Source organism: Corylus avellana, chromosome ca9 (genome assembly GCF_901000735.1).
Source record: "Corylus avellana chromosome ca9, CavTom2PMs-1.0".
Classification (NCBI taxonomy): Eukaryota; Viridiplantae; Streptophyta; class Magnoliopsida; order Fagales; family Betulaceae; genus Corylus; species Corylus avellana.
The window spans coordinates 6,019,648-6,082,998 of record NC_081549.1 but is presented as its reverse complement, the minus strand read 5'-3'; the positions used below and the strand labels follow the sequence as shown (position 1 = coordinate 6,082,998).

At 33.9% G+C, this 63,351-nt stretch overlaps 4 protein-coding genes and 1 pseudogene across 5 annotated transcripts; 1 reads left to right on the top strand and 4 right to left on the bottom strand.

Moving 5' to 3' along the window:
* Positions 1 to 7,984, bottom strand: part of LOC132162205 (protein argonaute 5-like) — a 14,383-nt pseudogene extending 6,399 nt beyond the window's left edge.
* An 8,848-nt stretch (positions 7,985 to 16,832) lies between these two features.
* LOC132192177 (protein trichome birefringence-like) lies at positions 16,833 to 20,599 on the top strand. Its single transcript, XM_059607432.1, has 5 exons — positions 16,833 to 18,014; positions 18,346 to 18,538; positions 18,663 to 18,856; positions 18,972 to 19,130; positions 19,807 to 20,599. Exons 1-5 carry the CDS (start codon positions 17,017 to 17,019, stop codon positions 20,162 to 20,164), a joined length of 1,902 nt encoding a protein of 633 aa, XP_059463415.1. The 5' UTR covers positions 16,833 to 17,016; the 3' UTR covers positions 20,165 to 20,599.
* A 3,927-nt stretch (positions 20,600 to 24,526) lies between these two features.
* On the bottom strand, positions 24,527 to 26,449 carry LOC132191607 (homeobox-leucine zipper protein HOX11). Its single transcript, XM_059606693.1, has 4 exons — positions 26,054 to 26,449; positions 25,443 to 25,768; positions 25,243 to 25,322; positions 24,527 to 25,122 (listed from the first exon to the last, which is right to left on the bottom strand). The coding sequence occupies exons 1-4, from the start codon at positions 26,355 to 26,357 to the stop codon at positions 24,768 to 24,770; spliced, it is 1,065 nt and encodes a 354-aa protein (XP_059462676.1). The 5' UTR covers positions 26,358 to 26,449; the 3' UTR covers positions 24,527 to 24,767.
* Positions 26,450 to 44,564: 18,115 nt separating this feature from the next.
* On the bottom strand, positions 44,565 to 46,963 carry LOC132192068 (uncharacterized). Of its 2 annotated transcripts, XM_059607266.1 has the most exons (2): positions 46,681 to 46,963; positions 44,565 to 46,211 (listed from the first exon to the last, which is right to left on the bottom strand). In XM_059607266.1, the coding sequence occupies exon 2, from the start codon at positions 46,197 to 46,199 to the stop codon at positions 44,955 to 44,957; it is 1,245 nt and encodes a 414-aa protein (XP_059463249.1). In that variant the 5' UTR covers positions 46,200 to 46,211; positions 46,681 to 46,963; the 3' UTR covers positions 44,565 to 44,954. The 2 variants fall into 2 exon arrangements, with proteins under 2 accessions (XP_059463249.1, XP_059463248.1); XM_059607265.1 differs by having other exon boundaries at positions 44,565 to 46,963.
* A 7,903-nt stretch (positions 46,964 to 54,866) lies between these two features.
* LOC132192337 (peroxidase A2-like) lies at positions 54,867 to 57,080 on the bottom strand. Its single transcript, XM_059607643.1, has 4 exons — positions 56,840 to 57,080; positions 56,551 to 56,745; positions 56,296 to 56,461; positions 54,867 to 55,457 (listed from the first exon to the last, which is right to left on the bottom strand). The coding sequence occupies exons 1-4, from the start codon at positions 57,050 to 57,052 to the stop codon at positions 55,039 to 55,041; spliced, it is 993 nt and encodes a 330-aa protein (XP_059463626.1). The 5' UTR covers positions 57,053 to 57,080; the 3' UTR covers positions 54,867 to 55,038.
* Positions 57,081 to 63,351: the final 6,271 nt, after the last annotated feature.

Here is a 63,351-nt window from a genome sequence, read left to right as displayed (position 1 = left end):
TTAGTTGGCAGTCTCATCTATCTTACTGTGACACGACCAGATCTTGCCTATGCAGTCCACCTTGTTAGTCAGTTTATGACAGCACCACGCTCGGTTCATTATGCGGCTGTTCTTCGCATCCTTCGCTATGTGAAGGGCACCTTGTTTCATGGTTTGCATTTCTCTTCTCACTCATCATTAGACTTACATGTATATTCAGATGCTGATTGGGCAGGTGATCCCACTGATCGTCATTCCACCACGGGTTATTGTTTCTTACTTGGTGATTCTCTCATCTCTTGGCGTAGTAAGAAACAATCAGTTGTTGCACGCTCTAGCACCGAAGCTGAGTATCGTGCTCTTGCCGACACCACTTCCGAGCTTCTCTGGCTTTGTTGGCTTTTACATGACATGGGTGTTTCTCAGACCTCTAGTTCTCCTATCTTTTGTGACAATCGAAGTGCGATTCAAATTGCGCATAATGATGTATTTCATGAACGTACTAAACACATTGAGATCTACTGTCATTTTGTGCGCCATCATCTTTTGCAGGGGACCCTCCGTCTCTGTCCCATTGCTTCCGCTGATCAGTTGGCCGATGTGTTCACCAAAGCACATCCACCTGGACGGTTCCGTGATCTTGTTTCCAAACTCAAGTTGGCATCTACATTACCACCTTGAGTTTGAGGGGGGATGTTAGAATATAATCAGAATATATTCTGATTATATTCTGATAATCACCATAATTGCTGATAATCACCATAATTGCTGACAATCACCATAATTGCTGATTTGATATATTTTCCCTGTATATACATTGATATTATTCTGTAATATTGTACATTAATTCCTTGATTGTAATTCCTAATTTATCTGGCCTTATTCAACTATAAATAGGCCTCATTGTATACAGTTCTAAACACACAGAAATACAATATTCAGTTTATCCCTATATTCTCTAGTATTCTTAGTTATTTCAATGGGGCTTGTAATAAACATTTACTAGTTGTTGGTAGATAGGTGAAAAGGGACACGCATAATTTGCCAAAACCAAGCAACCAACTACAAAATTAGACCAACCTTGTTTGTCATATTCCACCTCCCCATTATAGGTTCTATGCTTTGTACTTTCTTTTCATTATTATGATATAAAAGCTGCAAAAGTGAAAGTCACAAATTAAATTTGAGCGTAAGATTGCCTAAATAGCTCAAACAAACAGAGACCGAAAAATTACTGATGGAGATGGCAAAATTCTAACTTCAACCAATGACTATTTTCTCGACACTTCAATTCTGAATTCTTCTGTTACAAGCTTCTCATCAAAATTTTGTTGCCTAACCATCTTGTACAAAAGAGAACAATCCATTACCACATTATTGACATAAGCAAGTCTCCATTCAATTTATTTCAATGAAACCATATTGGTTGAAGTTAGGACTCATACAAACAAGCTAAGAACAATTTATCACTTAATTAACAACATCTAAATGCCACCTTGATTGTATTTTCCCTTTCTTGAGGTGGTTGACTTCTTGCTGTAAGTCTTTTATCAAATCCCTTATATACTCTCTGTCCATGAGTAATCTTAGAAAGCTGTAACACAAAGAAAATCCTTCAAAAATATAGATGAAAGGCTGTCTGAAAGGCTGTCATACTGCTGACACAAAATAAAGGGAAAAAAATGTCTACAGCAGTAAGACAACCTCCAAAGGGAAATAACGAGGTTTGTTTTTAGTCCCAGTTTCAAGGGCAAGCATATTCAATTTTTCAACCTTATGTCCATATTTTTGAGAAAAATATTGAACAACTGACATTTCCGTTTGCTGGACATCATGAGTAAACCTATAGGGACAAAAGTTAGACAATAATCACCAAAAGAGAGGGGAAAAAAATAAAGAGAAACAAATACCAAAAATATGGGGAAGGAAGAGAGAAAAGAATCAAAGTACTCACAATAAATTGCCAATTGGCTATGTTGTTACCCCGATGACTTTGTAGCTTAAATAGTCATTGTGAGCCAACTTTACTTTGACCCCTGTCAGTGCTGCTTCAACCTTCAAACGATCTTCACTAGACAAATGCATTGATAAATCAATATGAAAATGTTTTGCAACAAAGTCGGTCACAAGAATTGGTTCATAGCAAGCCCAAGATGACACATCTGCAACATGAGAATAAAAATTCCAAGATGACACATCTGACACATCTGCGACAAGAGAATAAAGTTACTCTACAGAAGAGGAAAGAAATACCAATATTAAGGGAAAGTCCCATTTGGGATAGACAAAGACTCTGATGATGCCCTTTTCAGTTATCTACACCATTAACCAGCTCACTGGACTTAGGATAGAAAAATGAACTCCCAACAACGGTGTACCTATAGTTGAACTTTCACGAAATTAATACACATAAGAGAACTGTTGAAGCACATCACAAAGTTAACTAATTAAGTATATTTATAAGTTCTTTTAAGCACTCACGTTCGGCTCAACAAATATTTAGTTAAAATATCAATTCTAAGACTAGTACGAGTCAAATGATAACAAAAATGTACACAATTCTAAGAGGGTAAAAGTAAATTACTTGTCTAATAGTGCCGCCCTAAGAACCACATTAAAAACTCGTATGGTTTCTCTTGGACAATCCAGCTGCCTACTGCTCAAATATTGTTGAAGATTATGAATGTTGGGCTTAGAAGCGAAGTTGATAGTCACTTCGAACTTAATTTCTTTTTTGCACAATGGGGGAAGAAAAGTTGCATTCAGATTGAAAAACGTATATCTACTCTAAAAACTTGTTTATCACAGTTTATGCGGAATTAATAATATGAAGCAATAAACAATTCAAGCATCAAAATATGGAAAGCAATAAAGCAGGCAGACACATATATTTTGGTGACGAAGAGGAAACATTTTAGAAAACATTTTAAAAGTAAAACCTCTCAGGGGCAGTCAAACCCAGGAAATCACTATCAAAAGATGTTCAAAGATTACAGACACGGGGAACACTTACAACCCTTTGCAAGTCTTTGGCTCTCTAAGATTGACAAGCCTCCAACTCGTCTCCTCGCTCACAATCTTCTTCAACGTGATTCTCCTTTACCGAATCCTTCCGATAGACTTTTCAATTGAAGTACACAATAAAACTAACAAGATCCTCTAGGAGGAACAGCTTGGCTCATAACAAATCTTCTCTCTAAGCACAGTCTCTCACGAACTCTCTGGTGAAAATTCATACGTCTCTCTCTCTCTATAAAAATGTATTTATAATAGCCAATTCATCCCTAGACCTAGGACATAGTTTACATTCATTTAAAACTGTAACAGGTACGCGGCGTCTGAATGGAGACAAGGGCCATCCGGACAGAGCAAGTAAAACACGGCCAAAGCACGGTTTTTCACACGGCTGTCTAGACGGAGACAATGGTCGTCTGGACGGTGCTAGGGCAAAACTCGGGTCCTAATCACATATTTGGATCTTTTGATGTGGTGCGTCCTGACGGCTTGCAGACGACACTCTCAAGAAAACTGATTTCATGGAGTATCCAAACGGCCTTGCTTGAATATGAAATTTGGCTCTTGAAACGTCCATTTTGATCACCGAATTTAGCCAATAAAAAAACCTACGCAGATAAAATGAAAAATGAAAAATGAAAAAATAAACTTGAACAGACATACACAATCCAAAAGGACAGACATATACATTCCAAAGAGATAAATACCTCACTAAACTAGATTAGGAGGGACAATCATCGTCAATCAAGATATCAAATTCTTTGACACGAATGGCAATGGCCATGCCGTATAGAGTCTCTTCAGGCCATTATATGCATGACTTAGCTTACCCAATTCTGACTCTTTGTACAAGTCTACTAGCTTCTTTATTATATATCTGCTGACTTCCATTGAAGTAATCATAGTTATGATGGAAACCTGTAGCAATTTAAATTAGAACAACAAAACATATCATGTATCGACAAATGATTCTGTGAAGACCAAAAAAAAAACTGTACTCCCACCATAATGCACACAAATGATGGATTTGCGAACCATATAACTAATACTTAATTAGCAAAAATAGAATCGCTTTGTCTTTTCAGACTGCTCCTCCTTCGATGCGTCCGTGCAAATCGTTTTGCAGTTGAAATCTTGGAAAGAGATCTACATTACTATGATGTGAGAAATTGTACTCAAGTGTTCTTTCTCATGTTCTTTCTTTCTTTTTCTTTGTTTGTTTGTTTTTTTTTTTTTCCTTAATTTTTTTACATAGAGTAGAAGTCTTGAAAAAAGATCTACATCACTATTATTCAAGTAGTTGTACTCAAGTGTTCTTATCCTCTTCTTTCTAATATTTTAAGGCAGCTGGGATCACCAAGCTTTAGGTCTTCGGCCACGGGGTCGGTGATCCCAAATATTGCCCCGTAGATATATAAGGTTGCAGTAAATATACATCCGCTTATTATCTTACATGTATTAACTTGATCAAAGTTCGACTATATCTACACCGCTATGGGGATGTCACTTTTCGGTCGTAAGTTCGAACATGGTGGGCTAGGTAATGGTGTAGATTACTGGAGAGAGTCCTCTTCATCCAGCCCAGGAGCAACTTTCCCTTCATATTGATATTTCTTCGCTCTTCTCTTTTAAGGATTCGTGTATAGTAACTTGTTTCAATAAGAACTACACTGACATTATCTTGCTTTTGACATTGTATTCTCATATCACAAATGTATCAAATACAGCTTTCTATGAACCAATTTTTGTTACATAATTTATTGCAAAGCATTTTAATTTTGATGTATCACGACATCTTTTTGAAGAAGATCATCTGAAGGTTATTTTTGCTACCATAAGATTTGGTGCTTTATAATTTAATTATGACTTTGAATGAAAGATGCAAGTACAATGGCCCTAATCCAAATTAACTATAACTATGATTTTGGTGCTTTATGATTACTAGAATGAAGAATCACGAACATGAGTGAAAATTGAGCTTCAATATAAGGAGTATTTAAGTTACATAGTGTTGGAATTGATGGCTCATATGATGTAACCCTAAATTATTAAGAGTAAAAATACAGTTACTTTTCTATGGACGTAGGCAAATTACCGAACCACGTTAAATCTGTGTTTCGACTCTCTCTTTTAATCTCTCTCTCTTTTCGATTCTATATTGTTTATCAATTATTGTGCACGGTAACAACATAGAGTCACTAGCTAGAGTATAACACAACCAATTCACGAGTTAAGTTGAGTGACTATTATTCTTCTCTCTCTTCCCCCTATATGAGTATATCACTTACCATCTTATATTGTTAGTGTCTCTGAGTCTCCTCTCTGCATTTTTCTAGTGTTTTCATCTTTTTTTTTTTCTTTTTTTTTTCTTCTTCTTCGTCTTTTAGTGATTATTGTCCAACTTTTGTTCCTATAGGTTTACTCATGATGGCAAACAAACATAAATGTCAATTGCTCAATATTTTTTTGAGAAATACAATACTAAGTTTATGAAATTGAATTTGCCTGCCCTTAATTGCTGTTAGTCTTAGGGCCATTTGGGATTGCGGTTATATATATGCCCAGGTATAGAACCTTTGGAACTAAAACCAATGTCCGTGCAAATCGTTTTACAGTAGAAGTCTTGGAAAGAGATCTACATTATTATAAGGGTTAAATACTAAATACCCTCTCGGGATTTCATTGCTTTATTTTTTTCTCCCTAGGGTTTGATAATAGACCAAACTAGTCCTTATGTCAGTTGACCATTAGTTGACTTAACGGAAATCCACGTGGACCAATCAAATGTTGACATGTGGCACTTACTTTAAAAAAAATTTAATTTTTTTTTTAAATTTTTTTTAAAAAAAATTGGGGGTGGCTCTTGGCCATTTGGGGGTGGCTGGCTCGGTCACCCCCTTTGGCCATGGGGGTGGCCCATCTAGCCGGATGGGGGTGGCCAGGCCACCCCCATGGCCAAAGGGGGTCGCTCGAATGGCCAGGAGCCACCCCCATTTTTTTTTTCCTTTTTTTTTTTGTTTTTTTTTTAAATACTTTTTTTTTAAAAAAAATAATGTAAGTGCCACGTGTCAACATTTGATTGGTCTGCATGGATTTTCGTTAAGTCAACTAACGGTCAACTGACAGAAGGGCTAATTTGGTCTATTATCAAAACCACAGGAACCTCATGTAATAAAAATCAAACCCTAAGGAGGAAAAAATAAAGCAATGAAAGCCCAGAGAATATTTAGTATTTAACCCTTATTATAATTACGATGTGAGAAGTTGTATTCAAGTGTTCTTCTCCTTTTCTTCTTTTTTCTTTTTGTTATTTTCCTTGGTCTTTTTTTAGTAGAAGTCTTAAAAAGAGATCTACATGGCAACCCCAAGAATTTTGAAAGCCCTTCAAGAAAATATCAAGTTTTGTACTATGGCCCCTGTAAATGACAAATCTATCTCAGGCTTTTCTCTTCTTTTCTTTTAGTCCCCAATAGCTGGATGTGCTTGGGAGAAAGTAATGAATAAAATACATATTTTTATGGACGTATTTTTATCTGACTGTACTTTTTTGAATTTACTTACTATCTCATGACTTCTCTTTTTTAACGTGCCCATATTTATCAATTCTGAATTTTTTAGGTATTTTATTTAGCATATGTTATGCCCAGATAAAGATATTAATAATGAAATTAGTTAGTGATGTGAGATGAATTACCCACCTCTTAACTTCTCAAAATTTGAATTTATTTTATTTTCAATTATATTGTGCTACGTTAGTTTGTAAAATTTTTTTTGTAAAATATGTTTATGGACACATAAATTTTATAGGATTCTCTCACAATAACTACCCAATTTACTTAATATATACTTTGGAGAGCTAATTATTATGAATTTTAATCCTCTTTATCCCTCTGCGCTTCCTCATTGGTACTTCTTTCCTCTTTACTAGCTAATGTTGTCAAGTTTTAAATTTGACGTGACAATATGTTATAATAATACCCCAAATCCTTGGCATAGCTATGATATATATCAACGAAAAAATTCAATCTAAATTGATAAAAACGGTTAGAACAACTTTAATGACAAATAACATCGATCAACACCAAAGAAAATTTTCATTTCAACTAAGTAAGGTAAATAAAAAGCACATATTAATATAACTATATTGCCATATTTTCCATAATACCATGTCGAACTAAAGAGTCGCCGGCCGGAATGGAAGTGTCCGGGATAGTATACTGCTTATTGACCGAGCCTTCACAAAACCAACCATCTTCTTCTTCTTCTTACGATAATCATCATCATCATCATCATCATCTTCAAAGTAGGAGCTAATTATCTCGACCTTCTTAGGCTTACAATGATTAATAATATTCCGGCTTCCAATATTAGAAATGTACCTGTTCTTCCTCAGCCTCGCCTGATCCAAGTGATACTTGCACTGAGAAAAACCCTCAAGAGGGCGTCGCCAACACCTCCATTTCTTCCCATTTGACCGCCTGCACCTTTCTTCCTTCTCTTCCTCATCCCCTGTACTTTCAATGCATCAGAAAATCAAATATATAATAATAATATTATAAATGTGTACGTACCAGGAGAATGAGAAAAGGACGAAGAAACGGAACTTGCACCTGTTCGTGGTTCCTATAAACGACACCGTACGTGCAAAGGGATTAACAAAACGGTAATTAATAAGCCATGAACACGCAAGAGTAGTTGCAGTGTAGAAAAAAGAAAAAAGAACAAACATTTACAGTAGTACCTGGTTCTGGTTGGAATCGCGTCTATCCAGGCTAACGGTCTTTTTTGCATCTGAGCCGTTGATAGGGCTGACTTTGACGAGCTGTGGCACTGGACGGCGTTGATCCAGCTGGGCTGTGAAGTTGCGGTGGGGAGGTTGAACTTGAAGAGTTGAAGATATAGCATCTGGGGGTGGTGAAACCGAGAGAGGAGGAGACCACCGTTTTCTGATCCTCATGGATGGACGGCCGAGATTGCAAGAGACGATGAATAAGAAGGTGATGAGGGTTTGAGAGCTTTTTTGGTGAGCAGCAGGAGCAATGGTAGAATGGGTGGACTAAACCCTCAAAGTTCAAACCCTCAGGAGAGGGGTAATTTGGTCATTTGGCATTAAGGAACTGACAATTTTTTTTAACGTTATACTGGCAGCGTGGCACCTCTCGGACAAGATCATGGACAGGCAGTGTGGCCGTGGATATGTGTCTACCACTCTCTACGTACGGAGGTGTACGTAATATGTGTGTGAGAGAGAGAGACAAAAAAATAATTATTTTATTTTTTAGAATTGATATTTTTGTTGTGAAATCTTTCACTATATCAAGGCTTACAAGTTGTAGAATAGGGCCTATTTTTTGCTAGCAGCCTACATAGTACAGGCCCATCAGGTCGAAAGGCCCAATCCGAATGGTGCAACAATTTTGGGCCATAATGTCTCAGTTGTAGCCCAACCCAAGTACAAATGTTAGAATACGATAAAGTAAACAAAACTACTTGTATTTCCATGCTTTATTATATACATTAAACTAAATAAAAGATGAGTGAAAGAAGCGTTGGCCAAGCTGAAGTATTCCCAGCTTCCTGCTCTTGCCACACAAGATCTTGATTAGATTCATCAACGTCTCTGAGACCCGAGCCCACACCCTGTTTTGTGGCCTTTTCACACCAAATCCATTTCATCCCCAAAAAAAAAAAAAAAAAAAAAGTCAAAAGTCAAGCTTTCTCCTTGTCTCTTCTCTCTCTTTGCTTCCCTTCTCTTATTAATTAAGGCATGTTTGAAATTGCGTTTGAAGAGTTTTTTGACTTTAAAGCTCTATTTCTCAAACGCAATCTTAGACAAATACTTATTTTATATTTTATTTTTATTATTTTACCATTCTTCATTCTAGTAGTAGCTCCTCTAAAGCATGTTGGTGAATTTTATCCCCCAATGAAACTTCCAAATCCAAGCAACATCTTTCCTTGATGCATAATCACATGATTACAACTTACAAGGAATGATTAGGAAGAAAAGCAACTTCATTAGTAGTGTACCCTTTACCCCTTTACTTGTTTGACTATTAATAAAGGTCAAGTGCAATTACATGCACCAGGAAACATGTTCCAATCACTTTTTATGGATTGGAATGATCTGCTCACACAAATCAATAATTTTTCTTTGCTTTTTATATATATGTAGATCATCAATTCCGATGAATTTCTTAATAAAAGATAGTTTTTGTTTACCTAATAATCCAATGTTGAAGCAATGATATGCATGCGTAGATATAAAAAGTTGATGCTGTCTTCTTCTGCAAAATTCCTCTGATCATGTTAACCCTCCATGGTGGAGGGGCTGATCAATAAAAACAATATTATTGCTTTTGCTGATCTTCATGATGAATCTCGAAACTCATAGGCTGCAGGTTTGAAAGCAAAGGGAGAAGAATGATAGCCATTGCAGCATGTTTTTATGACTAATTGAGTGGCGCCTATGGGGATGTTGAAGGGTTGATAATTAGGTTTTTTAAGTAGCTGATATAAGACGTTACATTAAACACATCCCATCAATTGATATGAAATGAGTTTTTATTGCATTTTAAGTTAAAAAAAACAGCTTCCTAAAAGTATGATACGAAAATCTAATTAGGTATTACACGGGATACAATAACTTTACAACGTCATTCAAAACTGTTATTGTAAAGCTCATTTTTCACCGCTCCGTCCAAGCACCCACCATCACCTTTCTGTTGGCTCCTCCGCCATCTCCATCACCGTCGAGCTCCAATCCCTAATAAGTATCTGATTCTCATTGTACCCAGTGATGTACATTATGAAAGAAAATAAAGTTATACTCGTTGCTTTAAGCCACAATGGCTAGGCCATCATTGTTTCTTTAATTAATCTTGTAAAGCAATGTTATGAGAAGGAAATGATTGAAGTGTTCAATGAAACATCCATCCTTCTTTGTTGGCTTAAAGCAAGGGGACGGTTCTTTAGTAGCATTTCCTTTATAATGATCATGCATTATTATTATTATTTTTTCATATTAAGATCTTTTTATTTTGTTGGATTATTTTTTTATATATATTTTTCTCTGTTTGTTGCAGTTGAAACTTATTAATCTAAGGGGGGAAAAAATTATTGTCAACAAAAAATTATAACCAAAAAAGCAGAAAAGGAATTATACTTTCTTAAAACGTTAGTCTTATTCAAGATATTTAGAACATTGACTAATAAAGCATAGACCGAGGTGGTGTTTGACAAAGGTGTTGGCCCAGCCTAGACACTGTTTAATAAAATTAATGTTGGGGTGGAGTACTGATAATGAACCTCAGATTTATGATTTTTTTTTAAAATTTTAAATTTTAAATTTTATTTTTATCACTTTCTATAATTTAAGCAGCTGAGGGGGAGGATCACTTTCTATAATTTTTTTTTTTTTTTAATTAAAATCATACAATTTATACAAATTACAATCTATCTCCATGAATGGAGGCTATTTAGTGAAGTCTTTAAATCATCAATCAAATTACCATACTAACTCTATTATTATTTTTTCTTCCGTAGCGCATATACAACTTCTAGAGCATCACATTCTAAAATAATTTTTGTTTTACCCAAATCTCTGTCAAATTCTACAATCTTCTATGCCGCATGAGCCTCGACTACAATAAGATCCATTATGTATGATTTGGATGAACACTTCAAAGCCAAATACATATCACACACAACCTTTTTAGTCAATGAATTTATGATAAAATTTGGGAACACTGATAAAAGAAAAAAAGAAACAATTTTTACCATTTGGTTAAATAAGGACATAATTGAGGCAAAAAAATCCTAATCCTGTGGCTTAACAACATTTAGACCCTGCAAAAAAACTGCAAGTGGGAAAGACAATGAGAGCCTTAGAGACCCAAAGATAAGACATGACATGTGTTTGAGAAAATGCCTCAACGGATCTAAAATCTAAATGATATGAGAGAGAAAGATATCCATCCATCCATCCAATGGGCAGTTTGTCTTTTTCCTTAATCAAACATCTAAAGTCTGATTTAGGTGTAAAGGTGTGCTGTCGGTGGAGAAAAGTGGTTGGGTGAGTTGTATGGGACTTAAATGAATCGGACACCCTAGATTAGAACCCAAAAAAAAAAAAAAAAACTTCGAACCCTTTAATAGGTGTCATTTGCCTTTCTCTTCTCATAAATGCCCATCTATTTTCTATAGAAAAGAAAAATGAGACATTTTGATGGAAGGGTCAAGGGTTAGATATTTGATATTACTTCTTTAGGGTTCTGAGCGATGGAAATTGATGAATATTATTAGACCTTAGCCATCCAACTTTATCAATATCTTACCATCCCAAGTGTTTTAATTAAATTCGTGGACATTTTTTTTTTTTTTTACAATTCGATTTTTAAAAGGTGACTTTGTACTTAAAGCTTGTATTATTTGGCATCAGAATCAATCACTATGTCGACGAAAATAAAAATTTCCTATAAATTAGTTTGTAGGAAATGCTTACAAATCAAGATGAAAAAGCACATGCTTTCTTATAGCATTAATAAGCATGTTGTCACATGCTGAGGACATCATTCTTAGAAGTTTTTTTTTTTTTCTTTTTTTTTTTAAATTTTTTTTTTTTTAATTATTTTTAGAAGTTGGTTTGTAAGAAATTTATGAATTTTAGATGCAACTCATCAAATATGAGATTGAATGAGTTATGACTTTGTGGTCTGAGTCATAGAGGAAGCGACTTATAGGCTGAATTAAAATGTTTTGATATTATGTACATGTGTCGTATTAAGTCATTGAATACTGATATGTGACTAAAGTCACTGAAAAAAAAAATGGTTAATTACCTTTTTAATACCTAGGTTTTCACGTTTTATTTGTTTCCACCTATGTTTCAATTTGTATCACAAGATAGTACCTAATTTATAGGTAAATACCAGCTTAGTACTTTCACCACCATTCCATCAGCTAAACTAATGGATTGTAATTGCGGCAGTTTCAACCACTCCATGTGGTCGGTCAGGGGGTGGTTTCAACCAACCCATAGCCACAGCCACCCCTAAGGCCTTTGGAGGTGGTTTTAACATCTTCCTTTTTGGTCATTGGGGATGGCCAAACCACTCATAAACCACACCCAAGGGCTATAGGAGTGGTTTGGCCACTTCTAACAGGTTGCAGGGATGACCGAAACTACTCCATGGTAGTTTGTTAGTTGTGCTGACGGAAGTACTAAATTGATATTTACCCATAAGTTGGGTACCATATGTGATACAAATTAAACTATAAGTGAGAAAAAATAAGAATATACAAACTTAAGTACTAAAAAGGTAATTAACCAAAAAAAATTTATTATTATTTTAATGCCGATAGAGTGGACTATCATGAACGTTCTTTGATAAACCCGTTCAAGGTAGTGGAAGTTTTTGATTAAATATGTGGACCAAACTATGTTTGCCATTGGCTGAGAGTAGAACATTTATTGATTAATACTGGTGGACGAAGAATTAACTAAAATCTATTGTTCGCTTTAAAGGAAGACAGCAACGTATCCTTCTTCGATCTTGTTGAATGGTTCATAACGAATTCTATCGTTTTTCTTTTTCTTTCTTTCTTTGTTTCTTTCTTTCTCTTTAATTCGTGAGATGGACGTCTCATTTGCTATTGCGCCACTGCATTAATTATATTCTTACCCCTTCCATTTTGAAACCATATTTTTCTCATTGTCTTTTCTTTTCATTTTCGTTTTAATGACTATCATTGTCTTATTAAGATATGACGGATAACGATTAAGGTGGTAGTTGAGTTGGTAATGTAGTAAGGGAAAAGTCTCTCTTTTCTTTTATCCTAGTAATCGCGTGTTCGAATCCGCTTGCGGTAGAAGATGCGTGAACCAGATGCTTACTATGAAGGAGTATTATTGGCTTACATTTCAGTGGGGTTGTGGTGATGGGCTTGTCTTCCCAGACAATAGTTATGGCTCAAATTGGACATTCTACAGCGGGTAAAAACTTTGATGGTAACGTCCAAGAAGAAAAATTACACTAACTACCCCTTCTCACCTTTAAATTAGAGAAAATATATATGAAGGAGAAAATGTTAAAGTAAATAAAAAAAGTTATTATTAATAATGCAAAATCATAAAATCTCAAGGAGCAACCTGTGTCGGTGTTTAAGCAAGGTAGAACGAAAAGTCTGTGCCCTTGGCATGCATCCATGTTTGCGTGGCACTAGATTATTCAATAAAAAAACATATCATTATTAACGAATCAACAGAGACAGAATCGAGCGCAGATCTTTCAGGTTGACGCGTACGCTCAGTAGTCCAGCCGTGTTGTACGGAAGTCTTGTCAATTCAAGTGATTAACGTTTAAATTAGTTCATTAAACTCTATAATAATATTCTTTTCAATTCCAATTCATTTTTTTATATTATTCTTTATATATATATATATAAGGAAAAGTCAATAATTTATGAATAATTCCATTATTGAGGTGGTCACGGGTTTGATTAGTAGTCTAACGCTACGATAATTGCGGTCTATCTAGATCCTGCATCTATGGAGGGTACTGTAAACAACGTGTTTGAATTATATTTTCATCCAAATTACTAACAGTAAAAATAATTAAATTAAATTAAAAAAATCTTTATTTTAAAAAAAAATTGTGATTTCCTCAAATTCATTCATGAAAGGGATCATTTGTCTGAGTCTCACGCAGAACCCGACGACTTGCTTGCTGCAGACAAACAGCTACTATGCGAGACATTCGTCGGTGTTACCCACGAGACAAAAAAAAATAGACGAGCAAAAATGACACAAATTTTCCTGTCTTTTTCCTTTCAAAAGATACGTGGTTTTGAATTATGCAGGTAATAAATACTTTTTTTTTTTCAAAATTGATATAATTTTAAAAATTATATCAAATTTTAAAGGAAAAAAATATAAAAAAGCCTCATAAACTTTTGCAATATAGCTCCCTAATGTTTAAAAGGTACTAAAGTAACTCAAAACCATCAAAATGTATAAAAAAATGACACTTATTTTTTTATATTCCTATAATACTCCTATTTAGCAAATAAAATAATTGTAAAAAAAAAATCAAAAAATCAGTGAAAAATACAAAAAAAACCAATGCGCGAATAAAAAAGAAATGGAATAAATATAATTAGTCACTGTAGTTGGCATAAATTACAAATTTTTTTATGTCGTATTAAAGTAAAATTAATGGACGAATAAAAACAAATTTTTAACAGAATTTGACTCCATAGACTAAATTGTTTTTTTTGGAATATCTCAAGAGCTGTATTTTTTATTTTACTTTAATACGACATGAATAGTTAATGTAGTTAGCCTAAATTATTTATTTATTCAAAAAAAAAAATTATTCGACCATTGGTTTTTATGTATTTTTTTTAAAATTGTTTGGTTTTTTTTTTACAATTATTTTATTATTTTATTTGTTAAAAGAATATAGGTATTATAAGAATATAAAAAATTAAGTAACCTTTTTTATACATTTTAGTAGTTTAAAGATTATTTTAATATTTTTGAACATTTATATAGTAAACGTTGATAGTTTGAAAAAAAATTTATATTTTTTTCAATTTAAAAAAAAAAAAAATAATAATAATATATAACATTACTCGTAAGTGTATTTATGTCGAACAAAAAGTAAGCGGTGCTACAAAGTACCGTATGGGATAATGGTACTATTGGTTTCTGCGTCCGATCGGCCAACTTTTGTCCTGTGGCTTACCAATGAAACTTTGACACGGTGTCAATGTATAGATTATAGAGAGTTTTTTTCACTAACGGTTTGAGGAGTTGGACCTCCTTAGATCTGCACCGTAGCTTTTGATACGTGTCGATGTTTAGGGGTACGACCGAAAACTCGAAGGCGGAAGTAGAAGCAGTTGCGTTCGGTTCCCACGCGGAATGTCATTTATTTACAGTTTACAAAACCGGTGAGAAGTGGAAAGCCGCATGAACAGGACTCCTTTAAAGGGTATGCAATTTCTGTAAACAGGACTCTTAATTACAGATCTACCACTACGTACACTGTCGCTCCGCCGTCCTTGTCGTTTTGAACTCTTCAAGATAACGTATACTATCTATGTATATCTTAGTTTCAATTTAAAATTTTATCCAAATAAAAATAATAATAATTTTTTTAATACACAAAATAAAGAGTAATGATATGAACTCTCTTTTTATTATTCTAAAACTGATATGACTTTTAAAATTATCATTAAATTTTAGATGAGTCATACTTAAATTTTGATTTAATGATAATTTTAAAAATCACATCAGCTTTAGGATAATAAAAAGATAGTCCCTAACATTATTTTAAAATGAAACATCTTTCACATTAACACTAAGAGTTTGTTTGGAATTGTGTTTGAAAAATAGAGCTTTTAAGTCAAAAAATACTTTTTGGCAAAAGTTTCATTTTAAGTTTTCTGTAAAAAAATGTGTTTTAGCTATTTTTAAGCTTTTTGAACCCTTAAAAGCCTGTTTAATTTTTGTACCAAACGAATACTTTTTTTCTTTAAACTGACTTTTTGAGTGTTAAAAGAACTTTTAAGCCCCTCAAATGCAATCTCAAAATGCCCTAAGTGGTATTTTACAAAATTTATGACATTTTCATTAAAATAATTTATTTTGTTAAGATTTTACGCATGAATAAATCATTTTGTGAGGACCCTTTTTTTTTTTTTTCCTCAAGGGTCAAGATTTTAAAAATTTGTAAACCATGTGCTTTAAATATAATTTGATTAAAAATTAAGATCAAATTTTGATATTTATTTTGTAATTACCCCCTAAACTATTTTGTGCTTCACTGCTTCGTTAGTCAAGGCTTCATGATAATGTGGGGACTCTTTTCATTTTCATATTTAGCAGTTTATATTTAATGACAAAAAAAAAGGAAAAAGAAAAGCCAGTCCCTCTTACAAATTGCAAGTTTTTGTTTTATTTTGTCTCGGTTGATGATTAGATATTATTTACATTAATAATTTAGCATGCATGAAATTATGGGCTTTGAGATTAACTAGTTAAGTACCTTGCAAGCTGGTGAATTAAATATAATATCCTAATTTAAACTTTCAAGCAATGCAACACTCTCCCTTATATTATGACTAAAAGGAAGATATCCTTCCGCTCATATTTGCTTCAAAGATTGTTGGATTGCCGCGTTCGCTAAACAATGGCCTGTCATGTTTACTTCTCTTTTGAAATGCTTCATATATTAGATTGAAGGCCTTTGAGCACTGTATTTGTATCATCAATCAATTGTCCATGTCGACTCCAAAATTGTCATTCCATCCTCTCAACTTCATCTTCGTTAAAAATCTTCCGTTCTACCTCTTTTACTCTTGCATCTCCATCTAGATCTTCACTTGTAATTAATCCTCAAAAATTGACGGACCAAGAAACCATTTGTCTTTTCAAATTTTTATGGTAACCCCGTTCCTGCTTTTTAAACTAACCCTGCCTTTGAAGATCATTAACAATCAAAATACCATGAAAGTTTTGGAAGTCTGTTTTGGTTCATATCCAACAGTAATTCAAACCCTGCACTCTAAATGGATTTCAATTGTGGACGATGATGATGCTTCAACGTTTCCAACTCTTGTTTACTGCCGACACCTTAAAACATAAATCAATTTTGTTTTTTTTTTTAAAAAAAAAAAAACAAACGACAGAAAATTCTCTAGTGACACGTGTAAGTTAGAACAGAGCAGTGTCACTTATGTAATTAAATATAGAACGAGGGTCACATTATGTGTAGAGTATTTAACAAGATCCTCTTTCCCTAAGCGACATGGGTCTTTCGTCTTCGTCCACTCATAGGTATACCCCTCCTCTCTCTCTCTCTCCATCGCAGAGGGCCAGAGGCACTCAAAAAGTTCATTCACATTCACTGCAACTCTCTCTCTCTCTCTCTCTGTGTCTAGAAGCACCATTCTCCTTCCACTTTTGAGGTGTTTTGGCAAAATAGGCAGAAGCAAGAAAAGCTCTCCTCCGTGGCCATGGTGGATGCGACAAAGCACATGCCAGTCACCGGCGGAACTCTGATCTCAGACATCAAGAGCCTGGTTTCCATCATCAGAACCAGAAGAACCGTTGTTTTTGCATATGGGTTCGTTTTTGCTTTTGTTGCTTTCACTGTTTTCTTAGCCTTCAGTCCCTCTTCCAACTCCGTCTCTCCTTGGTTCGCCAACATCTTCTCAGGTAGTAGTAGCAGTAGCAGTACTAGTTCATCGAGTAATTCTAACGGATCCCAGTTCTCAAATATTTTCTCTTACTTCTTTCCCGACAACTCACCTCCACAACAACAACATCATAACTTCGCTTCTCCTCCTCCACAAACCGACACATTTAGATCTAATGTTACCGCATTCCAATCTCCCAATCTCTCTAATTCACCGCCCACCGAGACAAACCATACTCAAAGTAGAGTGAGTTCTGATAAGGGTAAAGTCCCAAATCCAAATCAGACTAAAGTAGTTGCCCCAGAAACCACGGTGACAGCGAATCACAGTGCAAATTTGCCGGTGGATTCGGCTCCTAGTGTGAATAAAGAAGCACCCTCTGTGAAAAATCTAACTCAGAGCTCGGAGAACGCAAATCAGACTACAACAGCTGCCCCAAAAGCTCCGGTGGCTAAGAATCAGAGTGCAAGTCCCCCAGTTAAATCGGATTCTTCATTGAAGAGCAATTCTGGTAAAGAAGTGAAAGGCGTTGCAGGGAAGGGTGAGGTGTCGAATAATACGACTTCTCTGTCGAAGAAACAGGGAAATGGGACTAATTCAGGGGTGTCGGTGAAGCAGGGGAAGGATAGTTTGGTGGAGTCTTTGATGAATTGTGATTTATTTGACGGGGATTGGGTGAGGGATGATTCATATCCGCTTTACAAACCTGGGTCCTGCTCCCTCATCGACGAGCAGTTCAATTGTATTTCGAATGGCAGGCCTGATAAAGATTACCAGAAAATGAGATGGAAGCCTAGGGGATGCAATCTGCCAAGGTATGTAGATTTGTTTGATGATTTTATTTTTCTCTCGTTATTTTTAAGGTTTCTCTAAGTTTGAAGTTCAATTGATTTTCAATTCAGATTCTGGAATCTATTTCCTGAGATTGACATGTTGTATATAGATAAAAGTTTGAAATTGATGATAATTTATTTTAGTATCTGGGGGTTGTTATACTTAGATAGAGTAGGGAAGAGCTCCAGCTTTTTTAGTTATTTATAGTGTTTTAATTTTTGGGCTCTCTATCTCTATGGGAATTGAGTTTAGGTTTTGGGTTCTTTTCTTTGATGAGATTGATGCAGATGAATTGTCAATTGTCATATATAGGTTGGACGGACGTCGATTGTTGGATATGTTGAGAGGCAAGCGGCTAGTTTTTGTTGGTGATTCTCTGAATAGGAATATGTGGGAATCTCTGGTTTGCATCTTGAGGAACTCAGTGAAAGATCAGAGCAAGGTTTATGAAGCACATGGTAGACACCATTTCCGAGGGGAATTTTCATACTCTTTCATATTCAAAGTATGTTAAAGAACAGCTCTACTTTTTTATATGCTGCATCAATTTGGTTAATTTTTGTTAGTATGTGCATCATTTTCTTACTAGTTTTTTTCTGTTTTTGGTTTGGGGATGGATGGATGGGTAGGATTATGACTTCTCTGTAGAGTTCTTTGTATCTCCTTTCTTAGTTCAAGAATGGGAAATGCCAGACAAAAATGGATCAAAGAAGGAAACACTTCGTCTTGATTTAGTGGGGAAATCTTCTGATCAATACAAACGAGCAGATTTCATCATCTTTAACACTGGACACTGGTGGACTCATGAAAAAACTTCCAAAGGGTAAGTTCAACTTTACTTCGATATCGAAAGCGGCTGCGTTTTGTTCTTATTACATAAGATAGTTTCAAATTTGGAATTCGTTAGAGGAAACTAATGATATCTTGGGAAATCGCAGGAAAGACTATTATCAAGAAGGAAGCCATGTCTATGGTGAACTGAATGTTCTTGAGGCATTTAGGAAAGCTTTAACTACATGGGCCAGGTGGGTTGATGCCAATATAAATCCATCGAAGTCTCTGGTCTTCTTCAGGGGTTATTCTGCCTCCCATTTCAGGTAATTTGAAACAAAAATCAATGATAAATTGTGATGGTTTTTTTTCTTTCGGCTGAATATGTTAGGGAGATGACACCTTGATGAGTTTAGAATAGCAGGTTGGGACGTTTGGGCACGACTATGCTATACTAACCACTCACACTTTTGATATATTTTCAACGTGGGACTCATCTTTTTACACTCACGCATGTATATCAACAGAATAAATTTGGGTGATGCCATTTGCTTGTTTCCCCTTGAATACTTCTAGTTAAGCATCAGTTCCTCACAAATGGCATTTTGAAAAAAATATTGCAAAATGATCTTCTGTTTTTGTTTTAAACTCTTGTTAGTTTATCAGCATGTAAGGTTTCATAAATAATAATGATATACCGATCAAGAACAATGAGCCATTTGTTGTTTTCCCCATGAATTCTTTTGGTTAGCCATCAGTACCTCACAAATGGCGTTTTGAAAAAGAAAAATTGCAAAATAATTTTCTGTTTTTGTTTTAAACTCTTGTTCGTTTATCAGCATTTAAGGTTTCATTAATAATAACGACATACCTATCCAGAACAATGCAAAGATAAATGAGTCATTTGTTGTTTTCCCCTACAATGTGCTTACATACAGCTCAGCATCATTGAACTTGCAACAAGAAAAATGCTTAAAATTTAATGGCTTTTGTCTTCTACAGCGGTGGACAGTGGAACTCTGGTGGGCAATGTGACAGCGAGACTCAGCCCATCAAGAATGAGACTTATCTCAGGCCATATCCACCCAAGATGACCGTTTTGGAGAAAGTGCTCAAGGGGATGAAAACTCATGTCACCTACCTGAATATTACAAGAATGACAGATTTCCGGAAGGATGGCCACCCTTCAATCTACCGGAAGCGGAGCCTGACGAAGGAGGAAAGGCGATCGCCACTGAGGTTCCAGGACTGCAGCCACTGGTGCCTTCCTGGTGTTCCTGATGCTTGGAATGAGGTTTTCTATGCTGAGCTCCTAGTTAAACAGCACAAGAAGCAGCAGCATGAGCAGAAGAGATCTTAGGTAAAACTACACAAACTTAGCGGCTGCATCAAAAATTGAAGTAATCGTTGAGTTGCAATCGCATTCACACGTAGTTGCAATATAATTTTTTTTTTTATTGTTCCCTTTTTGGAATTTATAGTAACAAATACGATACACGAGATGACTTGGTAAAGAGTGTTCTTCCTATAAATTATGGACGAGAGGAGATATATAAGAAATGGATACTGTTGGAAGAGGTCAATCTGTGCAAAAAAAAAAAGGTGGGGAAGGAGAGGAGAATATAGAACAAAGGGGAGAGATTCCAACTTGTGGTTTAAGTTATAGTTGGAAATTGTCACCCTGCCTCCACTTCATATTCTTTTAGCTAAGCCTCAAAAGGCTTTGAGGATTGCAATTTGTAAATCTCTGATTATTTAGTTTGTTTTGTTTGAAATAAAACATCAGTTGTGAGTATTCTTCCTCGTCCCTTTTAACTATTTACATATTTTTGGCTGATTCTTGGTGTATTTATGATCTTCACGGTCAAACTTTCCAACCCTGGTGCACGGAAGTCCAATGTTATTTGTTTTGAACAGGGAATTCTAGCTTGAAGATGACGACTATATTAACTCTTTAAATATATACACTTTTGAGCTTTTTCCGATGTTGTCACATGGGATGTTTGACTACCAAATCAAGACATTATTTGTCGGCGTTTCTCATGTTGGAGCGGTAGATCTTTAACAAATGGCTTGATCTGCTGCATTTAAACCAACGTACGATGATGTTTTTGTCAATGGTGGCCGGTGAGGGAAACCGAAGATCCCATGTTTGCTAATTACTAGAGAGAATGCCTTATTTCAAAGGGAAGCTTGGTTTTTAAGATACTTGAGGTTTTTAAGGATTAAAAACTATATATGAAAGTTGATCAAATTAAATGCATGTGTCATTGCACGCTCACCATGGGAATTAAGATTCATGAACTGAATAATATCCAATGGGTAAAGTAAAACAGCACGCCAGTGCAAATTTTTTTTTTTTTTTTTTTTTTATTTTTATTTTTAATTTTAAAAATAAAAAAAATAAAAAAATTTGCACTGGCGTACATGGCACGCTGCGTGTTGTGTATCACGGTCCATATCTAATTAGTTATATTGAAGGGATATTTTTATCCATTTAAAAAGTAAAAAGACAAAAATATCTCTCTAATATAACTAAGTGATTACTCTTTAGTTCAAATGAAATGAAGAGGATCCTGTTCTCACTCATGGAAGGGCATCATAATTCTTTCAAACATAAATAGTAATATAGGTGTGGTAATACGAACAATATAATTTTTCTAAGTTGTTGATTACAACAATTGAATACCATAGAGGGTATAATTTAAGAAAAATGCTAGGTTTATCTCCTTTTCAATTATGTTGTAAAGTGTTTTTGTTAAATTTGTCTGTAAGCCATAATTCCTCATAATTTAAAAGCTTAGAAACTTATGGGATGTCAATGGAATTACTTCAAACAAAGGGATTTAGATGTATTTTAACCCTTTTTAGCTTATGGGATGGCTTGGTTTTGCCTTGACAAATCTCCTGTTCTTCAAGGACAATATTCATGAGTTATTTACAAATGAATTTTGTGTATGAAAGTTTTCGTACAAGCTTGAAGGTTGAATTATCAAACTTGGTATGCAAAATTACTTCAAAAGTCACATCAAGGCAATTGGCTATATATATAAGCCTCCCACCTTGGGCTTGGCCTCCACCCAAGCTACGCAGGAAGGGCCCAAATCCTTGAAGTTGGGTTGTGCTACTCCAAATGGAACTGCATTAGATGGGCCCATTAACAACTACCCACTCTGAAGAGATTGGCTCGACTGCCCAGCCTCCAATCCATTTTTAGATTTCTGAAAATTATAGCACCTAAAGAACCACAGTTTAAATAGATGTATTTTTAACGGGAACAAAAGGCTAAATTGTGAAAGAATAATTTGAATTTGAGAGAATTTGACAGCTTCATTGCATTCTTCATTTACTTAGATAAGCTTATCATATCTTGTATCAAGATTCAAATGTAAGCTTATCATAGCTAAGTGTTATTGTTCATCAAAAACACTATTGTAATTATCATGTGTAACTGAATACGTTATATATATATATAAAAGTGCTTTTACCTGTGTCTGGTAAGGCAACAATTCATATTATCATAATTTTATATGGTATTAGAGCGTTATTGACTTACGTCTCTTGATCCTTCTTTTTTTCTCTTCCTCTATGGTTACTCAAACCTCAATCCTTGTTACCTTCACCAACTTCAATCCAGTCAAATTGGCCAAAGATAACTACCCACTCTGGCTGCTCCAAATTGTTCTTCACCTCAAAGGAGGAACGTCTATGGCTATGTAGATGGCTCAATTCCATGCCCTGCTTCAACCATAACCATTACAAAAGATGCTGTTCAAACTACTATACCCAACCCTGCCGATCTGACCTTGTAGATGCAAGACCAAATCATTTTGGGTGCAATCAACTCTGCAATTTCTGAAAGATTGCTCATTCATGTCACTCACTGCACCACTTCGCGCCAAACCTAGGTGGTGTTAGAGACGTTGTTCACGTCTCAGTCTTGATGTAGGGCAGCTAGTAATTCAGTGATGGCAGAAAATTCTCATTATATGAATTGTTTCTGCCTTACCAAACACAAGGCACTTATATATATATTACATATTCAGTTACACAAGACAATTACAATAGTGTTTTTGATGAACAATAACACTTAGCTATGATAAGCTTACATTTGAATTTAGATACAGGATATGATAAGCTTATCTAAATATTCAAATAATATTATTCAATATTTGAATCTAGTTGTAGATTGTTATCTTGCTTTGACGTAGGACTCTTCAAAGTGGGTACTTCTCTAACAACCTTCAAATTGACCCAACTTAGATCCAAATGCACATGGTGTAGCAGCACAAGATTTGACACCTACCATCTTCGAACGATGCAGCAATGAGAATCATGAGAAGCACGAATGCGTAGGGCTAGAAAACTTGTAATAGGACAAAGGTCCTTTAGAACAAATTAACTCCTGTAGTAACATGGTACTCAAAATCACCGAGGGATGTGTTCCAGCAACTTTTATGTCGTCCACACAAATTATGATGATCATGATGGGTGAATAGGAATGAGTCGACAAGAGAGCCAACCGACGATTGAGACATTTGTGTACACCAAGCTCTTGCTTTGTTGCAACTTGCAAACATAATCAGGATTAGCTTGATCAATGAAATCTCATAGTTGTTCCATAAATACCTCCTCATCAAAATAACCATATGGATAAACGCATTGGACATATCAAGTGGTCATATTTGCCTAATCAAAATTGACGGCAAGAGCTATGATTAAACAAATGGTTGCAAGTTTAATAACAGAGCTAAATGTTTGTGTAATCTAACTCATCTCGTCAATCAAACAAACCCCTTTGCTACCAGCCGAGCTCTATACTTATGAATAGTGCCATCGTGTTTTTGCTAGGGTTTAAAGTGACCAAGTTCCATTTGCGAACAATGCATCAAATTTAGTCGTATATGCATAACTTATTAATCCTAATAACAAAACAAAAAAAGTCTAATCCATAGAAAGTGGTGTTTAGACTAATGGGGATGGCTTTTTAGACTGAAATGCAATCAGGTGGTGAAAAGGAAAAGGTGAGGAGCAAAGTTGAAGTAATAGAAGGTTGACGAGAAAGCTGAAGTTGGGCTTAAAGATAACTTTGTTAGGGAATGGCCCAAGAAAACTCATTAGAACATCATTCTTTATACATCTTCTAGGCTCGATGTGGGACCCCTCATGTTTGGTCATACAAAGATCTCTTTCAGACACGCATGCACACCAATTTAACTCCACCACCTAACTCTTGCCTGCCTCACCATGTTTTCCTTGCTTTTCATGCAAGTATTGCACTGTCTTCCTCATTTCCCAGCTCCCTTCCCAATCAATCCTCTCTTTAGATCTTTAGATTAATCGTTCCCTCTATGAAATAAACGTGTTATTTCATGCTAACAAATACATCCCGATGCAAGCAGCATTATGCTGGTTTGATTCTTCCTCCATAGGAAAACATACAAACTCTACTGACAGTAACGATGTGGGAGCTGTTTTCATTCTTGCTATGTGGCCCAACACATCCGTATAGAAAGATTTCTCGAATCTTATCTCACATGGCAATTTTCCTTTTATCTTATATTTCTGTAACATAAGTTTAGGAATAACAGGAAAAAGAAAATTTCCATAATTAGTAAGTATAAAACTATCCTAGCTAGACTCAAATCCCAGTTTCGGCCAAGCGTGTTTCATTATTTGCATTAAGCTTCCAAATAATGAAAACGAAATAGAGGAGATAATATGAAAAAACTAAAGCTGCAAATATATAGAGATAATTTTTTTTTTTTTTTTGGTTCTAACAAAATCTGTTGTATTTTCTCATCAATCAACAAATATATCACCCTTGTAACCTATTTCCGTCCAAAACATTGACAAGAAACCACTAGAGACAAGATGGTCCAAAAGAAAAAAATAAATACTGAAAGCCAAAAGTATATACAACTGGAAAAGGTGATGGGAGTACACATAAGAGTAGCGACATCTCATGAAGCAGCTTGGTGAGTTTGGGCCTGGGGGTGCATGTGAGGTTGGACTTGAGGAAAAGGGTATAATCTTGCCTTGGAAAGTGATAAAGCTGCTGCGTTTTGGGCTGTCGTTGCCGTGGCGTTGGTGGCGGCATTCGAGGAGTTTGTGGTGGTGGTGGTGGTGGTGGCCACGCGCTCACAAGAAGGGCACATGGTGAGAGTGGTGGCAGGAAGCTGCATGTAGAAAGGTTGAGACGTTTTCAAAGCTCTTAATTCCTGCAGTTCCTTTTGTAACCTCCTATTCTCCTGTGTCAGTGTCTCGCAGCATCTCTTTAAATACTCACAATCTACCTCTGTCTGCTTTAGCTTTGTCCTGCCATTTTCCAATTCAATTTTCCCAAGAAAATATGTAAGCTCAAAATCAACCAAAAAATGTTTTTTAATAAATAAAAAAAACCCAAATAAACTAACGACAGAGAGAGCTGGAAAATACCTTGCTCTTCGGTTCTGAAACCACACTTCCACCTGCCGAGGACGGAGATTTAACTGTTTTGCCAGGGCCAGCTTTTGCTTCTGCACATTGTGCAATAAACAAATAAACAATCAAATTTGGAAGACAAATGTCATTTAACAGAGACGGTTAAATTACTGTCGGACAAGTGAGATAACGGGAAAGTGAAAATTAGGACTCACCGGATTGAGAGTACTGTGCTCTTTGAAGCTCTCTTCAAGAAAAGCAGATTGATCTTTGGAAAGCCTGAGTTTCTTCCGTGTAGACCCATTTTCGTCATCATCGCTTGCTCTTGAGCACGCTCTTTCAGCATCAATCTCCAAATCTCGCTTGGTTCGTCCACTATTCCTCACACAGAAATCCATCTGAAACGACGAAACCGTACTGTTCGGAGAGGAAAGCGCCGCCCCATCGTCCGCCTCCTCCGTAGCCGTCGCCGCAGCCGCGAACCGGTTCACGTTTAACCCCGATCTTCCCGGTTCATCTGACGAACCCGGTTCAGAGACCACTGTAACAAGCAAGTAACCGTCAATCAGCCATGTACGGAAAACCCACCGAAACCCAGATCTTAAAAAACAGAATCAAGAAATTATTAACGACCAACCATGTTTGGTTGCCAAGAAAAGCTGAAGAGAGACAAAAAGAAAAATCAAAACCCAAATCGGTGTTACTAATTTTTCCTTCTTCTCTCTATCTTTTCCATCGATTAATTCTCAGCTACCAACCAGACAGAGTGATTAAATAAACAAAAGAAAAGAAAACAAAGAGTTCACGGGGAAGTGGAGATCATTACAGTTATCAGTAAGCCAAGGAAAGCGAAGCTGCGTAGGTGGGTGGCTGCGAGGAACAGGCGAGAAAGGAAGAAGCTCAAGCTGAACCGGTGGATCTGAAGAAACCCTTCTCTCACCACCCTCATCTCTAATAACTTCTCTCCGACCATCACCCTCACGGGAAACAGTTTTGTCGTCCGAGCTTCCACCGGAGCCACTTCCCAAGCCCATGCAGAACCCTAGATCCTTGTTGGAAACAGCCTTCGGGGTTTTGTCAAGAAAAGTGAAGGGCTTAGGTGCATCGCCGAGGCTCAAAGCTAGCTCCATCGATCAGATGGGTTGAAAATGGTTTTTGGGTTGGTGAGCAGGAGTTGCCGGGACTTAAAAAGAGAGACTATCTGGAGCCCTTTTTGATGTAAACGCACAAACAGAAACCCTAAGACTCCCCTTTTTATTTCTTTTTGCCCTGAGCGAGTAAAGATTGACCGACAAATCCACGTTGACAAACGCACGTGATTCTATTTAATTATACAACGGTTCACACTCTAGGGAGAAAATTATATAATTAGATTCTGTCTAATTAATCATGCTTAGTCTATTAGTCAATTGGGTTTTACTTTCTTTTTTGGAAAAAAAAAAAACGAACAAGCCCAGAATTTGCTTAATCACCAACAAGGCAAGGCAAGGCAAGAAAGATAATGTTTTATTAAAAACACACACGGTCTACGTAATTTACGCTTCCTTGAAAAACATCCTTCGAGGATCCGAGACGTGTGTTTTTTTTTTTTATTATTTTCTTGGAAATTAATGGATGCTGATTAATGATTATTATTACTCCCCGATGTGATTAAATTATTGTGCTCTTACCAAACAAACGGCCACATCATCGCGGAGAAAATGATAAGGCATCCAACGGCTAGCAACACTCGGCCCCTGTTGTTTCATTGACTAAATCGTTATATATGTTCATGATGATCATCATCATGATAGTGATAATTTGAGAATATGATTAAATGTGTTCTTACCAAACTCACAATCATACTAAATTATACTGTTCCTTTTCAAATGATAGAAACCAATTAAAAATCATAGCTTGTTTTACAATTTCTCGATACGATCTTAATTCAACGCGAAAAACACGTATCGCTTTCCTTCGAGCGTGAAGTATGGACATAAAAAAAAGAAAAAAGAAAAAAACATTGGGAAGGATGATTAGTTAGATGGGCACGAGATTTGACCATGATAATATGTTTTACATAGGAAGACAAAAGGACCAATCTTTTCCAACTTCAACGAAAGGAAAAGTAGTAGTAGTGTGTGTTTTCAAAACAAAAAAAAAAAAAAAAAACTTTAATATTGACATAATTGTAATTGAACTACCATGAAAGCCACCAAGATGTAGGTATCCAATGTGTCGACAAGAGTGGGGCCCAAGGCGTTGGTTTCATTTAATTTGATATGTTGTGTTTGGGTGGATGATGTTTGATTAAAATGAGGAAGGTGGTCCCACGCGCGTGGGTTAGCTTTATAAACAAGTCGTAATTAAAATACACATCTAGATGATGTGACCAGGTCAGATATGTCATGCTTTTGGGATCATTGCAATTATTGAAGTCATGCAGGCTTTAATGATAAGTTGGATGAGAGAGAGAGAGAGAGAGAGAGATGGGTGAATTATTGAGTGGACCCGGGAAACCGTGGGATAAAGGTGACCCAATAGAATTGAAAAGCCACCCCCATCTATAATTCTTCTTCCTAAATCCTACAATATTTCTATTCACCATTTTTGCAATGATTAAGCAGATAGGAATTTTCAACTTGTGATTTGGTCAAGCCAACCCATTTGATCTCATTTTTCAATTCTTACTCATCAATTACACATTATTTTTCCTTAATTAATGTTGGGGGGGTGTTGTCTCTCATATATTCTACCAAGTTTCTAGTTTAAATTATTAGCAATTTCTACAATAAAAGTAAGAGAAATTTTCATTAGACATATGTTTAAGCAAGTCTTAAATAATCTGTTAACTTGTTCGGGCACAGATGAATCTCATTAAGAGTTTTCTTACCAAATTATCCTAACAACAAATTGTTGAAATCCTAATTCTAGCTCTTAAATGTATATCCTATTTTGTCATGTGAATGACTCAACCATGTTTATTAAATTTCTCGTTCGTGTTTTTGTGAAAATATAAAACATGTTTTTACTTGAAATAATACAACTGTCACATAATACAACAATATTGATGTGTCAATCTTAACAAACTTTTGAATTTCTCTTTTTGAAAATGATTGATGTAAGGGTTTGTTTATTTTTAAATTAAAAATAAAACACCCAAAAACACTTGCATATTAATTACCAAGCATAATCTTATCTATGAATTCAAAAAAAAAAAAAAAAAAAAGATAAATGTATCAGTAGTGTTGTGTTAATGATTTTGATAATTAATGCAGATCTTTATGGCTAAAAGTAGCAGTTGATAGTAGTCTTAATTAATGTCCTACAAATGGGGAGTGCCATTGCATATATTGTTATGATTTGGTCCAAAGTAAGAATTTCTTTGACCCATGTACATTAAAATTCTTAATGAAGCTTATATAATGGGGCATGCATTTTTATTGTTGTAATGAGTCGTATTATGGTCCTTTCCAAAGGAGAATTATTGTAAAGAAAGAATCAATGCATTGAAAAGTGAGCATGACCAAAAATAAATTTGCATCATGACTTGTATATTGGATGCCCAAAAATCCTGTAGCTGAGTTAATGGGGTGTATGATAATATCACAGAGATGATGATGCTGATCAACAAAAAAAGACACAGAAAACCCACCAATCACAGCTTTGATTCCATGAATGGGCAGTCTGAATTTTCCCCATGTGTTTCTGATATGTATAAGATGGACTTCCCCATCTATATTAGGTGAATGGTCCCGTTTTGGAATATAAAAAAGCCAATCATTTCTTGCATCGATTGTGCAATGTCTGTCACTGGCAGCTCATGCCATCCCTTTCCTCATCAAAATGTTCCCAAAAGGCTGCCCTAGCCTGCCCTAAAACCAGCCATAATCTATGGGATATATCGATCCACCTCGCTCCTTATTTATCATTTCCTTAAATTAATTATGTTTTATTTAAGGATATTAAGTATACGTAGGACCCTTTGACGACTAAGTTGTACAATACTTGTATATATGGTAATTCAAAGTCCAACCCTAGGAATTTGGACCTGCCTATAATTCAAAAACTTATTCAACCCTAGAATTCAAGATTCAAAACACATGAAGTTTGTTTCAAAGATTATTATCGAAACCATATGAATCGATGGTTCTCCCTCGTTGAACATTTTGTGACTTGTTCTAACAATATATATCCATATATTATAGTTTAAGATATGGTTTCGTAATATTATTATTATTATTAATTATTATTATGACTAAGATTGTCGTTAGAGCGGTTTCTTTAATTTGACTTGCATGATCTTTCCTCAGTCGTTTCAATGAACGGGTCACCTCCTCACATTGTGGACCACCATGGTAGCTAGACGATCAAATTTAAGAGGAATAATGCTAATAATAAAAAATAAATAAAAAAATAAAAAGGAAAAACAAAAGTCAAGAATAATCATTAATATGTTTTGAATTATCCCGTGAGTCTGGTCCTGATATTTTGAGGACACGATCAAATCCACGGGCTTTTTTATGATGACAAATATGTCAGGTGCATGAAAAGTCCAAGCTCCCAACCATATTTATTGCTTCGACGAGTACAAAAATGGAGATCCACAGAAAAATATATATATATAAATTAATTAATTAATAAATAAAGAAACAATTTTGATGTGGTATTTGGATTTGACTGTGATGATATAAATTAATTCTGACTAAGATTCACTGTTCAAATGCCGCCCATATCCCCTGATCCTATTTTCTTCACGTACTTGGCATGCAAGCTAAGGGTCTACGGATTCACACAACACGTGATAATTACTCAATATCATAAATATCTCAGTTTTTTTTTCTTTTTTTTTTGGAAAATATGAGGTATCAATATCATCAATATTAATAAATTGAGATTACTTTGATTTATCCTGAGTAAATTGAGATTAGTTTTTTTTTTCTTTTGTTAACGGTGATTTGGGTAATTATAATGTTGTTCTTTAAGAAAACATGGCAATATTATGTTATTAATAATGTAACGTAGGCTATCAGAATCCAACAATTATGTCAGTAATTATGTTTACTTTTGTCATTGGATTTTTGGTCAATGATATCATGGTAATAAAGCAACGTATGATATGTGTGATAATAGTTGTTTAACAACCATAATTTGATAAATAAGATTGACACTCGTCAGCAACAACCTATGACAAAGATTAAACCACCAATGATTGTGGCGTGGCATGGTCTCTTATATATGGTTTAATAGTTAATACGTTTTGAATTCAATGTTTAAGAACCATAGGCATGCATGCTTGTTAAGGACTTATATATATGTTTATTAATGTATTTTAGAGGTATTTTTTATTTTTTATTTGACAAAGTGTTTTGATATAAAGTGAAGATGAAAACTATTTGTATATTTTAGATTGTATGTTAATGTTTTTGTTTTGAGATGATAGCAAACATTTTAACAAACATGTGTTAATGTTTTATTATTATTATTATTATTATTATGTTCTCAAGTCAAAGATATTAACAAATAAACCCAAAACACTTATTTTCAATATGCAAAATATGTTTTCGCTTTTATGTTACTTCAAAATACTTTTTTTTTTAAAAAAAAAACACAAAAGAAAAACAAAATACACTTAGAACACATTATTTTTAAAATAGTGCTTGAATTCCTTGCTAAATTCTACTTACACTTTGATTAAGTTAGTTAGATGAGTATGCATACTAAGTAAGAGCATTTACATCCGATTGAGTTTAGCTAAAAAGTTACAATTTTTTTTTAAAAAAATATTTTAGATAGTTATATCCGACTCACCATTTTAACTATCCTCTTTTAACAAATTCTCTTTAAAATATTTTTTCTTTATATATATATATATATATATATATATATAAAAAGAGAAAATCACATTGAATATTTTATCATTTGTTATCCATTGTACGCTGAATTATGGTGCTCAGCAAAGCTACAATAGGTAATCAAATTCTTGGCCAAAATGTCTAACCAAATGTGAAGTTTTATTGGTATTTTTAATAGAGTAATGCTATACATATTCTCCATTTCTTTTCTTATACCCACTTTCTTATATATATAGGTGACTTTTAAAACTACCATCAAATAAAAATTCATTTCAAATCTAATGATAATTTTAAAAATAAATGCATATAAGTTAGTGTAAAAAAGTGAAAATATGTGTATAGTATTAAAGGAAAGTAGTGCTAAAAGATAGAACAAGATCGTCTCAGGTTAATGATATTTGAAGTATATTTGTGTCTTTTTACTTCTTAAATAAACAAAAATATTTATCTAATATAACTAACCGAATCTTATTTGATCCTATTTCATAAAAAATAAGCTTGCCTTTTGCCTTAAAAAAAAATAAAAATAAAAAAAGATATTTTTTCAGAAAGATTAGGACAGCAAGTAGTTAGATGTTGGAGTACAAACAGCATGCAGAGTCGGTGTACATACATGTAACATACATACATATATACATATGTAGTAGTAGTAGTAGTAGCAGTACGTAGTACTATGTAGGTATGCATATGCTGCAGAAGCATGGAGCGATGTGACGTAACGGAATAGAAAAAAAAGGGAGATGGAAAGTCACGTGAGGAAGGCGTGAGTGGAGAAATGATGAGCGTCTGGGACACAGAGTCAGAGGAATGACGTGAGGGCGGAGAGAAAGCGAGTGTGTGTGTATATATATATATATATATATAGGTTTATGGGCGCGAGGCGGAGGGAAAGAGGAACCACGCAGAAGAGGGTAGAAGAAGATCGAAGAAATAAAAAAGAAAAAAAGAAAAAAGAAAAAGAAAAAGAAAAGAGAGAGATAAATACAGACACGCATACTCGCCAATGATCAATAATGATAAGACCGAAGCAGAGGGACAGCCCTGCAGCGTCCTAAGGAGACAATTTATACAACAGCAATCATTTGTACGTCGGGTGTTTACATGGGGGGGCTTCATTCGTGGGTCCCCACTCCTCCTTCATTATTACCTCATTCTTATGTCTAGTCTCTACCACTGCTTCGTCGTTTTGCCTTTTCATCCTCCACCCCCCACCCCGCCCCGCCATATATTATAATATTATATATATATCTTCGTATTCAATTTGATTTCTTCCATGTTAAGGATAATGAGATGTGATAAGACTGATTATGATCTGCAACAGCTAATACCACTGCATCTGTGAAACCAGCTTAAATTATTAATGTATAAACCACTCATGCTGATGTATCAACTTGTATGCATGTAAATGGTGAGTTAAAATGTATATTAGGATAATAGATTAAATATTAATTGTAGCAGATTAATTTGAATAGCCTACATCTTTATTGGATTGCTTAAATATGTATTACTAATGAGTTCTATTTATAAACTATAGTGGCAGGTGGTTTTAGTATGTAAAGTGTGCCAAATAAAGAAATAAAAATTATAATAGAAAAGTATTTATTTATTACATAATTAACATCTTCTCAAGCTCAAGAAAAAAAAGCCTGTTGTTCTATTATTTTATGTGTTTTGGGAGTTTTCTTTTTCTTTTTAATTTTGATTAAAAAAATTGTTTTGATATAATATGAACATGAAAATATTTTTATTTTTTTAAAAAAAGTATTTTGTGTTTAGATTATTTGTAACCAACTGACGCACAAGCCAAGGGCTTATTAGGCCGACGAGCTATATTCATAACCCGAAGGGCCCATTATTAGCAAGAAACCCTAAAACCACCTTAAGAGGAGGTTTGGCCAGGTCTACCACCGGCCACCCTTTAACCTCTCTTTATTTTGTGCAGCTTTATATCTTAATGACAGCATGTGGCCATTGTGTTAATAGGAGCCTTTGACTATAAAAAGGGAGTGCCCAGTACTGTAGCAAATATGATTAATATGAGAAAAAATTAATTATATTTTGTATGAAAAAGTTAAAAAAAAAAAAAATTATAATTTTTTATTTAAATAATAATAAAAAATAATTGATGTGATGTAAAAATAAAAATATTAAGAGTTGATTTTGAGGTAAATAGTTCGAGTACTTTTGCTAAACACAGCCAAAGGTTTGAAAGTCAAAAAAGGTTATATATGAATTTTCCTTTAACTGACTTTGATATCTACCTTCATTCTAGAAAACACTCAAAGGTCTATATTTTGATTGAATTGACTTTATTTCACAATGATGAGGTCTATTTATAGGATACAATTATGTGAATTTCAAAAGGTTACATATTTATTTTTTAGTTTGCTTGAATAGATCCTATTTATATAATCTGGTGGTGGTGGTAGATGTAGGATGTGTTATAGAATAGCATTTTCCAGCAGATTTTTCGTCATTTTATTTACATTTAAGGATTTAAACTACTTTTTGCTTTCTTAGGTTAAAATACACTCAAATAGCTTCCTTTAAAATATTTTTTTTTTTTAATTATATGATATTTATGAGAGGAGAGATGAGAGATAATTATGAGACGTGAGAGGAGAGAAGAGAGAGAATCATTTTTTATTTTATTTTAATAATCATGGGTTCCACTCAAACAATCCTAATGTTTAGGGTTCATTTAGAGAGTCTACTGTAAAAAAAATTTTATGATTTTTTATACATATTCCCTAAACTTAGGGAACAGATTCCCTATAAACGAGTCTGTTGGAAATGCTCTAAGGCAGTATTAAGATGGGGGAATTAGATTTTGTTGATCAAACTATATAGAAATTAAGGATAATATTTAGTTAATAAGAAGTGCTAGAGAGACAAAGAAAAGTGTCCAAAATTCTTTCTAAACTGACGTGGCAAGAATTTTGGAAAGAATTTTTATTTTAAAATTCTTGGTACATTAGTTTAGAAAGAATTTTTGACAGTTCTCTTTTGCTCTTTAGCACTTCTCCTATTTAATATCTTTTTTAATTAGTCTTAGTGCTCATGAGGCAATTACTAGATTCTGACCTACCTTTTTTTTTACCGGCGGACCTACTATATATTGAAAAAATAAAATAATAATAAAAAAAAACAAAAAAAAAACTTTATATTTGTTCAACGCAAGTGTTTTTTTTTATTTTTTGTTTGATATGTTCGCACAAGAGAAGTAAAAGAGATTCGAATTAGTGACCTATGCTTCATGAGGCGTGATCTTAGCTGATTGAGCTACATCTTGAGGACATTCAACTCAAGTGCTATGTTGTCTATATGGTGCAAAGATCTATATTAGGAGATAGTTAATAACTTGCCAATTAAAGCTTGTATGCCAATTTTCATAAGATCATTTTATTTGAAAATTAATTGGTATTCAGTGAGAGAATCCAAAGCCTTTTATGACATTAGAAATCGCACCTTGCAAAGTATGATTTAAGAACCATTCAAGTTACTAGAGCGACATTGTTGTACTACAACAATCTCTCCCTCAACATGAGGGTCCTGCGACTCAAACCCAGTATCCTGACTCTGATATCATTTGTTGGATCGGGCCTTTGACCATCTCATCTAAAAACTAATTGATGTCCAATGAGGGAAGCCAAAAGCTTTTTATGACATTTGAAATCACATCCCGCAAGATATGTTCTAAGAGCTATTCAAGTAAGTAGAGCGACATTATTGCAACTCAATACTCTCATTTTTAGAAATATGATATAAAGTTATATTAGAAAGGTATTTTTGTATTTTCACTTTTTTAGAAAACAAAAATACTCCTCTAATATAATTAATCAGATATTATCTAATTGAAATGAATTTATTATCATTTTTGAGGGTAAGTGCTTGTAGGGGCTATAATGGGTTTTTACTAGGTCGGCCATATTACCTATCACTAGAACACTTTATATGATTACTCTTATATGAAAAAATTAGATGTACGAGATTCTTTCGAATTTATTAAAAAAATATTATGGTTTTAAGTTTTATTTTGCTATATTTAACAATATATATGATATATATGGTGCAGCGTTATTTTATATTATAAATTTTATTGGATTGCAATATTGCATCTAATTTGAAATGACATGTCTTTTCCTTAATTTAATATGCCTGCATTAATTGATAAGCTGGTAAGTGAGAACATTAATTAGCAATTATGGGTTACAGGGGTTAAATGTTGGACCTTTTTTGCTTGCATTTAAGAAAGTCAGCGGGGATAAAAGATATGGAAGATTTGAAGTACCATAAGAGCTTAATTAGGTAGATATGATCTGATCGATGATGCTATCATGCTAGGCCAGGCTAGGGGGTAGGGAGTAATTATATATTATTATTATTATTATTAATAATATATAATTATTATTATAAAAATCATATATCAATAATAATAATAATAATAATAATATTATTATTAATAATACATTATTATTATTATCCTTCTTCCCAACTCTCTCTCCAAAATGCCCATCTTCTTAAATCACCGAAAATGTCCCTGATTGATGATCCCAGCAACTTATTCAGAGGAGGAAGAAGATGGACATTTTGGAGAGAGAGTTGGGAAGAAGGATGTGATCTGATGGGGAGATAGTATGGATGGATGGATGGATGGTGGTGATGGGCATGGGGCTAGAGAGAGGGGCTAGAGGGAGAGTGGAGGGTAGTGTTTGTGTAGCTGTGGGCAAAAATTCAACTCTATCGGGGGGAGTGCCCAAGGAGGAGGAGGAGGAGGAGCTGTCAAGGGCTTTCAATGATGAGTTTTTTTTATGGGTCCTTTTGTCAGCCCTCTGAATGTGTGGTTAACTAAGATTTCTGCCCTTTTGATGCTGCAACTCTCTCCTCTCTTGTCCACTTTTCTTTAAGGCTAGTTTGGCAGATACTAGATATAAATTATAACAAAAACGTAAGAAACTGGATTAAGGTGTTCAGGTAGTCAACGACCATATTAGACAATGGTTGCGTTTGGACTGCCAAATTGTTTGGCTACTTCAAATCTCTGCCAAATTGGTGGGGGCGACATTTTATTTAGAGATATGTTATAAATCATTGTCTCAATTAGTATTGTTATTTTTTTGCAAATCTAATAGATTTATCATTGATTTGTAGACTCATATAAATTCTATAAAAATTTAATGGTAGATTCAACCATTCGCTATAGAGAGATGGTTGAGAGAATAATTTTTATCATTTCTCTTTCATTTATTTATTTTTATAAATAAATTAAAAACAAAAAACAAAAGAAAGATGAAAGAAAGTACTCTAGGACGGTAAAAATTATCATTAAATGAAATAATAAATAAAACTGTAAATGATATTTTAATGGTAATTTACACTTCAAAATGCATATTTGAGAGTATTTGAAGGATTTTTATGTAGGTGTAATAATTGGGGTTAAAGCAGCATTAATCAAAGGATAATCAAGAGGATCAACTACTTCATCACAGAGAGTTATTGTTGAGGGTAGGCATGCATGCAAAGATGGTGAGATATGTGCTAGGTTCTTGGCAAGGGAAGCAAATAGGATTTTAGACATGGGCAACCCGGGGATAAAAATTTGTTATTAAAAGAATTATTGGGACATTTTTAAATAATTGATAAATATTTTAAGACCTGCTGTAGTTCCACTTCCACCCCTCAATGGGGTTTTTAAGTTTGTTTTATATATGACTAACATCACTAATTTTTACAAAAATTTTTTTTAGTTTATATATATATATATATATATATATATATATAGGGTGAAGTAAAAGAGCACACCGCCGTGTGCTCTTTTAGGGTGAGATCAAGGTCCATATATATATATGAGTATGTTTGGCTAAAAAATTATTTTTGAACCCTATTAAAAATAGGGTTAATGAGAAATCCTGGTAATGGTAATAAAATATGAGTGATATCTTAGGTGGTGTGAATGAATAAAATAATGGGAATTGATGGCAATGTACATATTAGAGCACTAGCAGCAAATGCACTCTATATGCCATTCTTTTTCTTATGTAGAATTGATGGCAATGCACATATTAGAGCGCGCACTAGCAGCATATGCGCTCTATATGCCATTCTTTTCCTTATGTTTAGAAATTTTTTTTAAAAAACCTACTTATATCAGATTCTCTACATTTAACCAACTCTATACATTATTTTAATATAAACATTTTTCTTTCATTTTTTCCCTTTTCATCTTTGTGCCTTTAATTAGGGATTGTGTTGGAGTTTTGTGAAAAAAGTGAGGGTAAATAAGAAATTTGTATTTTATAAAAAAATAATATTTTAATAATATAAGAGAATTACATTGAAAATAAAAAGTAGTTTTATTTTTTAAACTTAAAAAAATATTAAAGAAAAGCTACTATTAGTAATCTTAGTAATAGTGATTACGATGATTTAACTCCGAGATAACCTTAAAAAGAGAGGGAGGGAGAGAGCGCGTAATGATTTGTTGGTTTTGATAGGCATGGGGGCATGGCAGAAATGAAAGAGAATAGAGTTGGCTAAATGTGGAAATTGAAAGAGTTAGAGTCCCTGGTAAGTAATAGTATGATATAATTAATCATATAAATGATTGCAGAGTGCAGCACTCATAAACGTAGACTAAAAAACAACTTTGTTAAACAAATGATTGCCTTTTTTTTTCTTTTTCTTTTTTGTTTGTGATTACCAAGATGAGGAGAGCAGCAGTAGAGTACACCCATTTAGCATGCAACCCTGGAAATGGAAGGATCTTTGTTCCCTCCCTCCATGGACATCATTATTAGGCCTTTCTCAATTGCTTTTAATAATTTTATTTTATTTTATTTTTTTAATTTTTGAAATTTATTATGATAATCATAATCATCACGACTATCATCATCACCATTCAAATGTGTTTTTGTATTTTTGTATTTTTTTAAATTTTTAATATCCTAAAATGCTGTGTGATGTTGGGGCACAATGCGACAATGGACCCTCAAAAAATTCACCCTCTAATCTTGCATATGCCCAGTTTGAATGCTTTTCCATAATTATAACCTTATACTACTGAATATAAAAGTCAAAAGCTATTAACTTTTTTTTTATTATTATTATTTTTTTTAATCATAGGCCGCATGAGAAAGATATATCATCTACCATATGGCAGAGGTGTGCAGAAGACTGAAGTGTACATTTTTGAGTGTTGAAGACAACTCCTGACATTCCTAAATAAAATAATTGGGCTGGTTTTATAAATCCTTTTACAAGTTATTATTATTATCATTATTATTTTTGTTGTGATATGATCATATAAATATGAAAGTAATTTGTGAGTATTTTATTATTATTTTTTTAAAAAAAAGAAAAAAAAAATATCTAGTGAAGCTTACATTGTAAGAAATTTAATTTAAGGTATGATCCGTATGTCACATATATATGTGCTGCAATTATAAAATAAATAGAATTTCAGTGTTCAATGATTTATTCTAAGGATTATTTTGTGGAATCAAATATTTAGAATTTATTTTTATTTTGGTAATTATTCTTTGATGGAATGAATAAATAAGGTAACAATTCTGATCGAGGATCCCTAACTTACTTATAAATAAAGCTTGTGTATTTCATCTGTCAGACCTAGTAGGCATAGGTAAGAAGATTTATCTTTCTTTGTTGTAGGGTTTTTATTCTTAATTCGCTTGAACAAACATGGCTATAAGTAATTCTAAATCTTTATTTTTGCTGCATATTTAATAGAATTTAACACTCATGACCACATTCCACATATTTACACTAAAAATATTCATGAAGCCCTTTGAATCATATTGCCAAAGGTATGGGGATTTTTTCATCTTGTGTTGGAATCAAAAGATATCACTACTTTACCACGAGTACTTTGTGATAGACAATATTCATAAACTTTATTTTTTGGACTGAATTTTACAACGATTTAATCTTTTAACTCAATCATAGACATTGCAACTCATCATAAACAATGTTTTGACACACAAATTTTCCTACACAAAAATAGAAACCAAACATAAGTAAAATAGGTAGGATGAAAGTCTAAATATCTTTACAAGTTAGAACAGTGTTTTCTTCCAAACTGGGTTAGAGGAATTTCCTTCAACATACTCTATAAAAATGACATGTGTCCCTTGAACATGTGAAAAACACATTTTTTTTTAATAGAAGGGATAAAGTTGGAATAAATTTTATTAAAAACTTATGTGTATCTCACATGTTATTAAAAAAATAGACATCAGTCATTTTTATAGATTAAGTTGAAAAAAATTCTTCAAACTCAGTTTGAAAGAAAACTCTGTCGAAAGAGTAATTGAAATCCTAATCCTAATGTTAAAGACAAGCAGCACAAGCCCTCTAGGCAGGCCTCTACAGGCTGGGCTGGGCTGGGCTGGGCTGGTGGCCCAATTTGTTGAAGAGCTCCATGCAAGACAAGACAAGGAATCCTATTCAAATTAGTTGCAATGCAAATGATTAAAATGATTAATGGGGGATAGGATTTCTGGAAAAAAACGAAAGGTGATGAGAGAGTTGTGTGGAAAGAGAAGGTAATGATGAGGTCTGGAGAGCAGAGGACATGGCTTGAAACACACTACTCTCCCGTGTGCTCAATCATACTCCCTTCGTCCCCCAATCATTTCGTCCCGTTCCCCTTTTTCTTAGACTTTCGAGACCACTCTCCATCATCAAAAAAAAAAAAAAATTATGCTTATTAATATCATCATCATCATCATCAATGTTCAACCAGTCACACCCATGTCTTCTTTACAACGTTAGTAGGACCTACCCCATTGAAAAAAACTGGGATTTGTTTCAGAATGAATGTGGGCTGGTCAATCTTGGTATTCGGGTGCCAATTATGGCGGAATAAATAAGTAAAAATGAAATGAAATGAGAGGAAGAGGAGGTTGTAGCCACTTGCCTAACCGGCTAGCCCGTGCTCAACCCTTGAAATTGGTGTCCCTCATTCATGAGTTCAAACCTCACGCCACAACAAACAAACCAAAGGAACCTTTATTGGATCTTTTCCGTATGTAGATGCGGAAAATCAACCGGTGATTACTCAAGCGTAATTCTTAATCTGGATTTCTACAAGACAGCTAAACGTTAGAGTGGCACGCCGTAAAAAGGGAAGGGGATGGCAATGTTACTTTTGATGTTTATTTTAATAAAATATATAGGTGAAAATGAAAGATACAAATAGGCTAAATATCATTTATGTCGTGTGTTTTCATAAACCAATTTTCTTGAATTTTGTTGCCCTTTAATGAGTTGTTTTTACTTAATCTATGTCATAATTGTTACTTGATAATGAAATTTTTTTGTTATATATTGCTTTCCATAATATAGGATCTTTTTTTTAAACATGTGCGTCAAGTAAGATGTGTTTGTGCCGGCTGTCTGCTAGGCCGGTGGGAGTGTGGGCTTCTATTCCAGTAGTCCTAATTTCCTTGGGCTTGTGCAGGCCAATGAGAATTAAGTAGTACGCTTTCATTTCAGTAGTCTCTCATTCCCTTGAGCTACTTGTGTAGACCAATGATAATTAAGTAGTACGCTTCTATTTCAGTAGTTTCTCATTCCCTTGAGCTACTTATGTAGACCAATGATAATTAAGTAGTACCCGTTTAATTGTTATAAATTTACCATTAAATTTGTGAAACATGAGAGGATAAAAGGGTGCTTCCTAAGGAGAGAGGGATGTTAGTGTTACAGTTTGATTTTAAAGGATAATACTTCCCTGATGCCAGCTGCCTCAATTTGGTGTCAACAAGCAGAGAGATTGGAGGATTTGTCCCTAAGCTTTCAATTATCTAAAACAGTTTTTGATTAAATAAGTTGACCTAAAAGCATTTGATCATGTAAGTGTCCCCTTTGAAACTAGAATGCAGGGAGACCTTTGTCTTTTATTTGCAAACCACATTGTGGAAATATGTAAATGTCAAGTGCTTATGTTGGTCTCGGCTATTGAAATGAATTAGAATTTAACTTTTTTCGGTGCGAGGATTATTCCTTCCAACAGCATTGTCAAAGAAGTAAATGTTTTCAACTTCATGTAATTTTAGTACAACATAAACCAGCTCATTGAGTCACATTAATCCAGTCTCTAAAATCCCATCTCATTGATTACAACGACAATGGTGCATCCATCTTGGTGTGCCTTTCTCTTCTTTGATACATCATATACTGCTTGAATTGAGATTGAAGTGAATTGCAGCTTACCCGAGTGATAATTGTGAGATGATCCCAATACCTACTTATTTGGTCAGGTAAATCCTATCGAGGCCCTCTCTCAATTAGCTATCCGAATTAGCTGTAATTTAAATAGTCAATTGTAAGGAATCTAAGTCCTATACTGCTTAATGTAGACATCGTTATAATACTGTTAGTTATCTCTTATAAATCTTAGATTATAATGAGAACGGTGCGAATTCTAACACCACAAAATAGTGGACCATTGGAAACACAGATTGCATCAATTGAGGATAAGGGGAGCTTGAAAATATGTTAGTATAGGAAAGAAAAAAGGATAAGGCCGATGGAGTGTAATGCATTATACAGCCCACAAAAGGAAACAAACCTTCATAAGGTGGGCAGTTGGTGTTTTAAAAGCCCGTTTGGGTTTAAAATTTCCAAAAAGAAAAATGACAGATTTTATATCGTGCAATTTTTAAAAACACAATTAAACATTTGATAAAATTGGGATTTAGCTTTTAAAATCGTAATTTAGCTTTTAAAATAGTGAGTTTTAAAAACTGTACCCATTTGTTTGCGAATTGAAAACGAAAGTTTTTTTGACGTTTTTCAACCCATAATTTTTTAAACGCACTTTCAAATGATATACTTTTTGCAATTTGGTTTAAAATCGTACTTTTAGCATTCCAAATTGCATATATCCACATGAAAATTGAATTGTTCAAGAAGCTGATTATAATTACCACATCAATTTTCCTTTCAAGCATCATTGTACTAACAGCAGATAAGCAAAGCAGTTTGACACAGACATTCTTTGAAATCACAATTTTCCAACCATGGACATCTTGAAACAATACAATCCCTTGGGTATCATCCCCTGTATCCCAATGGTTATTCATACTACAAAATTGGAGTACATCCATTCATACCCCTAAGTGCTTCTAGAAATAGCAACCAAAGGATAATGAACATTTGTGTATTTCTCAAGAATCCCATCTGGACTGGATTCTACTAAATCATTTTTAGTAATGCAACATCTGTGTAAAAGAAAGAAATGCAAATGACCTTTACCATGCCCCTCTATCGTTCTTTAGATTTATCCTTTGGATAACTTTATAGACACATTGACATTTTTATCAAAACCTGGAGCCTGGAAGAGATGGCACCGGATACACAAGAAAAATTGCAGTTCACATCTTTTATAAGTAAACCCACATAGACTTGTTGAGATTTACATACAACAAAAACTATTCCCTCAAACAAGTAAATTTGGACACATACAAAACAATATTGAAATCAAACAAAAAGCTCAAAACAAAACCTAAAGAGTAAAGAGCAAGCAATTGTGTCCTTTTAGAGTAAAACAATAGGCAAGTCGGTCAGCTCCCATTGAATGCACCTTTTTTCCCATGAGTAATGCAACACGTACTCCCTTTCTCCCACTTCTACTCGCATACACCTTTAGATAGCACCTACTTTCACCATTAGATTTGTGATAGATTATTATTTGATTTTGATCCTATGGTGAGAGTGGAAGTCACTTAAGAGTGTGTGAGAGTAGAAGTGTAAGAGTGAGTGTGTGTAGCACTACTCTTTTCCCACATCCTAGAGTTATTGTCGTTACTGACCAAGAAACGATGAAATACAATTCATGGGCCACCCCCAACAATGAAGAACTAAGTTCCCACAACCCAAATGTGGGATATGATGAGAAAACTCAACCACTTCGCTCACAGTTAAATATAAGAACAGGTTATTGATCAAAACAGGTCAGTTGTAGGGTACACAACTTGACAAATGAAACTAGAAAATGAATCTATCAGGTAAAAACTAAATCTTATATGTCTCACACGAACAAGATATATCTAAATTAGAAACAAAATCCAGAAGGTTGGGAGGCCTCTTCGGCTCATGAAATGCCCAAGAACTCTGTACCTTCATCTGCTGAACAACCTTCAGCTTGCAGAAAAGTCCTGATGTTGGTATTCAGTATGGTCATGTAATGTATGAGCTTTCATATAAAATTTAGATATCTACAAGATTCTTGTGAATGTTCTTTTTCCTTTTGTTTCTCCCCCACCTATATATATATATATATATATATATATATATATATATATTTCTCCCTATAGCATGGTACCATTAAGTTGCTAGGGACAATTACTTATCTCAATAATTTGAGTTCATTCCTCTTCTGGGCACAGAAATTAATCAAATTTATAGCAAAACCTTTTGCTCTTTCGTTTTACAAACTTGTTTTGCTGTAGTTTAGATTCTGCTGTCCACATGTGCAGTATGTTTGGGAGCAAGCTGAGTTTGACATCATTGAGCACAAAACGAAAATGATACATGACGATTCTTTTGAAGTTAAAGAAAGTACTGATCAAACCCCAAGAGTCTTTTAGCCCATAGGAATTAATCAAAATATGTTTCAAACCCTAATTATAACAAGGAAAACGATTATAAAAATAGCATTGTCTAAACTAGTGCGATCTAAACCTTAACATTGAAAGGAAAAGAAAAAGAAAAAAAAGAGGAGAATACGAACTACAAAGCAAGACAGAAGATGAAGAGAGCAAACCTCAACTCCTATGCTGGCTTGAAAGCTAACAAACGTCAATAATGAAGAAACAGAGAGTAGATGAATGAAACAGACCTTCCATCTAGTGATTGAAGCTGTTTTTGCAGCCGATCGCAGGAGAAGAGTGCCAGTCTAACTGAAATTTATTCTGCTCCTCTGGATGACACTGTGCTCATCGATGGGCTCCTTAAAATAACAAAAAAATGGCAATGGATGAAGAAACATATAGTAGATGAAGGTAGTTGAAGGAGAAGAGCTCGAAAATGAATCACTGCCAGAGGTTGAAATTAGTAGTTGAAGGAGAAGATATGGCAATTGAAGGCTGAGCTCGAAATTGAATGCAAAGAGAGGATGAAGGCTCTGATGCATGAAATGATGAAAAATACTCACCTCATCGCTCTCATGAATCGAACAGCAAAACAATATTATCGTGCAAGTCACTGTACCCTTAAACTTTGTGTCTATTTATTTCGCGCAAAACAGTTTTTGGAAACAGTTTCAGGTTCAACCTGTTTTATGGTATAATGAACCTCCCAATGAAGCTTTGCCACTTGCAGAAAAAAACTGAATACTAATCATCATATTTTTGGCATTTCTTTTCACTAAATCTTGAACTAGAGACGGGTAAATTAAAGCAAAGGAAAGGAGCAAGTCAACCAAAATCCAAATGCAACAACAATGCCAGCATAACAATTATACCTATAATATTCCAATGCTGATACAAATTATAAGTTTTTCCATTAAACTTCAAAAGTTAAGAAGAAACAAAGAAATTAAGATCCATCCTCGGACACATGGAACTGCTTGCAAGGTTATGTACAGGAAAATTTATTACAGCTTCCCACATGTTCCACTACAAATATGGTTTCCCGTACAAATTGAAGGCAGAGACCCTTTGAAGAAAAAGGATAATATTTCAAGCGAGATATTGTACACAGCAAAAGCTGCAGCAGTTTTATACTCACCTCATGATAGCCAAAGGGGTAGAAAAAGGTTAAATACATTGTAGAGTGAAAGCAATATTTAGGCAAGGAGCACTTGCATAGGTGGAGCATTTTCACGAGTAATAGCAGGATGATTGAATATTAGGATATAAGAAATCCTTTTTAATTCAACCGTCTTCTTCTAGGTGCACGAGAATCTCCACTGTCCACATCTGAACTCCTTGAAGCATCATTTCTTCTTCGGGATGATGAAGTTGAAAGGGACACCAAGGAATCGATTTCCATAGCAGTGTCCACCTGACTTTCCGAATTTATAACAGCAGCAATGCTGGAGAAAGAATCCCTATCGTCAACTGGTTGGGGCTGCTCCTGATTTCTACCTATAGTAGGGTTACGGAAATATGCCTCAACTAACCTTTCAGCAGAAGTCAATGCAGTTGAAAGAGAAGAAAGTGTTGTTCTATGAGATTGTGATCTTCGAAGTAAGAGGGACTGCAGCCGGCGGTTTTCTCTGATCTCAGGGCTATTCATGTCACTCTGTGTTAAATCCACAACATCATCTGGGGGAGCCGCTGAACTTTGCTCTCTGCGCGCGCGAGAGTTCAAAATCCGGTTCAACAAGGAATTAGTTCTTTCTACTGTTTCGTGTGCCCTGTCAGGCTCCTGTGGCTGTACAAAGTCCCGTGTCAAATCAAACCTAGTTCCAAGGCGACGGATCATCTCCTCCACAGGGAAACTAAATGCAGTTCTCTGAAGGGTTTGCCTTACACTTTCAACCCGCCTTGCATTTGGCCTAAGAGGGATCTTTAGACTTGAGTCCTCCTCTGGCTCACGAACACCGTTTCCACGACCATAAATTGGGGTCAGACTTTTGACCGTCACCTCTCCCTTACACACTGGACATTCCTGTGCATCTGAATGGACATGCAACCATCGGTAGAGACATGGCCAACAAAACAAATGGCCACAACAAGTTAACACAGGGTCCTTAGCCAAGTCCAAACATATATTGCAGTCGAAAAAGCTCCCATCATGGCAAATAGCCTTTTCAACAGCATCATTTGTCTCTGACTTCTCAACTTCCAAAATCGCATTTTTATTGTCGCATGTTTTTGGAGCCTCATTCATTCTGTCCTCTGCGGGCATACTACCCTCGCCTGTCTGCAATGTACTCAAATCACCAGAATTGACCATCAATTGGTTCAATTCCATTGAGATGTTCCGAGCTTCTGATGGAATTTGAACCTGCCTCCATCTCCTCCACCGCTGCCGTGCTCTGAGCCTAAAAGCTTCCCTTAATCTATTATTAGGAGGATCTCCAACCCAATCATCCAAATTCACAGGGTCAGTGGGTAGCGATCCCGCTTGAGGCTCGGGAACAGGACCCAGGTTCAAGTCAAGATTCATTGTATCAGATGTCTCCTCAGCCATCACAAATCGACGAAACACTTTTAGAAACACTTGTTTTACACAAATTCAACGTCCCCAGATTTTAAAAGAAATACTCAGCTTTATTTCAGTTTTCACAATTGAAAAGTCCCAAATCACAAGGCCCCGAATTTTGCATGCATTATTAAGGATTCGACACAAGAACCCTAACTTGTATACACACACAAAAAAAAAGGGAACAAAATCCAATATAAAAAACCCTAAACTTATCACAAAATTGAAGAAAACCAAATCGAAACCCCTAAATTCAACACAAACTTTAATACCCAGATGCAAAACCCTAGTAGTAACGCATAAATTGGGAGCTTAAACTAGGTTTAGGTCATGAACATGATGACTTTGACATCTCGGGTCTTGTGCTAATAATTTGTGTACAAAAATCTAGGGGCTTACGAGTGGAAAGAGTGAAAATTGAAAGGTAGTGAAGAAAATTGAACACCTGGGTTTTTAAGGATCGATCTCGATGTTCAATTGAGACTCATTCTGAGTCCAAGGACAAATTGACCACCTCCTGAGCTGGGTTGCCCCCGAGTCGACTCGCCATGGATGGTTCTCCCTTTAGATTAGCGATCTAGGCCACACACAGAGAGATGAGGCTAATGACAGGGTTTAGATGAGTGTTGGAAACGAATGCTAAGTCACAATGAAGTACAGACACAGAGAGAGAGAGAGAGAGAGAGAGGGAAAAATCGTGTGGTACAGCATTTGGGTGTATTTTATTTTTTGGGAGAGAAATATCCTCCATACTAGAGCTCAGTTGAATATGTGATTTTTATATGTTAATTAAAAAATTATATGTGTTATTAACACATGACAAATTTATAAACCTTCCTATATGGATTGTAAATGACGGTGTTGATGAAGTGCATGGCCTACCACTTGATCTAGTGCCCAAGTTTTAGTGAAATCAAGCGGCTCAAACTGACTTCCACTACACATTCTAAAGACCTCAATTTGAAATGCAAAAGTTAAAATTTTCTTTTGCCAAAGAGTAATGTTAGAAACCATATAGGTATCGTTCTCAAAAGGTAGTTCAATTGGCAATGGATCACGTTTCATAAAGCGGAGGTAACTAGTTCGAATCTCTCATTCCCTTCTGTAGGCATGTTAAAAAAAAAAAAAAAACTATATAGGTATCTCACTAGCACCACACCCTACTGATGTGGCATGGTTCAGTCAGTTTTGCCACACCAGTCACTTAAAAACAATATAAATAGGGGAAAACAAAAACAAATCATGAAACACCCTCCCCCAATCGAATTTCATTCCCCCCTTTTACATATTGAAAATGTAGATCAAAAGCTCCAACAACACTTAAAAGGGGGTTGAAAAAGTGTTTACCAAAATAATCTGGAATTTAAAAATCATGCTAGAAATAATCAACACAAATATTTGGTGACAAAGTGGAAACCTTTTAAAGAACTCTTCAAAAGTAAGATCAATTAGGGGCAGCCAAATTTAAGAAATCAATCTATTATAGAAAAATAAGAAATTAAAATGTCATACTTATAAAACTTTTGCAATTTATACAATTTTGTTTTAGACAAGCAACCTACTTGCCTTTTACTACATTAGTTATCCCAAAACCTTTGGACAATTATTTTACTTGATCTCTTGTACCAAAACTCCGATAGGATAAAGCCTTTTTTCATGAAGAAAAATTGTTTGTGTGGTTTAACAAAGTAAAGAACTAAAGAAACCTCTCTTAGCACAATATAAATACCCTAAAACCTTCTCCTTGGACCTGCATGAGGAGTCCTTTTATAGACTTGCAAAACTTGAACTTCGAGTAAAAAAATGGAGGCTTGGTTTATTGTATATTTTCTATTGTAGTTTGAACTGGATTTATCTGATGGCGCATTCATACCAATTTAGGATGAGACTTGGAACACCACATTCTGTAAGTCATCAATTTGAATTAAAAGGAAACCCCACTTGGAACGCTAGGTTTTGTAAGTCTTTAGTTTGAACCGAAATGAAACACCACTTGGAACACTTGGTTTTGCCACACGTTTAATTCTTCAATCCGAACTAACTTGAGATGACATTTATAACAACGAGCATTGACTAATCTTCACTAGACCTCAATTCAAACCGTACTTGGAACAAGCTATTTTGTCCAGCTTTTCAGTCTTGCAGCCCATTTTTTCTTAATATACATTGGAATTGGAAATGTTTCGTGAAATAAAAAATCGTATAATTTCGAATTATCTTTCCAATTCCACCAAGTTTGACTTTATCTGATTTAGGAATCATGATTTTTGATCACTTTACTCCAACTAGGTCAATGTTGGACACATGCACAACCTTGAATTTTCATGTCTTGAATCAACTTTTGCATCAACTTAACTCTAGACTTAAAACTTACGGCCAAACATGTTTTGACATTAATTTTTTCAACACTACAAATCTAATACATAGCCCTAGCCCTAATTCCCCATTTCTTGTGCGATGCTTCATCCTCTACAATAACTGTTCTCGAGGGACCCATCATGTAACAAAGGCCAAAATCATGACGTTCTCTCTCTCTCTCTTTCTCTCTCAAAAGCAATGAGTTTGGTTGGATGTGCGTTTTTTTTGTATTCTTTTCAAAATTGTTAATACCGAGGAGAAAAAAGAATTGAAATTATGTTTAAATAGTTTGTAGAATATAAAATAAAATTATAAAAAATATAATTAAAAGTGAAAAATATATTATTACAAAAACAAAAATAAAAAATTTTGGTGTGGTTTTGAAACACCCATAAGGGTGGTCGAGCAATGGTCAATACCATTCAATTCAAGAAAATATTTAAACTGATTCGAAAGGACTTCAACACCACCATCATATTGCAATCACTTAATGCGAGTTGAAAATTGATTCTCCACTAATGTTTTGAATTTCACAAGGGATACAAATACATCAACTTCCTAGAAAAATCATGTATAAAAACTATATAATACTTATTACTGCTTAAAAACACAACGGGAGAGCACGACACATTAGTGTGAATCAACTGAAGAGGAACATATGAAAGTACTCTTGAAGACAAAGGGAAATGGAATTTTTTGCTTTTACTAAGTTGGCGAGGCTCACAAAAATCCTTATTATGCAAGGAACCGAGAACATAAAGATTATGTTGATTGAGAACCTGATGGACAACCTAAGAAGAGGGGTGAGCAAATCTTGAATGCCACACACCAGCAGCTATGAAACCAAACACGGTCCTGTGAATCCGATTTTTGTTGAGAGTGGCTTTGGCAGGTTTGATGTGATAGAGACCACATTCACTCTTGCCTTCCGGCAAGGTGAGACGTTTGATTGCCCTCAATGAAATAATAAGAGTCAGTTAAGATAAAAGCAACATTGATTATCTTTACAAGACTGAATAATAGACAAGAGGTTAGCAATGACAGTAAGACAATGAAAAACTCAAGATAAATGTAATGTAGCAGTAAGTGTCAGAAAGGAGGGGATCCAATGTTGTGTCAGAAAGGAGATGATCTGATGAGTCACACGCTTCATCTTTAACATCAATTGTTGTGTAAATGAGTTGTGGATGCGTCTAATTCATAAGCCAAATGCATCTTTAACATGAAATGCCAATGAAAATCAAGCCTTTGATTTTAATTCTATGAAATGAAAATTTTAAGAAAAGAAAATTCAAGCAGCGACTTTGATTGCAATTTCTTTTTTTTTTGCAAAAAAGATTTTGTGGTTAATTATTAAGAAATACTAGCTTAGAACCCACATTATGCGCGTGATTATTCATTATAATTTGATTTTAAAACCTAAAACACATCTCTATTGTATTTTTTATTATAAGTCAAAAAAAAAGTTGTGTAAAAAAAATCTTATCATGCCTATTTCAATAAAAAAAAAAATAAAAAAAGTTATTCAACAGTATATTGTTGAACATAGTGACACAATTACACATAAGTTTGCATGAATATATAAATCACATAAAAATATACCATCATAAGAACCATATATAATTTTAGTTTTAATCCATATAAATTAAAACATATTAAAAAAAATTTCCATATGTGTAATTTAAAACCAGCTGGAATGAGTTAAAACATAAGACCCTTAAATTACAAGACCCATAAAACATATTAAAATACTTATTCACATATGAGTAGTTTTATTTCTTTCATCAAAGAAAGAAATAAAAAATCATAGAAGGAATATTGTAACACAAAAAAACATAATGAACAATAAAGTCAATTAAATTCACAAAAGAACAATAAGAAATTTGAATGAGAAATAATATATAAATTAGAACAGAAAATAAGAAAAGAGTAACCCTAAACCCTATAACAATATATTGACAATGGTAGCAAAACTGAGAGTAACCCTAAACCCAATAGATTTTTTTTTTTTTTTGACATGGGGGGAATATTCAACTAGAGACATCCGGTTAGTGTGGTCTTAAATTGAACTACCTCTGAGAACTAAAACCAATAGGTTTATTTCAATACAAATAAAACTCATAAAATTCCGGACATTTAAAAAATAATACAAAGCAAAATAACAAATCTTTTTTATTTTTTTATATGGATACAAAAATAACAAAATCTTTCACTCAATATTTAATGCAATCAAATAAATCATTTCAATCTTCCCTTAATCTAAAAAATAAATTAAAACAACCTAAATTCGTTCCCATATGCGTAGTTTAAAATGAAAAGCATAAAGAAAAAAAAAAAAAAAGCACGAAAATTAATGGAAAATTAGAAAAGTAAAAAAAAAAAAGCAAGAAAACATGAATTTTGAATATCAAAGTATTAATATAAAATTAGCATACAATTTTAATATTTTTGGTGTAATACCTATTATATTTTAATACAAATAAAACTCATAATTCTGAACATTCAAAAAAGCAAATGAAAAAAAAAAAAAAAAAACTATAAAACATTCAAATGAGGAATAGCTGAATACCCCAAAAAAAAAAAAAAGCTCAACAAAAAATTTTACAAAACAAAACGAAAAGATATTCATCTCTACCTAATCTCTAATTTAAAACGGTGTTTGGTACAAAAAAAATTCTCAAAAAATAAACTAAAGATCATAAATTCACAATTGCTAAAAATTTATACATAAAAGCACAAAGATACATTTATCTCGAATATCCTATACCTTAAATCATAATTCGGAGTCACATATATTTCCGTGAAACTAATCAAATAAATTTCGTGCAACCATCAACTTCTATAGGAAAGAGTTTTGAAACGTTGTTGCAGTAGAAGGAGAGACGTGAGTTTAGAGTGAGAGAGATTGACGTGATTTAGGTTGAGAGAAATAAATCTAAGTTAATAAAACGAAAGGTTAAAATGAATTAATTAAAGAAAAATTGCGTTTTAATAAAGGGAGATATACAATCTCTACCTAATTTCTAATTTAAAACGGTGTTTGGTACAAAACAATTCTCAAGAAACAAACTAAAGATAATCAATTCACAATTGCTAAAAATTATGAGCAAAAAAATTTAAAATTTAAACAAAATATTGTTGGTGTGAAAAAAGAAGTTATAATTTCATTTATATTATTTGTTTCCTTATTTGATTCGTACATTAATAATACTTAATTTATTGAATGATTTATGTATGAAAAACTCTTGAAATATAATCAACACAATTAATTACGCTAATTAATGACCGGAGGTAAAAATAAAAAAATGGTTCAGATATTAAAAATATGGACATGTGTCGCAATTCTAAGCACTCTCTACGTCAAAACTCGACATATATATATATATAAGGCTTGTTTGACTACACTTTTTAGATGGTGTTTTTAGCTTTTGAGTGAAAAAAGTAGGGTTAAATTCACTTTACCCCTTAAGTTTTAGGGGTTTTTCAATTCGAATCCCAATGTTTAAAAATTGGCAATGTACCCTCTTAATGTTTCAAAAACTTTCAATTCAGACCCTCCGTTACTAATTTCTGTCTAATTGGACGGAAATCATCCTACGTGCGTCTCACGTGAAATTTTGATGCCCTATATTCTAATTTTGCCCTCATTAAAACCTATGAAATTACGTAATTACCCTTAATTTCATAGGTTTTAATGAGGATAATTATGTAATTTCATATGTTTTAATGATGGCAAAATTGGAATAAAGTGCATCAAAATTCCACGTGAAACGCACGTTGGATGATTTCCGTCCAATTAGACGAAAATTAGTAACGGAGAGTTTGAATTGAAAATTTTTGAAACATCAGGGGGTACATTGCCAATTTTTAAACACTGAGGTTCGAATTGAAAAACCGGGGGTAAAGTGAATTTTTTCCAAAAAAATATTTTGATATGATATAAAGGTAAAGTAGTTTTGAGCGTTTTGTGAGTATTTTATACTTTAAATTGTTTGTTCATGGATTTTTTTTTTTAAAAAAAAAAGAAAGTAAAAAGCTCTTCAAAAATCGTTATCAAACGAGGTCATAATTACGCCTCATATCAAAATATCAGTTAACATGATTGGACTGGTGACATTTTAACCTATTTTAAGCTTTTGTTTTTTTTCTGCTTACTTATAAGAACAAAATGAAGCCTAAAACTAATAATATCTCGACAATGATGTTCTCAATCACGATTAAGATCGGTGTTAGCCCCACATAAGAGTAAGAGTGAGTTCTACCTATTCGAATAGTTATTGAAACCGTTCGAATATGTAAAATATTAATATAAACTATCTAAACATCTATTCGAACAAATAATACCCACCCCAGCTCTCACATATACAGTAGGACAACCTATTTCCATGATAGGAATCCTCTCAATCACATTTTTGTTATTATCCCCAACTGTCTAACAAAGAAGTAAAAAACACGTGTCTTTGATGTGGCATGATAATGTTGGGTTTTGACTTTGCTGTAACATGTTAATGTTGGGTTTCGATCTGCAACCATGCACAAGCATAAGGTGCCATATGTTATTTTAGTATTTTTTTTTTGGTTGGGAAAAAGGTAAATTAGAAGAACCCTTAAGGGTGAGTTAAGGAAAATCTAATTATCAAAATACAAGGTTATATAAGTTCAAAATTGTCATGTTTTGATTGCAAAGCCGTAAAAAATAAAATGTAAATTACTTTCTTATACTAAATTATAAGGTTCATTGTAATATTTCCCTTGAATTTTAGATTTAAACATTCAATCCATAGTTATAATATTCTCTTACTATTAAAGTTTTTTCTAGTTTCATTATATAACTTTAGTAAGAAATTTCAGAAAATCCCTCTTACACGGGTTTTGAAACCATCATCTCAAAGTTAAAAAACTCTTAATTTAGAGTATCAAACTTTTAATTTTTTGCAATGTCTCCTTCCGTTAATATTTTTCGTTAAATATTTTTAAAATTCCTAAAATACCCCTATTTTTATAAATAAAGTAAAATAAAAAATTGCAAAGATTTAAGTTTAAGTATTTTTGCAAATTTCATAAATCCGGACTAAAGCCTAATCTTTGCAATTACTTATTTTTTTTTTAAAAGTAGGGTTATTTTGGGAATTTGAAAATATTTAACGGAACATCCTAACGGAAAGGGGCATTGCAAAATGTTAAAAGTTCGATATCTTAAATTGAGAGTCTTTTTTTTTTTTTTTTTTTTTTTTTTTTTTTTTTAACTTTGAAAGGAGTAATTTCAAAACATGTAATTACCTTTAAAATCATACTATATATATATATATATATATATATATATATAAACATATTAAATTTGTAATTATTTCTACGGACGAGAAATCAACCGGTTTGTAGTTAATTCTTACAAACAAATATTATAAGAACTTTGTTTGAGATTGCATTGAAAGAGTCTAAAAATTAGAGGTGTCAGCCTATGCGGTTTCAGTTTTGGTAAAAGCAGACAGCGGGACCCGGTTAACCGGGATCGAGTTTCTGGCTTGATGCCGATTCGAATGGGACGAGTTAAGCGAAGGGATCAGGTTCTGAAGTGATTCGATGGCAGTTTTAAAAAAATTGGTTTTGGGCTTATTTTAGGTATTGGGCTAAACTAAGCCCATTTTCGGGATCTTCGGTTCTGGCACATTCCGGTAACCGGTTTTTTTAAAAAATTGGTTTTTTGACTTATTTTAGGTATTGGGCCTAAACTAAGCCCATTTTTTTTTTTTTTCATAAGTTGGCCCATTTTTTTTATAAATCTATTAGTCTCTTTGTCTAAATTAAAAGGACATTGTTGTGATTATTCCAAATAATTAAAAAATAAACCTAAAAAGATCCAAAAATTCTAAAAAATCAATATTTTTGCCTATTTGGGCCTTAGAAATAAAAAATTTAATTTTTTAAAATACCCTAAACCTAAACCTAAGTGTAAAAAATATTAATATATATATAAATAAAATGGAAACCTGGTTCCTGTATTCCTGGTAAAAACCGAATACCGGAACCGGAGTACCCGATTTTTGGATTTTTCAAACCGGAACCGGAACCGGGACCCCGGTTTCCCGGTTTCTGGTTTTCTGGTTTCCCGGTAATTTTTGACACCCCTACTAAAAATGTGTTTAACACTCAAAAATCTGTTTGAAGAAAAAAAATACTCGTGTAATCCCAAATAAATTCTAAATTATCAAATATCCTTAACACGCGAAAAGCATACGTAGCTAATTTTTGTCTTAACAAGAATGCTACGGACAACGTTGTCATTTGTCAACATGAAAAGATTTCGCACAAGGGCAAATATGAACACTATTAATTAAGCATCATAATTTACTATTAATTATTATTGATTCTTGTTCTTACGAGAATCAAAAACTTTCTTTTTCTTTTTTGTAACTTAGAACATATATGAGCTTCCTTCCCAGGTAGCTTAATCTCCATTAACCTTCTTACAGTCCGACCGAATCTCCCCGTTGGTTCCCGTGAGGGGGCTAATATTTCCCATGTTTATCATGGACTGGGCAAACCTTTCAAAGAAAGCCGTCTGGTTGCTGCTGAAGCTGTTAACAATGGAGACGGTGGAAGCGCCGGCGGTGGAAAAAAGCTCTTGATCTGATTGGAGAAGGCCTTGATTGTTTTGAAGGTTGGTGAAGTAGCCGTTGTCGAAGCTATCTGGGGTTGTCGGATCAAGATTGGCAAGAACAGTTCCGTCCCCATTTTGTGGACATGTTTGCTGGAGAGTTGTCAAGTATGTTGAGTTTATTGTTGGGTCAGGGTTGCCGGTGCCGTTAAAGTTGTACAGCCGGCCGATGAATACGCGGCATTGAGCACGTCCAAATGTGTGAGCACCTGTGAAATTTGTCAATAGGATCTGTAAGTACAGCCCAGACAGAGACTTCCATTGATTTTTTTTTTTTTTTTTTTTTTTTAATTTTTTTTTCCTCACCCGTGAAGTGTAGGTGGTTTCGTAATCATAACTTCTAAAAGCAAATTTATTTATTTATTATTATTATTTTTTAAAAAAGTGAAAATTTTGATAACCTACAACGGGGGTTGGGGTAGTCCAAGGCATTTTTTAATTTTTCTTCTTTGAATTTTTTTTTTTTTCAAAGGGGGATATTTATATTTTGGGTATTTTAACAAAAAGGGGTGAAATTAAAAAGGAATTAAAACATAAGATACTGCCTTTGTAAATTTTTAAACTTCAAATTATGATTGTAAAACTGTTTATACTTCGAAAGGTGTAAATGAAGGGTTTTTTTTTTTTCAAAAAAAAATTTTAATGACGTAAAACCCTTCAAGACAAGAGTACTTCATGATCACCATCTAACCATCATGTCGGGGACAGGGGTGAAACTGTTCATAAGCTTGGGGAATAGAAGTCCCCCGCAATTTTTTTATTTTTTTTTAAGTGTTCGACTTCCCAAGATCCTTTTTTTTTTTTTTTTTTTTTTTTACCTCTAGAGATGGATCTTTATTTTTTAGTTACTGTGTCCCCTCATTTCAAATGCTTGTTTCGCTCCTGGTCCGGAAAACTCCGGATACACAACTCCACTTGTAAGAATTGTGTATAGTTTGAGTGAGAACTCAAACAGCGGATTTTGTGGTATTAACCAAAAGACGACCATTTTTAGGCAAAATCTTCCAATGAATTTTTAGTTGCAAGAGAGAGAGAGAGAACAATTACCCGATAAAGCAACAAGATCATTAGTGTCTAGACCAACTGCAGAAAACTTGGATGTAATGTTTGATAAGCCTTCGACAGGAGAGGGAATGGAGGTATTTGCTCCAGCCTGGTTTGCAGTTAGACTGTCTCTTCTCCCTAATAACACATTCCATGTTGGACCTCCTGACTGCACATACATATATAAATATAATTAGTCCTATATATATACGTCTGAGTAAAGAAACAAAAACAAAGAATATATAGACAGAGACATACCAAAGAAACAGAAGCTTCAGCAGCAAGGGCTAGAATGTCAGCACAAGAAACAACAGAAGGACAAGAACTTTCTAGAGCAGCCTTGATGTTGTCAACAACGTCAAACCCTCGAGTGGAGTTAGTATTGGGAGCAGCGTCTTTCTCACTCTGAGTAATGCTTCCACCCCTGTCGAGCAAGATTGAACCATCGCACCCCTAAAACATGCAAAACCCAACACACATATATATTCACACACCAAACAGAAAAATTAACCAATAATTTATTTAAGAGCTTGAGTTTACACTTTACATTAACAAAGCAGTCATGAAAATGGAGTCGGATGAGGCTGGCGCCAATCCTGGAATCAGATTGCAAAGCCTGCTGAACTGCATTACGCACAATGGTGGATGCATTTGAGCATGTGTCACCATAAAATGTGGCGTTCAATTGAGCATTTGATTCATAAAGCATTATTACTGCTACAAAAATGGTGGCCACTGCCAAGGATGTAGGAGAGCCCATTGCTTTTTTCTCTCTACTTATTTTCTGATATGTGGCAATATGGGGACTAGCTAGAATATATATATAGCCAATGTATATATATAGAAAGTAATGGGTTGTATAGTACTTTTGTTGTGTTTCACTCAGACAGCGAAAACCCAGAACATAATAAGCGTAATAGTCAACAAAGTAAATTATTCCCCATTCAATGGGGCCTCTTTCTTTATCCCTCTTGTTTTATTATAAAGTTAATTCAAACTTTTTTTATTAGCATTAGGTGTAAAGTGGAAGGGGAGGAGTAGAAAATTCAGAGTAGAGAGATTTCATTGAAAATTGGAACTTCTTTTGTTGAATGAAAAATTGGACCGATTCGGTTAATTTCTCTCAAGGTAATTAATTAAGAAAGAAAGAAAGAAAGCGAATTCAAATGTATTATGGTTTATTACCGTTGTTCAATGCACGTTCACTATTTGGATTTTGGACCAATTCGGTTTCTCTCGAGGTAATTAAAATCTTAGCGAAGCTTAATTGAAAATTGGAACAATTAACATTTGTCTATCAGATTCAAATGCGCGTCTCAATTTAGATAGATTAACATGGTTTTTTTTCTTCTTGTTTTTCTTTTACGACTTTGTAATACGCGTCAATATGTGATCAGAGGGTGTTAACGTTTTTTTTAGTAGCTGACGTGATGTCAATAATCACATACTGATACGTGTTAACAAGTTGCAAAACAGTTATAAGTGTAACATTACATTTTTTTTATTAATATTTTTCATCTTAATGTTGCTTTAGATGAAAACGGTTACAAGGATACTATCTTTAACTACAAGTCTACAAGTCCTTTACTAATTATCTGACAAATCTCTAAAAAAATCCTAACCACAGAGAACCATTCTAGGAGGAGGGAGTTTCTTCCCTCCTCGCCTAACTCTTCCTTTTGTTTGAATAATACAGTGGCGAGTTTATTGATATTAAGGCTCTATCTACAATGGTTATTGTTTGTCTTCTCTCAAAATTTGCTTTCAGCAGTGTTCTACGAGGTAAGTTTTATTTTATTATTATTTTTTTTTTAGGTTTCGATTTCCATTAGTCCTTTGCTAAAGTTTTGTTTACACGAAATCGTAATAGTAACGATCTTAGACCTATGGTCTATCTCTTGTTTTCTATCTAATTCTCTCTAGGAGCAAATCATTAACAGATGGCAGGAGAATTATGATTAGGCATATGAAAGACTTGTCGCTAATGGTAGAGATAACGAACGAGATTGCATTTTGGAATGCACTTGTAACGGAGAGATGAAAAAACTAGGAAATCATTGTCAAGTTGAGAAAGCTATGATGGACCGCACAGAAGCTAGATACATGATTCTCCGAAATATGCTGCATATCTGGAAACTGATTGGCATTGTGACATTCAAAGAATTGAACAAAACATTGATCAAATTTGGATGGAATAAATTTCTTATTGTATCTATAATACTGTTTTGTTAGATCGAGTAACATGCTCTATTTTTATGAAATCAATAAAGAAGGGCCAGTTTGGGAGTGCGATTTCAATAAGTCCGATTTTAAAAATTGCGTTTTTAAAAATTATGTTTTTGAAATCTCTACTTTTTAAAATCACATAGATGTTTGGTAAAACAAGTTAAGAAGTACTTCTTTTATCAATTGAGTGTTTGGATAGTATTAACATATAATTGTGGTTTCATGGCCAAATGGGTAAATATTGTGCCAAATATTGTTTTAAGCGAAATCGTGATTTTGGTTTAAATTCGCACTTTTTCAAATAAGCACCATTTAGTCAGCTTATAAAAATCACAAATTTTTCCACAATTCCACAATTTTAAAATTTACGTTTTTAAAATCGCAATCTCAAACACTCTAAAATTATGATTTGGTTTAAAAACGCAGTATTTTTTAAAAAACTCACTCAAAGAAGCATTGTTATATTAAAAAAATTAAAAAAAAAAAAAAAAGTCCTTTACAAATTAATGTACGTGGCAGTAGACATGGCTACTCCACTAATCACTCAAATCAATATTTTCGAGCTGTAGCAATTTCATATGCCATGAAATACTCCTTTGACAATTTATAATCCATCCACAAATATGATTTCCATGAATATTGAATAATCACTTTCATAATCATTACAGCTAGCTAGCTAGGAGGGGGTACACTATTACCACACTAAATTATCGTAGATAATTCTACCAAACTATCGTTGATACTTTCCAATATTTTGCCGCAATCATAGGGGGGCCAGCCCTTTGATGGGTCCATGATCCTTTGGCAAATTCCTAATTAGGCTTATATATATTTTTTTTTTTTTTTGGGGTCAAAAGCCTTAGGCTTATTTGTCACTACTGCTTGCTTCGGAAAAGAAAAGAAAAGGTTAAAAGATTCTTATTAATTAGTATTGCATGTGATGATCAAAATATTGTGACCATGCATGGGACACTGATGATGACGATGAGATTCCCTAAAATCACATGTTTGATTGAAGGTAAAGGGTATCAATCATCTTTTATAGTATTTGATGTTTTGTTACATTATTTGCATTTCTTTTCAATCAAACTTACGTTGTCCACAAAGCAATATATGGCCAACAATGTCGCAAGCAAAGTCATAAAAGCTATACTTTATATGTAATTACAAGATCAAAGTGTTTCTTGACACTCAAGAAGCGTAAAAGGGGGGCAATCAGAGTGATTTTTCTACTCAAGTGTGACTACAATAACATTTATTTGTTAAAAACTAATGATAGGAAGTGTCTAGATAAAAAGACTATAGGCGTTTCTTCAATTCAGTTCAACCATAGCTTGATCCAACTCACCAAGACAAAAGTAAACGCCTAACAAGCCAGTAAAGTAGAATTAATATATCCCAAGCGCTTTTCATTGCGGAATTCAACCCCAAAACCTATTACCAAGTGGAATAAAGATGTAGTATGTAGTGTTGCTTGTAACAATAAGGTTGATATTTGCCATATAACTTGATATATATATATATATATTCTTCACATAAGAGAAAAATGTAGTGAAAACATCTCCTAGGCCACTCCTCACCGACAAGCTCACAGGCCACAGCGATTAAGGTATTTCACTTTCCAAGAAATTTCCTTACTACTTTATCTTCCGCGTTAGAATCCATGGACTTTGTCAGCGAAAACCGCTGGAAAAGAAAATGATTTAGCTTAGGTATGTTTTTGAAAAGAAAGGGAAATTGTACTTTAGCCTCATTAACTTTTATGCAATTTGATAAATTTTCAAATTTTCAAATCTTTTAATTTGGACAATTTCATTAATTTTAGCCGTTACAAAAAAGACCAAAATATCACTGATTTTCATTTTTTTTTAAATAAAAAATGTTTTAAAATTAAGGGTAAAGTAGAAATTTTATATAAAAGTTAGGAATATAAACATCATGTAACATTTAAAATCTGACGGATGAGTCCACATTGAGAGCAATTAAAAGTTTAGTAGTCCAAATTGAGAGATTTTAAAGTTTGGGAGCAGGATTTGTCAAATTGCGTGGAACTTCAGTGGTCTAAAGTGAAGTTTCCAAAAAAAAAATTTAAGAAGACTCTTTGCATTTTTTTACTGTTTAGATTTAATTTTACTTTTTTTTTAAAAAAAAACTAAAATTAAAGAGTAAAGTCTACATACCCCCCTCAAACTACCACCCAATTGACAATGTCCCTCCCAAACTTTCAATTGTGACAATGTCCCCTCTAAACTACCAAAACATTGTCAATGTCTTCCTAAGACTAGCAATAAGACAGAAATGCCCCTATAGATTTCTCAATAAGACAAAAATACCCCTATAAATTCAAAAAAAAATTGATTTTTTTATAAAACGAAAAATTTTAATTTAAAAAAAAACATCTTTTTTAAACAAAAAATTTTAATTTTTTTTTTTTTAAAACGGAAATTTTTATTAAAAAAAAAAATATATATTTTTTTATTTAGTTTTAAAAAACAAAAAAATTTCATTTTATTAAACGAAAATTTTATTTTTTTAAACGTAAATTTTATTTAAATAAAATTATAAAACAAAAATAAAAATACAAAAAAAAAGAGAGAAAATTTTCAATTTTTATATATAAAAAAAATATATCGAAATTTTTTTAATTTTTTTCTTATAAAATTGATTAAAAGAATTGATTTTTTTTTTTGTTAGTTTTAGGTTTTTTTTAGAAGTTTTTTTTTTTTTTTTAAGGGTAATTTCGTCATTGGGTGGAACATTGACAATTTTTTGTAGTTTGTGGGGGACATTGTCAATTGAGTGATAGTTTGAGAGGGTTATGTGGACTTTTCCCAAAATTAAATCTAAATAGTTGAAAGTTAGGGAATAGTTTTACATGTTATTAGGCTACTTGAATTTTTGTGGAATTACATAAACATTAGAACAATTTAAAAGAGAAGGTGAAAGAGTTTACTTGTTTTAAACAATTTGGAATATAATACAACTCACATAAGCTGTCCAAAAATTAGAAAGGCCTAATACAAAAGTCTCAATCTATGTACAACATATTGATATTCATGCACCACGAATCAAGATAAAGTAAAATATATAGAAGGCAAAAAATAAGATTGACTTTTCTAATAATTTACACAGAAATGGATGCTGTATCTCTCAAAAATTAATGCTACTCGCTTTCACTTAGAAAGACACACATGGGTTGGGTGAGAGTGGTTGGTGCTTTACACCAACTTTGAATATGTAATTAGGCTTGGCTTGACCACAAATGGGCAAATCAAAACTATCATGCCATATGCCATGGTATGTGTAAAACTTGTTATTTATCCGAAATTAACGATATTTATATGATTGATTTATATTCTGAATATATTCTATCAAATGGGAGTAAATTCTATGATGATGACCATGATAAGAAGAAGATCAATTTCCCATGCTTGTTAGTTCTTAGTTCTTATCTTCTTCTTTTTCTTTTTCTTTTGTTGCATGATGTATTTTACCCTTACTTGAGAGACAAATTCAGAAGCAGCCAAACCATTTGTTTCTCCAATTATGTGTTTTGACAATTCAGCTATGTATGGAGCAGAAATTTCGTTGAAATATTCCTAGCAATCTTGTTGGCTTTAAGAAAAAGATTTTGGATGTGGTAAAATATTGGATCTACAAAGAAACTGATCGACCGCCCTTCTAGAAAAAGTCATACAAAGGATCCCACACCAAGTCCTGCCCACAAAATAAAATTTTCTTTTATTTGATTCGATCTCCAATCTGGCGTGGTCCGATTTGAGCCGCAAAAACGCCCAATGAAACAGGAGATTTGCTAGCTATTCATCTAACAATTGTTTATTTCTTGTTTAACTCTTTATATTAAATTCATTATTGGATTCGTAGGATTCATATATGGGTCCTATACGGCTATATATATATATATATGGAGTTTGATGGGAGATGGATAGTAGAAGGAAAAATAACATTTCTTTGGCGGCCTAAAGAAAAACCACATCATCTTGTGAGTCATCTATATTGTGTGTCTCAAAGGTCATGGATTTGAGCAGCAAATTGAATGCAATTAATACTCCTGAAAAATGGTCGATAATCTCTTGCCCCTTGCATAGCTCTTTCATGTTCATGAATATTGTTGAATGTAATTGGGTTTTTGGCATCAAAAGTGTTGGGTTATGTTTTTGCTCATTTGGTTTGCATGTAAAGTTGGTGAAAATGAAGCATCTGAAAAGGTCCAGAAAAATAGATTCTAGAAGGGCCGGTCCGGACAGCCAGAAGCCAGGTCCGGACCGCATATCCAGCAACCATGTTTTGAAGGGGAGGTCCGGACCGCCAGAAGCTAGGTCCGGACCCCATTTCCAAAACCTTCATTTTGATGAGGAGGTTCGGACTTCCAGAAGCTGGGTTCGGACCCCATTTCCAGAAACGTCATTCTGAAGAAGAGGTCCAGACCGCCAGAAGCTGGGTCCGGACCCCATTTCTAGCAAGCCCTTTTATATGGGCTGTCCGGACACAAGAATTGGATGTCCAGACACCACTAGATTACGCATATGTAACCCTAGCCATGTCCGGACACCAACTTATCCATGTCCGGACATGGCTGCCGATTTGTTATTTTATTTTCTATTTAAACAAACTGTTTTGCCTATTATACGTACGTATTTTGAGAGCAAATACAGAGAGCATAGAGAGAGATATTATTCTAGTTTCTGTGAGTAAAGATTAAATACGTGAAGTCAATCGGAGTTCCGGTGAAAGGAAATCTTATAGAAGAATTGTGCCAGATGTTTTGGAAATGGCTACTACGGTAGAAGTCAAGTAGGTCGCTTGTCGTGT

Bases quoted from the DNA above. Each gene is read 5' to 3' on its own strand.
- LOC132192177 (XM_059607432.1), top strand. From the start codon at position 17,017: ATGGTGGATGCGACAAAGCACATGCCAGTCACCGGCGGAACTCTGATC. The intron at 18,539-18,662 runs GTATGTTAAAGA...ATGGATGGGTAG, and splicing joins CATACTCTTTCATATTCAAA to GATTATGACTTCTCTGTAGA. The intron at 18,857-18,971 runs GTAAGTTCAACT...GGGAAATCGCAG, and splicing joins CATGAAAAAACTTCCAAAGG to GAAAGACTATTATCAAGAAG.
- LOC132191607 (XM_059606693.1), bottom strand. From the start codon at position 26,357: ATGGAGCTAGCTTTGAGCCTCGGCGATGCACCTAAGCCCTTCACTTTT. The intron at 25,323-25,442 runs GTGAGTCCTAAT...CACAATGTGCAG, and splicing joins AGCACAGTACTCTCAATCCG to AAGCAAAAGCTGGCCCTGGC. The intron at 25,123-25,242 runs GTATTTTCCAGC...GGAAAATGGCAG, and splicing joins TTTCAGAACCGAAGAGCAAG to GACAAAGCTAAAGCAGACAG.
- LOC132192068 (XM_059607265.1), bottom strand. From the start codon at position 46,223: ATGGCTGAGGAGACATCTGATACAATGAATCTTGACTTGAACCTGGGT.
- LOC132192337 (XM_059607643.1), bottom strand. From the start codon at position 57,052: ATGGGCTCTCCTACATCCTTGGCAGTGGCCACCATTTTTGTAGCAGTA. The intron at 56,462-56,550 runs GTATGTCTCTGT...ATGTATGTGCAG, and splicing joins CTGAAGCTTCTGTTTCTTTG to TCAGGAGGTCCAACATGGAA. The intron at 55,458-56,295 runs GTAATTGTTCTC...CAAATTTCACAG, and splicing joins TGATCTTGTTGCTTTATCGG to GTGCTCACACATTTGGACGT.